Source organism: Salvelinus namaycush, unplaced genomic scaffold, assembly GCF_016432855.1.
Source record: "Salvelinus namaycush isolate Seneca unplaced genomic scaffold, SaNama_1.0 Scaffold526, whole genome shotgun sequence".
In the NCBI taxonomy this organism is placed as follows: domain Eukaryota; kingdom Metazoa; phylum Chordata; class Actinopteri; order Salmoniformes; family Salmonidae; genus Salvelinus; species Salvelinus namaycush.
This window is the reverse complement of record NW_024061227.1, coordinates 25,363-97,451: the sequence shown is the minus strand read 5'-3', so window position 1 is coordinate 97,451 and position 72,089 is coordinate 25,363. Positions and strand designations below refer to the sequence as shown.

The following is a 72,089-nucleotide window of genomic DNA, read 5'->3' as shown; positions in this document are numbered from 1 at the left end:
TCTCCATATGCATCGGAGTCACGTCTTTCTCGGGCATTTCAGAGCTTGTTTCTACCATAAGACGTCACAGAGTTAAGCATTGTTATAGAACGCTTGATATCATCTGGATACGTTTTATGTATTTATTTACAAATATAAAGAAAACAATATATATATAATTTTTGCTATTTTCTTTTACAAAGGATACGTGATACCCTCAGTCAATTCGAGCCCTGGTTTTAGTCAAACACACCAAGCCCTTCCCAGACACAGAGGTATTTAATCAGAACCAAAAACACCAAACCCTTCCCAGACACGGAGGTATTTAATCAGAACCAAACACACCAAGCCCTTCCCAGACACGGAGGTATTTAATCAGAACCAAACACACCAAGCCCTTCCCAGACACGGAGGTATTTAATCAGAACCAAACACACCAAGCCCTTCCCAGACACGGAGGTATTAAATCAGAACCAAACACACTAAGCCCTTCCCAGACACGGAGGTATTTAATCAGAACCAAACACACCAAGCCCTTCCCAGACACGGAGGTATTTAATCAGAACCAAACACACCAAGCCCTTCCCAGACACGGAGGTATTTAATCAGAACCAAACACACCAAGCCCTTCTCAGACACGGAGGTATTTAATCAGAACCAAACACACCAAGCCCTTCCCAGACACGGAGGTATTTAATCAGAACCAAACACACCAAGCCCTTCCCAGACACGGAGGTATTTAATCAGAACCAAACCCACCAAGCCCTTCTCAGACACGGAGGTATTTAATCAGAACCAAACACACCAAACCCTTCTCAGACACGGAGGTATTTAATCAGAACCAAACACACCAAGCCCTTCCCAGACACGGAGGTATTTAATCAGAACCAAACCCACCAAGCCCTTCTCAGACACGGAGGTATTTAATCAGAACCAAACACACCAAGCCCTTCCCAGACACGGAGGTATTTAATCAGAACCAAACACACCAAGCCCTTCTCAGACACGGAGGTATTTAATCAGAACCAAACACACCAAGCCCTTCCCAGACACGGAGGTATTTAATCAGAACCAAACACACCAAGCCCTTCTCAGACACGGAGGTATTTAATCAGAACCAAACACACCAAGCCCTTCCCAGACACGGAGGTATTTAATCAGAACCAAACACACCAAGCCCTTCCCAGACACGGAGGTATTTAATCAGTACATGTGACAGTATTGTAGTATTTGTCTATACCGACATCTATGGAGGATAATTGTGTCCGTCAAACAGGGAGTCTCACCACTTATTTATTAAGGATGAAGAAATAATCTCCAATGATCTGTGTAATTGTGTGTTTCTGACCGTTAACATGTTGGGTGGACGCGTGTACATATAGGAGGTTCCTGACCAGGCAGAAGGGAGTTTCACTTTAACCGCTGCATCGGAGAGTTACAATGTTGCTGTCACTATGCAACCTACTACCTACAGTAGGAAAACGAGTTTCTGATTAATAATATCACACCTGTTATCACACATGGTACGACCCCATAATTGTTACAATTACAATAAAAATAACACTTTTATATTACATATATAACATATATTTTAATATTCCTGTAGAACTGTAAAACACAGTAAGATCATTTGAGCTTTGGAAACAAGCGCGATCATAAACGCATGGTGGGCCTCGTTATAAATGGGTGGGCCTCGTCATAAAGGGGTGGGCCTCGTCATAAAGGGGTGGGCCTCGTTATAAATGGGTGGGCCTCGTTATAAATGGGTGGGCCTCGTTATAAATGGGTGGGCCTCGTTATAAATGCATGGTGGGCCTCGTTATAAATGCACGGTGGGCCTCGTTATAAATGGGTGGGCCTCGTTATAAATGGGTGGGCCTCGTTATAAATGGGTTGGCCTCGTTATAAATGCATGGTGGGCCTTGTTATAAATGCATGGTGGGCCTCGTTATAATTGGGTGGGCCTCGTTATAAATGGGTGGGCCTCGTTATAAATGGGTGGGCCTCGTTATAAATGGGTGGGCCTCGTTATAAATGCATGGTGGGCCTCGTTATAAATGCATGGTGGGCCTCGTTATAAATGCATGGTGGGCCTTGTTATAAATGCATGGTGGGCCTCGTTATAAATGCATGGTGGGCCTCGTTATAATTGGGTGGGCCTCGTTATAAATGGGTGGGCCTCGTTATAAATGGGTGGGCCTCGTTATAAATGCATGGTGGGCCTTGTTATAAATGCATGGTGGGCCTCGTTATAATTGGGTGGGCCTCGTTATAAATGGGTGGGCTTCGTTATAAATGTATGGTGGGCCTCGTTATAATTGGGTGGGCCTCGTTATAAATGGGTGCATGGCGGCCTCAAAATTTCCATATTGAATGTGATTGTCCAACATCATCATGTATTTATTGTGTAGAGTGACCTCTTTCCTCTGCTGTGGTGCTGCATTGCAGTCAGCGATGTTTTCTCTCCGTAGCTGTCCAGGGTCCTGAAATCAAATCATGTGAGTTTGCTTGGACACCAGCCTGATCTCCAGCTCCTTCCACCTCTGGAAACTATCTGGGTGGTCATGTGACTTCTCATGAGAGGCTGAGGAGGTGACACTGATTCTTCCAGTCCCTGGTTCCATCCCTGACCAGCGCAGATTTGGACTCGTGTGAAAAAAGTTTGCAGCAAAAACAGAAGTCTGCATCGTTTTGCTTGGAATAGACAAGCCTTGGTCTCTCCACTCTCTCCCCGTTCGCCATCCTCCTATTGTAGTTAGCCACCGAAAACGTTCGTTGCAACTCATCTCTTGGTAAATTCCCCTCCTTATCCTGATGTGGCCCAGCCTGCACTAACATATCCCGTAAAGATCCATTCATATATTTTGGCCACTCACCGGGATCTTCTATGTTTTTGTCTGGGAGTCGGATTTAGCAGCAGCACCACCACTGTCACCGGGGACGGGGAGCGACGAATCTGAGTCTGGGTCCAAGATAGTAGGGTCTTCCCCGGCATTGTTTGGAGGTGTAACTAGGTCTGGTGCGACCACCTGTTCTTGTCCAGCCAGAGAGCTGTCATCATCGGTGGAAGTGCATGGCTCGGACTCCTCCGGTTTGTCCTCTTCGCTGCTAGAATCAGCTAACGGGGGCTCGTCGTTCTCTGTGAATTAATGACCTGTCCTCGTAGGCTTGTAATTCTCCACACCGGCTGATGGACATTGCTGCACACTGATACATTTCACCAGAGAATTTCTTTGGTTTAGAGATTGTGTCCTCACACAGACACTTAAACAAAATACAATCATTTATTTGGCAGATTCATTTATTATTGTTTCACAATTGGATAATCCCATATAAAGACACACATCACCATTCCTACCAAGGATAGTGTGAGTGAACTTCGGGAGAAGGGGGAATGGGGTGGGGGAGGGAACTGTAGCAGCACTATGAGCTGGTGGCTGGGGCGCCGCGGGCGGTGTAGTGACCGAACAGGGGCGACGGAGGGCGGCAGACAATTGTCAAAATATCGTCTCAAATTCAGGTGCTGCCATAGGCGACGGCCTAATGGGAGGGCTGGCCCTGAACACGTCTGTAAACCCACAATGAGGACATCAAGTAAGTTTTCATAAATCATTGGGTTCCGTTCAAGAAGAAACGTCAGAGTAGTCTGAAGTGGAGGCATTAATTCATGGTGACATTTACAACATAACATGCATGGACATTTCATCATTAAGACCTTTAGGGAATCATGTCTGGAGGGTGAAAACCCCCAAACATTCTCATTAGCTCAGTGTTATATGACCTCCCCTGTCTGATATCTTGACTTTCTCTCTGTCACACAACCTAAAGGTATTAATGTCATGTTGTAGGTCATTACAATGTACTGCGACTGGATAATCCCTGTCGTTACTCCTGATTGAACTTTTATGTTCACTAATTCTCTGAGATAACGAGAGGTTTTACCTACATATCACAACCCACATGGACATTTAATCATGTAGATAACATGGGTGGTGTTTACCTACATAACACAACCCACATGGACATGTAATCATGTAGATAACATGGGTGGTGTTTACCTACATAACACAACCCACATGGACATTTAATCATGTAGATAACATGGGTGGTGTTTACCTACATAACACAGCCCACATGGACATTTAATCATGTAGATAACATGGGTGGTGTTTACCTACATAACACAGCCCACATGGACATTTAATCATGTAGATAACATGGGTGGTGTTTACCTACATAACACAACCCACATGGACATTTAATCATGTAGATAACATGGGTGGTGTTTACCTACATAACACAACCCACATGGACATTTAATCATGTAGATAACATGGGTGGTGTTTACCTACATAACACAACCCACATGGACATTTAATCATGTAGATAACATGGGTGGTGGAGCACATAATAATGTAATTTATTTGGAACCGTTCTCCTGTATGTGGGTGGCAGAAACGTTCACACTTCATCATATTGTTGCACTGGGCTCAGCATCTGCATGTATAGCTACCAATCAGAAGAGGGCGTAAAAGAGCCTGGCTCGTTTTCTTTTGTGGCTGGAAGTTTGGCATGGACCAATTTGTCGCGTAAATTGCGATCTCTCCTTTATACAATAAGTGGTGGGTTCTTCAATTCAGCTGGCAGAGCAGGGTCCGATAAAACATGACAATGGTTCTTGACAGCATCTTCCACTTTATGCGAGTTCCAAGTCTATGTGGTGTCAGCGGCCACGGGTAGGTTTGATCTCAGGCCCCAAAAACGTTATTATTATTATTATTAAATATACAGTATTATTTGTATTTATTTTATTACATGTGTAAAATAAATGAGTGTGAGATTTATTTTCTATGGGTCATTTTAATATAATGTAACAAGGAAATAGTCCGCGACAATCACGTTGGCTTCCGACTATTGGTTAAAAAAAATGTTTAAATCATACGGTGGTTTACCTGAACAACGTCACGTGGATAATCTTTGTAGTGCAGAAACTAGCAAGCCCTACCGCGCTAGTTTACTGGAAGTGACTCACAAGCTAAGGTGATTTAGTAGTTCTAGCAATGGCAAACCAAATGTCGATCCCTAGGTTTTTCCAAAAAAAGAAGTCTGGAGGAAAAAGAGTGTGTGCCAGAAAATAATATGGATCAATCTACCGATAGTTTCCACTAGAATGAGACATTAACAGGTGGGGCCAGGATAGTTTCCACTAGAATAAGACATTAACAGGTGGGGCCAGGATAGTTTCCACTAGAATGAGACATTAACAGGTGGGGCCAGGATAGTTTCCACTAGAATGAGACATTAACAGGTGGGGCCAGGATAGTTTCCACGAGAATGAGACATTAACAGGTGGGGCCAGGATAGTTTCCACTAGAATGAGACATTAACAGGTGGCGCCAGGAGAGTTTCCACTAGAATGAGACATTAGCAGGTGGGGCCAGGATAGTTTCCACTAGAATGAGACATTAACAGGTGACGCCAGGATAGTTTCCACGAGAATGAGACATTAACAGGTGGCGCCAGGATAGAAACAACCGCAATCGCCATCACAACCGCCAATGCCACGTTGAGCCAGACATGCTTGCCTCCCCCACCCAGATAACTCAGGGGGAGACTTTGATAAATGTCTCAAGCTAACTGAAGAGATGATGATTAAGCATGATATTAGTCATTGGGATGTGAGCGCATCACGGCAGCGAAAACTGCCTGTAAAATTGGCAGACGGTGTTGTCACAACTTCATTAGGGGAAACATCCAGCATTAAGAATGACAGTGACCTGAGGCAACTTTGGAACAATATTCGAGACAGACAGATTACTGAGTTAAACTCCAGGTTTCAACAAGACACATATGGGATCGTGCAAGCGGCAGCCTCCTTTTCCAAAGGATCCCAAACCTGCGGCCTTCAAGAGCAGCTGAAGACCACATGGGACCGTTAATATCAATTGAGGAAGCTGAATTCACTGTTTTTATTCAGCAGTTGAGTCGCAAAATGAACATGGGAAAGAGGGACTTTTCCTCCATAATGAGTACACTTGACAGCTGCCCTGATTATATTTCCCCTAATATAAACTCTCTGTTAAGGATCATTGTCACACTTCCAATGACATCATGCGGTGTGGAGAGACTTTTCCCAACAACAACTAGGATAAAACGTCGTCTTCGCACATCAATGACAAGCGCCCGGCTGAACCACTTCGGTTCTCTGTCTTTAGAGCGTGAACTGACAGACACATTGGATTAAGTATGAAATCATCACCATATTCAACTCAAAGCCTCGCCGTCTGCGCCTTGTGATGTAGGTCACGCCTTATGATACGTCTACTAAAGGTAAGGTACCTTTTTATAGTACTACTGCCCGCCGTGGTATAAATGGTAACATCAAACATAGGCTTGTTTGCCCATCTAGATTAAAGTGCGCCTGAAGATGAGTTTTATGGTGTTGGCAACTGGTCTAAAGTTACTATCTTATTTTAATATGCTGGGAGAAGTCATTATTTGTATATGTAACGAGGTTGCTCCTAGTACCATGCACTAGTATAAAACGATTGTATTACGAAATAATATTCGGTGCACATCGCAAAATAAATGTAATAAACAAGTAGAAGAAATGCCTATCCACATTTTTCTAGGCCTCCCCCCCAAAACAATCTGGCTACTATGTGGTGGTGAACATTACAGAGTTCTTTACCTCTAGTGGCTCTTTGTTGTAGCAGTTCATCTGGTGTTTCCCCTAATGCCACATTAAGAGCTTCATCCACACATTGTGGAGAGGAATTTACCACGCAGTCTGAAACACTGGCTTCTTGGAAGTTCTCTGTTTAATGTCTCAGGGTGGAATCTGTCTCCCTGTAATAGAGTAATGTCTCAGGGTGGAATCTGTCTCCCTGTAATAGAGTAATGTCTCAGGGTGGAATCTGTCTCCCTGTAATAGAGTATTGTCTCAGGGTGGAATCTGTCTCCCTGTAATAGAGTATTGTCTCAGGGTGGAATCTGTCTCCCTGTGATATAGTATTGTCTCAGGGTGGAATCTGTCTCCCTGTAATAGAGTATTGTTTCAGGGTGGAATCTGTCTCCCTGTAATAGAGTATTGTCTCAGGGTGGAATCTGTCTCCCTGTGATATAGTATTGTCTCAGGATGGAATCTGTCTCCCTGTAATAGAGTATTGTCTCAGGGTGGAATCTGTCTCCCTGTAATAGAGTATTGTCTCAGGGTGGAATCTGTCTCCCTGTAATAGAGTATTGTCTCAGGGGGGAATCTGTCTCCCTGTAATAGAGTATTGTCTCAGGGGGGAATCTGTCTCCCTGTAATATAGTATTGTCTCAGGGTGGAATCTGTCTCCCTGTAATAGAGTATTGTCTCAGGGTGGAATCTGTCTCCCTGTAATATAGTATTGTCTCAGGGTGGAATCTGTATCCCTGTAATAGAGTATTGTCTCAGGGTGGAATCTGTTTCCCTGTAATATAGTATTGTCTCAGGGTGGAATCTGTCTCCCTGTAATATAGTATTGTCTCAGGGTGGAATCTGTCTCCCTGTAATATAGTATTGTCTCAGGATGGAATCTGTCTCCCTGTAATAGAGTATTGTCTCAGGGTGGAATCTGTCTCCCTGTAATAGAGTATTGTCTCAGGGTGGAATCTGTCTCCCTGTAATATAGTATTTTCTCAGGGTGGAATCTGTCTCCCTGCAATAGAGTATTGTCTCAGGGTGGAATCTGTCTCCCTGTAATATAGTATTGTCTCAGGGTGGAATCTGTATCCCTGTAATAGAGTATTGTCTCAGGGTGGAATCTGTTTCCCTGTAATATAGTATTGTCTCAGGGTGGAATCTGCCTCCCTGTAATATAGTATTGTCTCAGGGTGGAATCTGTCTCCCTGTAACATAGTATTGTCTCAGGGTGGAATCTGTCTCCCTGTAATAGAGTATTGTCTCAGGATGGAATCTGTCTCCCTGTAATAGAGTATTGTCTCAGGGTGGAATCTGTCTCCCTGTAATAGAGTATTGTCTCAGGGTGGAATCTGTCTCCCTGTAATATAGTATTGTCTCAGGGTGGAATCTGTCTCCCTGTAATATAGTATTGTCTCAGGGTGGAATCTGTCTCCCTGTAATAGAGTATTGTCTCAGGGTGGAATCTGTCTCCCTGTAATAGAGTATTGTCTCAGGGTGGAATCTGTCTCCCTGTAATAGAGTATTGTCTCAGGGTGGAATCTGTCTCCCTGTAATATAGTATTGTCTCAGGGTGGAATCTGTCTCCCTGTAATATAGTATTGTCTCAGGGTGGAATCTGTCTCCCTGTAATAGAGTATTGTCTCAGGGTGGAATCTGTCTCCCTGTAATAGAGTATTGTCTCAGGGTGGAATCTGTCTCCCTGTAATATAGTATTGTCTCAGGGTGGAATCTGTCTCCCTGTAATAGAGTATTGTCTCAGGGTGGAATCTGTCTCCCTGTAATAGAGTATTGTCTCAGGGTGGAATCTGTCTCCCTGTAATATAGTATTGTCTCAGGGTGGAATCTGTCTCCCTGTAATAGAGTATTGTTTCAGGGTGGAATCTGTCTCCCTGTAATAGAGTATTGTCTCAGGGTGGAATCTGTCTCCCTGTAATATAGTATTGTCTCAGGGTGGAATCATTTTTTTTACTGGAACCAAAAGTGATGCTGGTTTTATTAACTAGTGGAACAACAAGTGATGCTGGTTTTATTAACTAGTGGAACAACAAGTGATGCTGGTTTTATTAACTAGTGGAACCAAAAGAGATGCTGGTTTTATTAACTAGTGGAACCAAAAGAGATGCTGGTTTTATTAACTAGTGGAACCAAAATAGATGCTGGTTTTATTAACTAGTGGAACCAAAAGAGATGCTGGTTTTCATTAACTAGTGGAACCAAAATAGATGCTGGTTTTCATTAACTAGTGGAACCAAAAAGAGATGCTGGTTTTATTAACTAGTGGAACCAAAAGAGATGCTGGTTTTCATTAACTAGTGGAACCAAAATAGATGCTGGTTTTCATTAACTAGTGGAACCAAAATAGATGCTGGTTTTATTAACTAGTGGAACCAAAATAGATGCTGGTTTTATTAACTAGTGGAACCAAAAGAGATGCTGGTTTTATTAACTAGCGGAACCAAAAGAGATGCTGGTTTTATTAACTAGTGGAACCAAAAGAGATGCTGGTTTTCATTAACTAGTGGAACCAAAAGAGATGCTGGTTTTATTAACTAGTGGAACCAAAAGAGATGCTGGTTTTCATTAACTCGTGGAACAAAAAGAGATGCTGGTTTTCATTAACTAGTGGAACAAAAAGAGATGCTGGTTTTCATTAACTAGTGGAACCAAAAGAGATGCTGGTTTTCATTAACTAGTGGAACCAAAAGAGATGCTGTTTTTTATTAACTAGTGGAACCAAAAGAGATGCCGGTTTTCATTAACTAGTGGAACCAAAATAGATGCTGGTTTTCATTAACTAGTGGAACCAAAAGAGATGCTGGTTTTTATTAACTAGTGGAACCAAAAGTGATGCTGGTTTTATTAACTAGTGGAACCAAAACAGATGCTGGTTTTCATTAACTAGTGGAACCAAAAGTGATGCTGGTTTTTATTAACTAGTGGAACCAAAATAGATGCTGGTTTTCATTAACTAGTGGAACCAAAATAGATGCTGGTTTTCATTAACTAGTGTAACCAAAATAGATGCTGGTTTTCATTAACTAGTGGAACCAAAAGAGATGCTGGTTTTCATTAACTAGTGGAACCAAAAGAGATGCCGGTTTTCATTAACTAGTGGAACCAAAATAGATGCTGGTTTTCATTAACTAGTGGAACCAAAAGAGATGCTGGTTTTTATTAACTAGTGGAACCAAAGGTGATGCTGGTTTTCATTAACTAGTGGAACCAAAAGAGATGCTGGTTTTATTAACTAGTGGAACCAAATAGAAGTGTTACTGGTTTTCATTGGCCTTCACTGACTCGTAGTATACCGTGTCACAAACTACCCTTGAAGTTTTAACAGTATGAAGGAGTGAGCTAACCTCTGTGGCAAGCAGAGATAGACCAGAAGATGTTGACCCGGGTTGCTCCTACAGACAGTGAGTCACGTGTCCGTGGCTTGCCATATAAAGCAGGCAGACAGGCATCAAGGCATTCAGTTACTGTTCAGTTGAACATTAGAAGGATCAAAACGAGTTGCCTAAGTGACGTAGAGCGTGGTGTGATTGTCGGTGGCAGGTGCACCGGTTCCAGTATCTCAGAAACGGACGGCTTTTCATGCACGCCAGTGTCTCGGGTTTACCGAGAACGGTGCTACAAACAGAAAACATCAGGTCAGCAGCAGTCCTGTGCTGGAGAACAGCTTGATGAGAGAGGTCCAAGGAGAATGCCAAGAATCCTGCAAGCTAACAGGCGAGCCACAAACAGGCAAATAACCCTGCAGTACAACAGTGGTGTGTAGAACGACATCTTGGAACACACAACTCGTCGGTCTTCGTCACAGATGGGTTTGTAGCAGACGACCAAACCGGGTTCCAATCAGCTTAAAACAAGAAGAAGCTGCTCCAGTGGGACACCATCACCAACACTGGACATTTGAGGAGTGGAAAAATATTGCCTGGTCCGACAAATCCTGGTTCATGTTGCGTCATGCTGATGGCAGAGTCAGGATTTGGCGTCCATCCTGCCTGGTATCAATCTAGGCAATCTAGGAATCTAGGCAGAGGTAAATTAATCCAAAAACAAAATATGTATTTTATTTATATATATATATATATATCAATCAATCAATTGAAACCCATCCTCTGTTCACAGAGCTCATGGAGTGGAAGTCTGAAAACTGAAACAAGGCTGCCACCTGCTGGTGAGATGAGTGTTGAACACTACTTTAACACAGGGAGAGATGAGAGAGGAGGGAGAGATGAGAGATGAGAGAGGAGGGAGAGATGAGGGAGAGATGAGAGAGGAGGGAGAGAGATGAGAGAGAGATGAGAGAGGAGGGAGAGATGAGAGAGGAGGGAGAGAGATGAGAGAGAGATGAGAGAGATGAGAGGAGGGAGAGAGATGAGATGAGAAAGAGATGAGAGGGAGAGAGCAGTGAGAGAGGGAGTGATGGAGTGAGAGGTATATTTTTAGACATGGTAGCTGTTATGCTGGACGGAATGATGTGGTAGTTGGTATGGTCAGTCTGTCTCTCTTGCCTCAGCGTCAGGTCAGTCTGTCTCTCTAACCTCAGCGTCAGGTCAGTCTGTCTCTCTTACCTCAGCGTCAGGTCAGTCTGTCTCTCTTACCTCAGCGTCAGGTCAGTCTGTCTCTCTTGCCTCAGCGTCAGGTCAGTCTGTCTCTCTTACCTCAGCGTCAGGTCAGTCTGTCTCTCTTGCCTCAGCGTCAGGTCAGCCTGTCTCTCTTACCTCAGCGTCAGGTCAGTCTGTCTCTCTTACCTCAGCGTCAGGTCAGTCTGTCTCTCTTACCTCAGCGTCAGGTCAGTCTGTCTCTCTTGCCTCAGCGTCAGGTCAGTCTGTCTCTCTTACCTCAGCGTCAGGTCAGTCTGTCTCTCTTACCTCAGCGTCAGGTCAGTCTGTCTCTCTTACCTCAGCGTCAGGTCAGTCTGTCTCTCTTACCTCAGCGTCAGGTCAGTCTGTCTCTCTTACCTCAGCGTCAGGTCAGGCTGTCTCTCTTGCCTCAGCGTCAGGTCAGTCTGTCTCTCTAACCTCAGCGTCAGGTCAGTCTGTCTCTCTAACCTCAGCGTCAGGTCAGTCTGTCTCTCTTACCTCAGCGTCAGGTCAGTCTGTCTCTCTTACCTCAGCGTCAGGTCAGTCTGTCTCTCTTACCTCAGCGTCAGGTCAGTCTGTCTCTCTTACCTCAGCGTCAGGTCAGTCTGTCTCTCTTACCTCAGCGTCAGGTCAGTCTGTCTCTCTTGCCTCAGCGTCAGGTCAGTCTGTCTCTCTTACCTCAGCGTCAGGTCAGTCTGTCTCTCTTACCTCAGCGTCAGGTCAGTCTGTCTCTCTTACCTCAGCGTCAGGTCAGTCTGTCTCTCTTACCTCAGCGTCAGGTCAGTCTGTCTCTCTTGCCTCAGCGTCAGGTCAGTCTGTATCTCTTGCCTCAGCGTCAGGTCAGTCTGTCTGTCTTACCTCAGCGTCAGGTCAGTCTGTCTCTCTTGCCTCAGCGTCAGGTCAGTCTGTCTCTCTTGCCTCAGCGTCAGGTCAGTCTGTTTCTCTAGCCTCAGCGTCAGGTCAGTCTGTCTCTCTTGCCTCAGCGTCAGGTCAGTCTGTCTCTCTGACCTCAGCGTCAGGTCAGTCTGTCTCTCTTACCTCAGCGTCATGTCAGTCTGTCTCTCTTGCCTCAGCGTCAGGTCAGTCTGTCTCTCTGACCTCAGCGTCATGTCAGTCTGTCTCTCTTGCCTCAGCGTCAGGTCAGTCTGTCTCTCTTGCCTCAGCGTCAGGTCAGTCTGTCTCTCTAACCTCAGCGTCAGGTCAGTCTGTCTCTCTAACCTCAGCGTCAGGTCAGTCTGTCTCTCTGACCTCAGCTTCAGGTCAGTCTGTCTCTCTTACCTCAGCGTCAGGTCAGTCTGTCTCTCTAACCTCAACGTCAGGTCAGTCTGTCTCTCTTACCTCAGCGTCAGGTCAGTCTGTCTCTCTTACCTCAGCGTCAGGTCAGTCTGTCTCTCTTACCTCAGCGTCAGGTCAGTCTGTCTCTCTTGCCTCAGCGTCAGGTCAGCCTGTCTCTCTTACCTCAGCGTCAGGTCAGTCTGTCTCTCTTACCTCAGCGTCAGGTCAGTCTGTCTCTCTTACCTCAGCGTCAGGTCAGTCTGTCTCTCTTACCTCAGCGTCATGTCAGTCTGTCTCTCTTGCCTCAGCGTCAGGTCAGTCTGTCTCTCTTGCCTCAGCGTCAGGTCAGTCTGTCTCTCTGACCTCAGCTTCAGGTCAGTCTGTCTCTCTGACCTCAGCGTCATGTCAGTCTGTCTCTCTTGCCTCAGCGTCAGGTCAGTCTGTCTCTCTAACCTCAGCGTCAGGTCAGTCTGTCTCTCTGACCTCAGCGTCAGGTCAGTCTGTCTCTCTGACCTCAGCTTCAGGTCAGTCTGTCTCTCTTACCTCAGCGTCATGTCAGTCTGTCTCTCTTGCCTCAGCGTCAGGTCAGTCTGTCTCTCTGACCTCAGCTTCAGGTCAGTCTGTCTCTCTTACCTCAGCGTCAGGTCAGTCTGTCTCTCTAACCTCAACGTCAGGTCAGTCTGTCTCTCTAACCTCAGCGTCAGGTCAGTCTGTCTCTCTTACCTCAGCGTCAGGTCAGTCTGTCTCTCTTACCTCAGCGTCAGGTCAGTCTGTCTCTCTTACCTCAGCGTCAGGTCAGTCTGTCTCTCTTACCTCAGCGTCAGGTCAGTCTGTCTCTCTTACCTCAGCGTCATGTCAGTCTGTCTCTCTTGCCTCAGCGTCAGGTCAGTCTGTCTCTCTAACCTCAGCGTCAGGTCAGTCTGTCTCTCTTACCTCAGCGTCAGGTCAGTCTGTCTCTCTTACCTCAGCGTCAGGTCAGTCTAACCTTTATTTAACTCGGCAAGTCAGTTAAGAACAAATTCTTATTTTCAATGACGGCCTAGGAACAGTGGGTTAACCACCTAGTCCAGGAGCAGAATGACACATTTTTACACTGTCAGTTGAGAGATTCAATCTTGCAACCTTTTGGTTTCTAGTCCAGCACTCCAACCACTAGGCTACCTGCCGCCCCTTCAGTTGCCTTCCACTGAATGCAGGGAAACATTTGGTAATTATTTTTACAGCAGCTCAACCAGTGACATTTTGATGAGAAATAATAGTATTTATTGTTTGTGGACTTGGACAAAAGGGGAACATTTCCTGGTTCAAGTGTGGCTGAAAGTGGGATGAAAATTCTGACAATCTGTTTTTAGTCTGCTGGTTTAGCATAACTGAATGCAAATATGCTAATTATCAATGATATGGATAATAGATCTAAAACACAGATGATGGAGACTAATTGGAAATATATTTATCAATCAATCAATCAATTGAAACCTGTCCTGTCCACAGAGGTCATGGAGTGGAGGTTTGATAACTGGAACAAGGCTGCCACCTGCTGGTGAGATGATTCTACAACACTGCTTGAAAATCCTTTTTACATTTTTTTATTTAACCTTTATTTAACTAGGCAAGTCAGTAAAGAACAAATTCTTATTTACAATGACGGCCTACCCCGGCCAAACCTGGACGATGCTGGGCCAATTGTGCGCCACCCTGTGGGACTCCCAATCACGGTCATGATCATCAATCAATCATGATGATTCTAGAACACTGTTTGAAAATCCTTCTTGACCAGCTCCAGGTATGTTTAGAGACATGGTAGCTTCTTGACCAGCTCCAGGTATGTTTAGAGACATGGTAGCTTCTTGACCAGCTCCAGGTATGTTTAGAGACATGGTAGCTTCTTGACCAGCTCCAGGTATGTTTAGAGACATGGTAGCTTCTTGACCAGCTCCAGGTATGTTTTGAGACATGGTAGCTTCTTGACCAGCTCCAGGTATGTTTAGAGACATGGTAGCTTCTTGACCAGCTCCAGGTATGTTTTGAGACATGGTAGCTTCTTGACCAGCTCCAGGTATGTTTTGAGACATGGTAGCTTCTTGACCAGCTCCAGGTATGTTTAGAGACATGGTAGCTTCTTGACCAGCTCCAGGTATGTTTAGAGACATGGTAGCTTCTTGACCAGCTCCAGGTATGTTTAGAGACATGGTAGCTTCTTGACCAGCTCCAGGTATGTTTAGAGACATGGTAGCTTCTTGACCAGCTCCAGGTATGTTTAGAGACATGGTAGCTTCTTGACCAGCTCCAGGTATGTTTAGAGACATGGTAGCTTCTTGACCAGCTCCAGGTATGTTTAGAGACATGGTAGCTTCTTGACCAGCTCCAGGTATGTTTAGAGACATGGTAGCTTCTTGACCAGCTCCAGGTATGTTTTGAGACATGGTAGCTTCTTGACCAGCTACAGGTATGTTTAGAGACATGGTAGCTTCTTGACCAGCTCCAGGTATGTTTTGAGACATGGTAGCTTCTTGACCAGCTCCAGGTATGTTTTGAGACATGGTAGCTTCTTGACCAGCTCCAGGTATGTTTAGAGACATGGTAGCTTCTTGACCAGCTCCAGGTATGTTTTGAGACATGGTAGCTTCTTGACCAGCTCCAGGTATGTTTAGAGACATGGTAGCTTCTTGACCAGCTCCAGGTATGTTTAGAGACATGGTAGCTTCTTGACCAGCTCCAGGTATGTTTAGAGACATGGTAGCTTCTTTACCAGCTCCAGGTATGTTTAGAGACATGGTAGCTTCTTGACCAGCTCCAGGTATGTTTAGAGACATGGTAGCTTCTTGACCAGCTCCAGGTATGTTTAGAGACATGGTAGCTTCTTGACCAGCTACAGGTATGTTTAGAGACATGGTAGCTTCTTGACCAGCTCCAGGTATGTTTTGAGACATGGTAGCTTCTTGACCAGCTCCAGGTATGTTTAGAGACATGGTAGCTTCTTGACCAGCTACAGGTATGTTTAGAGACATGGTAGCTTCTTGACCAGCTCCAGGTATGTTTAGAGACATGGTAGCTTCTTGACCAGCTCCAGGTATGTTTTGAGACATGGTAGCTTCTTGACCAGCTCCAGGTATGTTTAGAGACATGGTAGCTTCTTGACCAGCTCCAGTTATGTTTAGAGACATGGTAGCTTCTTGACCAGCTCCAGGTATGTTTTGAGACATGGTAGCTAGCTGGTATGCTGGACTGGTTGGACACATAGTTAAGGCAAAGTTTGAATGAATAACTGACAACTAAAATAGTACTTTCAATAATTTATATTTTTAGCTCAAATAATGTGGTTTAATGTTGAATTGGAACATTTTGGAGTCACTTGGTTACATTTAAACAGCATGAGAACAAAACACCAGACTCTCACAGGCTTCATTCATTATAGATGTTTATTCCTTCAAATGGGAAGAAGATGGATACATACAGTGATAGAATTACATTCAGAACATATAATAGTATCTCTATGGTAACAGTGATAGAATTACATTCAGAACATATAATAGTATCTCTATGGTAACAGTGATAGAATTACATTCAGAACATATAATAGTATCTCTATGGTAACAGGGATAGAATTACATTCAGAACATATAATAGTATCTCTATGGTAACAGTGATATAATTACATTCAGAACATATAATATTATCTCTATGGTAACAGTGATAGAATTACATTCAGAACATATAATAGTATCTCTATGGTAACAGTGATAGAATTACATTCAGAACATATAATATTATCTCTATGGTAACAGTGATAGAATTACATTCAGAACATATAATAGTATCTCTATGGTAACAGTGATAGAATTACATTCAGAACATATAATATTATCTCTATGGTAACAGTGATAGAATTACATTCAGAACATATAATAGTATCTCTATGGTAACAGTGATAGAATTACATTCAGAACATATAATATTATCTCTATGGTAACAGTGATAGAATTACATTCAGAACATATAATAGTATCTCTATGGTAACAGTGATATAATTACATTCAGAACATATAATAGTATCTCTATGGTAACAGTGATAGAATGACATTCAGAACATATCATAGTATCTCTATGGTAACAGTGATAGAATTACATTCAGAACATATAATAGTATCTCTATGGTAACAGTGATAGAATGACATTCAGAACATATAATAGTATCTCTATGGTAACAGTGATAGAATTACATTCAGAACATATAATAGTATCTCTATGGTAACAGTGATATAATTACATTCAGAACATATAATAGTATCTCTATGGTAACAGTGATAGAATGACATTCAGAACATATCATAGTATCTCTATGGTAACAGTGATAGAATTACATTCAGAACATATAATAGTATCTCTATGGTAACAGTGATAGAATTACATTCAGAACATATAATAGTATCTCTATGGTAACAGTGATAGAATTACATTCAGAACATATAATAGTATCTCTATGGTAACAGTGATAGAATGACATTCAGAACATATCATAGTATCTCTATGGTAACAGTGATAGAATGACATTCAGAACATATAATAGTATCTCTATGGTAACAGGGATAGAATTACATTCAGAACATATAATAGTATCTCTATGGTAACAGTGATAGAATTACATTCAGAACATATAATAGTATCTCTATGGTAACAGTGATAGAATTACATTCAGAACATATAATAGTATCTCTATGGTAACAGTGATAGAATTACATTCAGAACATATAATAGTATCTCTATGGTAACAGTGATAGAATTACATTCAGAACATATAATAGTATCTCCATGGTAACAGTTACATTGCAGTCAGAACCTGACAAACTTTTGGCCCATGTATTAACAACAGTAATGTCTTTATATCATACATCAATTAAACTTTATTTTCTACAGAATTGCATTCCCTTTCATGTGATATACAGACACAGCAGTGAAAGTAGAAGGTAGGATATAAAGGTTTGACTCAGGGATTGAACCCTGGTCTCCCATGGGGGACTGTACTTTATCCTTGTCTGTTACCGCTGGACCAAACTCTGGGACTGTTCTGTAACACGTACAACACGAGACATTAACAATCCTCATCACATTCCATTAACCCTTTCCCACTAACATCCCCACCTCCCTCTCTCTGCTCTTCTCTCTCTCTTTCTGAGAAGAACCTCCTAGACACTTCTTTGGGAAAACCTGGACATCACCACCTGGGTAGTACTGCTTCAACATGTCATACAGATCTGACAAGGGATGGGGATCCAATACTTTTTTGTTCGTTTCCTCTTTGTTCTCACCCCAGTGTGCTTCAGCCATCCACTCTTTCTTCTCACTGTTGTAACAGCAGTAGGCTGTCCACATGATATCTGGGATGTTCACTCGGTTGTTCAGTGTGTTGCTCTTACTGGGCACTGCTCCAGTCACCACATAGGCCTTGATAACGTTATTATCAAGGCACTGCTTCAGGATATTTTTTTTAACCTTAAGCTCCATCTTTGCCCAGCTACCTTCATTAAATGACGTTACTTGAGGAACAGAGTTTGTCAGGGTAAAGGTGGAGTCCTGATTAACAGGTTGGTGAGCAAAAGATTTTGAAAACATGTGACCTTTGTTCACCTTCTTGTTTTTACCATCTATATCATAATCCTGATTGACAGCCTGGTGTGTATAAATGACTCCTTGTTTCTCCAGAATCATAACTGGGTCAACTCCTCCGTCCAGCTGTAGGAACAATATTCATTGCAGTTATACTGTATATACGGAACTGACCTGTACATCAGACCTGTACATTAGACCTGTACATTACACTGCAGTTATACTGTATATACTGAACTGACCTGTACATCAGACCTGTACATCAGACCTGTACATCAGACCTGTACATTACAGTGCATTCTGAAAGTATTCAGACCCCTTGACTTTTTCCACATTTTGTTACGTTACAGCCTTGTTCTAAAATGGATTAAATAGTTTTTTCCCTCATCAATCTACACACAATACCACATAATGACATCACAATACCCCATAATGACATCACAATACCCCATAATGACATCACAATACCACATAATGATAAAGCAAAACCAGGGTCTGAATACTTATGTAAATAAGGTATCTGTTTTTTATTTAGGAAACTATCCCTTTAAGGAACGAAACAGACATGTAATCTTGCTAGAACAGACAGTAGTAATTGTCTACTGAAGGTTATAGTTCAACTTTGGCATTAAATGTCGATTTGAAAAGATGTCTAAATTACCTGAGGTTCAATCATCCATTTATCTGGTCTTTTCCCACTCGATCCGACCCCAGTGAAGGTGTAGGCTGAGAACACAGGGATCCTGTTGGTCGTGTCGTAGAGAGTTGCAAACATGTAGGTGTTGTAAACAACCTTTTTCTTCATGTATTTAAACAACTGGCAGATCGGCTTGTAGCGGTTCTGGTCCCGGACTGTCCCACCAACCAAAATACCTGGGAGATTTGGAGTTGTCCCCCACAGGAAAAACTCTGTGCACTCTGGATCGAACCTGTTCACCACACGAGAGAAAGCAGGAGGAAGGAGAGAGAGAAGGAGGAGAGTAGAGAGATGATTCAATACCCCCATCATCACCTGAAGACTGTACACCACAGAGACAAAGATGAAGTTACAGAGACCAGTTGGTAGACTGGAGAGACTGTTGAGCTGAGTCAGGACAGACTGCTTTAAATAGTTATTTCAGAGACTCCTCCTTCAGATGTCAAAACAGAGGGTTGATTTGCATAAACTCCTCTGTATTCTTCCGTGGAAACTGCTGTAACAAATAAAATGTGACTCACCTCCTGTAGCTTATGGTTCTACTTTAGAATGTGGAACACACAGCCAATAGGGAGGTTTGATTGTTACACATGATAAATAGTCACACCTGTTCCACATAGAGAGGAGTTTATCCAACCCTCCTGGTCCAGTCTTGACCACTAATTATACCAGACAGGACTCATCTTCATACAGAGGAGTTTATCCAACCCTCCTTGTCCTGTCTTGACCACTAATTATACCAGACAGGACTCATCTTCATACAGAGGAGTTTATCCAACCCTCCTTGTCCAGTCTTGACCACTAATTATACCAGACAGGACTCATCTTCATAGAGAGGAGTTTATCCAACCCTCCTTGTCCAGTCTTGACCACTAATTATACCAGACAGGACTCATCTTCATACAGAGGAGTTTATCCAACCCTCCTTGTCCAGTCTTGACCACTAATTTTCAGAGACTATCTCTTTTTGAGTTTTTGAGTCAGAGGCGTTAAGCCTTGTGGCATATTAATGAATGTGAACTCAGCATCCGTAACCTTGGTGCTGCTATTCCATGGAACCTGCACACAACATTTCACAACATTTTCAACCCTGTGAAAGCTTGAATTGTTTCTTTGTATTTAGTGTTTTTTATTTCATCCAGAAGACAACCATCATCTCCTTTATGTTGAGTGCCAAGCAGAGACGCATCTGGTCCCATTATTTACAGTCTTTGGTATGACTCAACCAGGGATCAAACCCCAATCCCCTACCAGGGTGGACACTCTACCCACAAGGCCACTAAGTCAGCAAATGACTGCTTGCAAGTCAGATAATTATGCCAGACAGGACTCATTTAAACAACCAAGTACATGTTGATCTGGTCAATGTAATAAACAAACTGAAAAGGAAGTTGACTGCTTGCAGGCCAGGTGCTCTGTTTACTTCAGACACACCTTCTCCCAGATATCATGACAGAAGAGTTCCTCATTCAGTAAGATAATGTTTACTCAGTGACATCCTGAGGCATTGATAGATCATGAGAGAGGAAGAAAAACTCTGTGTACACAGTCACTACATCCGGGTTCAGCATCTAGGAGAACAGAGACGGTACATTCATTCTGCATTAAACTAACAAGTCAAGGTTCATCTGGGGAATTTGATCATCAGTTGGCCAGACAACCGTCAGGAGAAGGAAGGGCAGGGGTTAAAAACATTAAAAATGATTTGTCCTGCTAAGATTTAGTTTATGAAATCATGGTCAAACAATGTCAATGTGTTTAAGGTTGACTTTGGGGAAAAACGCATAAATAACAGCTTGAAACTGTACAGCTGATCAATGTACCATCATACCCGGTCATTTAATGGATGAATTAGAAGTTCAAATCCTGACTGATCTCTACAGCTTCGATCCAAAAACAAATACCCAAGTCTCCCCATTTCTTTAAAACACTTATTCTAGGAAAAGTCAAAACATGACATTCTCAATGGCAGATTTAGGGCAAATGTTTAATTCAGATGAAGTAAATTAAAATGTCTGTGGTGGTTCTTGTGAAAAGGCCCCGAGGTGTGATCACAGGAGGTGAGTCAGTCCCATGGAATAGACCTACAGGAGGTGAGTCAGTCCCATGGAATAGACCTACAGGAGGTGAGTCAGTCCCATGGAATAGACCTACAGGAGGTGAGTCAGTCCCATGGAATAGACCTACAGGAGGTGAGTCAGTCCCATGGAATAGACCTACAGGAGGTGAGTCAGTCCCATGGAATAGACCTACAGGAGGTGAGTCACATTTTATTAGTTACAGAATTTTCCGTAGAAACGTACAGAGGAGTTTATGCAAATCAACCCTTTCTGTTTTGACATCTGAAGTTGGAGTTTCTGAAAACCTATTTAATAAAGCAGTCTGTCCTGACTCAGCTCAACAGTCTCCAGTCTACCAACTGGTCTCTGTAACTTCATCTTTGTCTCTGTGGTGTACAGTCTTCAGGTGATGATGGGGGTATTGAATCATCTCTCTACTCTCCTCCTCCTCTCTTCTCTCTAAACTCCACAGCTGCATTTCATTAAAAATTAATGTGAGTTATGGAACAATGCTTGAATGTGCTGATTGTTTGAAATATCTGGGACTGAGGATAGATTTTGAATTGTCTTTAGGAAAAGCATATAGATTACATTAGTAAAACAATGAAGTATAAGCATGTGGTTACTATACAGATCTAAGAAATGATTTACTGTGTCTGTTAGAAAGACCCTGGTAACCCAACTCAAATCAAATCTAGTTCTATTGGTCACACGCGCCCGAATACAACAGGTGTAGTAGACCTTACAGTGAAATGCTGAATACAACAGGTGTAGTAGACCTTACAGTGAAATGCTGAATACAACAGGTGTAGTAGACCTTACAGTGAAATGCTGAATACAACAGGTGTAGTAGACCTTACAGTGAAATGCTGAATACAACAGGTGTAGACCTTACAGTGAAATGCTGAATACAACAGGTGTAGTAGACCTCACAGTGAAATGCTGAATACAACAGGTGTAGTAGACCTTACAGTGAAATGCTGAATACAACAGGTGTAGTAGACCTGACAGTGAAATGCTGAATACAACAGGTGTCGTAGACCTCACAGTGAAATGCTGAATACAACAGGTGTAGTAAACCTCACAGTGAAATGCTGAATACAACAGGTGTAGGTAGACCTCACAGTGAAATGCTGAATACAACAGGTGTCGTAGACCTTACAGTGAAATGCTGAATACAACAGGTGTCGTAGACCGTACAGTGAAATGCTGAATACAACAGGTGTCGTAGACCGTACAGTGAAATGCTGAATACAACAGGTGTCGTAGACCTCACAGTGAAATGCTGAATACAACAGGTGTAGTAAACCTTACAGTGAAATGCTGAATACAACAGGTGTAGACCTCACAGTGAAATGCTGAATACAACAGGTGTAGTAGACCTCACAGTGAAATGCTGAATACAACAGGTGTAGTAGACCTTACAGTGAAATGCTGAATACAACAGGTGTAGTAGACCTTACAGTGAAATGCTGAATACAACAGGTGTAGGTAGACCGTACAGTGCAATGCTGAATACAACAGGTGTAGTAGACCTCACAGTGAAATGCTGAATACAACAGGTGTAGTAGACCTTACAGTGAAATGCTGAATACAACAGGTGTCGTAGACCTCACAGTGAAATGCTGAATACAACAGGTGTAGTAAACCTTACAGTGAAATGCTGAATACAACAGGTGTAGTAGACCTTACAGTGAAATGCTGAATACAACAGGTGTCGTAGACCTCACAGTGAAATGCTGAATACAACAGGTGTAGTAAACCTTACAGTGAAATGCTGAATACAACAGGTGTAGTAGACCTCACAGTGAAATGCTGAATACAACAGGTGTAGTAGACCTTACAGTGAAATGCTGAATACAACAGGTGTAGTAGACCTTACAGTGAAATGCTGAATACAACAGGTGTAGTAGACCTTACAGTGAAATGCTGAATACAACAGGTGTAGTAGACCTCACAGTGAAATGCTGAATACAACAGGTGTAGTAGACCTCACAGTGAAATGCTGAATACAACAGGTGTAGTAGACCTCACAGTGAAATGCTGAATACAACAGGTGTAGTAGACCTCACAGTGAAATGCTGAATACAACAGGTGTAGTAGACCTTACAGTGAAATGCTTACAAGACTTGGTGCTCCGGTACCGCTTGCCATGTGGTAGCAGAACGAACAGTCTATGACTGGGGTGGCTGGAGTCTTTGACAATTTGTAGGGCCTTCCTCTGACACTGTCTGGCATAGAGGTCCTGGATGGCAGGAAACCTGGACCGTACGCACATCCCTCTGTTGTGTCTTGCAGTCGGAGGCCAAGCAGTTGCCATACCAGGCAGTGATGCAACCCGTCAGGATGCTCTCTGGTGCAGCTGTAGAACATTTTGAGGACCTGGGGACCCAGGCCAAATATGTTCAGTCTCCTGAGGGGGAATAGGCTTTGTCTTGCCCTCTTTACGACTGTCTTGGTGTGTTTGGACCATGATAGCTTGTTGGTGATGTGAACATCAAGGAACTTGAAGCTCTCAACCTGCTCCACTACAGCCCTGTCGATGAGAATGGGGGCAAGCTCGGTCCTCCTTTTCCTGTAGTCCACAATCATCTCCTTTGTCTTGATCATGTTGGGGGAGAGGTTGTTATCCTGGCACCACCCGGCCAGGTCTCTGACCTCCTCCCTGTAGGCTGTCTCATCGTTGTCGGTGATCAGGCTTTTGTGTCATCAGCAACCTTAATGATGGTGTTGGAGTTGTGCCTGGCTGTTCAGTCATGAGTGAACAGGAGGGAACTGAGCACGCACCCCCGAGGCGCCCCATGTGTTGTTACCTACCCTTACCACCTGGGGGCAGCCCGTCAGGAAGTCCAGGATCCAGTTTTTTGGGGAGGTGTTTAGTCCCAGGGTTCGTAGCTTAGTGATGAGCTCTGAGGGCACTGTGGTGTTGAACGCTGAGCTGTAGTCAACGAACAGCATTCTCACATATGTGTTCCTTTCGTCCAGGTGGGAAAGGGAAGTGTGGAGTGCAATAGAGATTGCATCATCTGTGGATCTGTTGGGGCGGTATGCAAATTGGAGTGGGTCTAGGGTTTCTGGGATAATGGTGTTGATGTGAGCCATTACCAGCCTTTCAAAGCACTTCATGGCTTCAGACATCGTCATTTAGGCAGTTCTTAGGTTAAAAAAAGCCCAAACTACCCCCAGGGTAGTAAGAAACGCTTCACTAATTTGCGTGTCATCTTTTGCACTTTTTTGTTCCTGCGCAAGGCCAACCCGATGTCGAGCCGGTCTCAACTAGCAAAAAGCCACTGAAAGAAGGGGTCTCATTTAGATGTTTTGTGTGACTGCGGAGCAGAAGAAACGTGTGTTAAGAATCAAAAAGATATCGGAGTGGAATGTTTCCTGTTTTCCTATCAAGGGGGGTATTTCTGGGGTGGCGCAATAAATAAAGGCAGAGGATATAACTGAAGAGGAAAGGTAGAGGATATAACTGAAGAGGATATAACTGAAGAGGATATAACTGAAGAGGATATAACTGAAGAGGATATGTAGAGGATATAACTGAAGAGGATATGTAGAGGATATAACGGAAGAGGATATGTAGAGGATATAACTGAAGAGGATACGTAGAGGATATAACTGAATAGGATATAACTGAAGAGGATATATAGAGGATATAACTGAAGAGGATATAACTGAAGAGGATATAACTGAAGAGGATATGTAGAGGATATAACTGAAGAGGATATAACTGAAGAGGATATAACTGAAGAGGATATAACTGAAGAGGATATGTAGAGGATATAACTGAAGAGGATATGTAGAGGATATAACGGAAGAGGATATGTAGAGGATATAACTGAAGAGGATACGTAGAGGATATAACTGAATAGGATATAACTGAAGAGGATATATAGAGGATATAACTGAAGAGGATATAACTGAAGAGGATATAACTGAAGAAGATATAACTGAAGCGGATATGTAGAGGATATAACTGAAGAGGATATAACTGAAGCGGATATGTAGAGGATATAACTGAAGAGGATATAACTGAAGAGGATATGTAGAGGATATAACTGAAGAGGATATAACTGAAGAGGATATAACTGAAGAGGATATGTAGTGGATATAACTGAAGAGGATATAACTGAAGAGGATATGTAGAGGATATAACTGAAGAGGATATAACTGAAGAGGATATGTAGAGGATATAACTGAAGAGGATATAACTGAAGAGGATATGTAGAGGATATAACTGAAGAGGATATGTAGAGGATATAACTGAAGAGGATATAACTGAAGAGGATATGTAGGATATGTAGAGGATATAACTGAAGAGGATATAACTGAAGAGGATATGTAGAGGATATAACTGAAGAGGATATGTAGAGGATATAACTGTAGAGGATATAACTGTAGAGGATATAACTGGATAGGATATAACTGTAGAGGATATAACTGAAGAGGATATAACTGAATAGGATATGTAGAGGATATAACTGAAGAGGATATAACTGAAGAGGATATATAGAGGATATAACTGAAGAGGATATAACTGAAGAGGATATGTAGAGGATATAACTGAAGAGGATATGTAGAGGATATAACTGTAGAGGATATAACTGTAGAGGATATAACTGGATAGGATATAACTGTAGAGGATATAACTGAAGAGGATATATAGAGGATATAACTGTAGAGGATATGTAGAGGATATAACTGTAGAGGATATAACTGTAGAGGATATAACTGAAGAGGATATGTAGAGGATATAACTGAAGAGGATATGTAGAGGATATAACTGAAGAGGATATGTAGAGGATATAACTGAAGAGGATATGTAGAGGATATAACTGTAGAGGATATAACTGTAGAGGATATAACTGAAGAGGATATGTAGAGGATATAACTGAAGAGGATATGTAGAGGATATAACTGAAGAGGATATAACTGAAGAGGATATGTAGAGGATATAACTGAAGAGGAATGTAGAGGATATAACTGAAGAGGATATAACTGAAGAGGATATGTAGAGGATATAACTGAAGAGGATATGTAGAGGATATAACTGTAGAGGATATAACTGTAGAGGATATAACTTCAGAGGATATAACTGAAGAGGATATGTAGAGGATATAACTGAAGAGGATATGTAGAAGATATGTAGAGGATATAACTGAAGAGGATATGTAGAGGCTTTAACTGAAGAGGATATAACTGAAGAGGATATAACTGAAGAGGATATAACTGAAGAGGATATAACTGAAGAGGAATGTAGAGGATATAACTGAAGAGGATATAACTGAAGAGGATATGTAGAGGATATAACTGAAGAGGATATGTAGAAGATATAACTGAAGAGGATATGTAGAGGATATAACTGAAGAGGATATGTTGAGGATATAACTGAAGAGGATATGTAGAGGATATAACTGAAGAGGATATGTAGAGGATATAACTGTAGAGGATATGTAGAGGATATAACTGAAGAGGATATCTAGAGGATATAACTGAAGAGGATATGTAGAGGATATAACTGAAGAGGATATAACTGAAGAGGATATGTAGAGGATATAACTGAAGAGGATATGTAGGATATGTAGAGGATATAACTGAAGAGGATATAACTGAAGAGGATATGTAGAGGATATAACTGAAGAGGATATGTAGAGGATATGTAGAGGATATAACTGAAGAGGATATGTAGAGGATATAACTGAAGAGGATATATAGAGGATATAACTGAAGAGGATATGTAGAGGATATAACTGTAGAGGATATGTAGAGGATATAACTGAAGAGGATATCTAGAGGATATAACTGAAGAGGATATGTAGAGGATATAACTGAAGAGGATATAACTGAAGAGGATATGTAGAGGATATAACTGAAGAGGATATGTAGGATATGTAGAGGTTATAACTGAAGAGGATATAACTGAAGAGGATATGTAGAGGATATAACTGAAGAGGATATGTAGAGGATATAACTGAAGAAGATATAACTGAAGAGGATATGTAGAGGATATAACTGAAGAGGATATGTAGAGGATATAACTGAAGAGGATATAACTGAAGAGGATATGTAGAGGATATAACTGAAGAGGAATGTAGAGGATATAACTGAAGAGGATATAACTGAAGAGGATATGTAGAGGATATAACTGAAGAGGATATGTAGAAGATATGTAGAGGATATAACTGAAGAGGATATGTAGAGGATATAACTGAAGAGGATATGTAGAAGATATGTAGAGGATATAACTGAAGAGGATATGTCGAGGATATAACTGAAGACGATATGTAGAGGATATAACTGAAGAGGATATGTAGAGGATATAACTGAAGAAGATATAACTGAAGAGGATATGTAGAGGATATAACTGAAGAGGATATGTAGAGGATATAACTGAAGAGGATATAACTGAAGAGGAATGTAGAGGATATAACTGAAGAGGATATAACTGAAGAGGATATGTAGAGGATATAACTGAAGAGGATATGTAGAAGATATGTAGAGGATATAACTGAAGAGGATATGTAGAGGATATAACTGAAGAGGATATGTAGAGGATATAACTGAAGAGGATATAACTGAAGAGGATGTAACTGAAGAGGAATGTAGAGGATATAACTGAAGAGGATATAACTGAAGAGGATATGTAGAGGATATAACTGAAGAGGATATGTAGAAGATATGTAGAGGATATAACTGAAGAGGATATGTAGAGGATATAACTGAAGAGGATATGTTGAGGATATAACTGAAGAGGATATGTAGAGGATATAACTGAAGAGGATATGTAGAGGATATAACTGTAGAGGATATGTAGAGGATATAACTGAAGAGGGTATCTAGAGGATATAACTGAAGAGGATATGTAGAGGATATAACTGAAGAGGATATAACTGAAGAGGATATGTAGAGGATATAACTGAAGAGGATATGTAGGATATGTAGAGGATATAACTGAAGAGGATATAACTGAAGAGGATATGTAGAGGATATAACTGAAGAGGATATGTAGAGGATATGTAGAGGATATAACTGAAGAGGATATGTAGAGGATATAACTGAAGAGGATATATAGAGGCTATAACTGAAGAGGATATGTAGAGGATATAACTGTAGAGGATATGTAGAGGATATAACTGAAGAGGATATCTAGAGGATATAACTGAAGAGGATATGTAGAGGATATAACTGAAGAGGATATAACTGAAGAGGATATGTAGAGGATATAACTGAAGAGGATATGTAGGATATGTAGAGGATATAACTGAAGAGGATATAACTGAAGAGGATATGTTGAGGATATAACTGAAGAGGATATGTAGAGGATATAACTGAAGAGGATATGTAGGATATGTAGAGGATATAACTGAAGAGGATATAACTGAAGAGGATATGTAGAGGATATAACTGAAGAGGATATGTAGAGGAAATGTAGAGGATATAACTGAAGAGGATATGTAGAGGATATAACTGAAGAGGATATATAGAGGATATAACTGAAGAGGATATGTAGAGGATATAACTGTAGAGGATATGTAGAGGATATAACTGAAGAGGATATCTAGAGGATATAACTGAAGGGGATATAACTGAAGAGGATATGTAGAGGATATAACTGAAGAGGATATGTAGGATATGTAGAGGATATAACTGAAGAGGATATAACTGAAGAGGATATGTTGAGGATATAACTGAAGAGGATATGTAGAGGATATAACTGAAGAAGATATAACTGAAGAGGATATGTAGAGGATATAACTGAAGAGGATATGTAGAGGATATAACTGAAGAGGATATAACTGAAGAGGATATGTAGAGGACATAACTGAAGAGGATATGTAGAGGATATGTAGAGGATATGTAGAGGATATAACTGAAGAAGATATAACTGAAGAGGATATGTAGAGGATATAACTGAAGAGGATATGTAGAGGATATAACTGAAGAGGATATGTAGAGGATATAACTGAAGAGGATATGTAGAGGATATAACTGAAGAGGATATGTAGAGGATATAACTGAAGAGGATATAACTGAAGAGGATATGTAGAGGATATAACTGTAGAGGATATGTAGAGGATATAACTGAAGAGGATATGTAGAGGATATAACTGAAGAGGATATGTAGAGGATATAACTGTAGAGGATATGTAGAGGATATAACTGAAGAGGATATGTAGAGGATATAACTGTAGAGGATATAACTGAAGAGGATATGTAGAGGATATAACTGTAGAGGATATAACTGTAGAGGATATAACTGTAGAGGATATGTAGAGGATATAACTGTAGAGGATATGTAGAGGATATAACTGAAGAGGATATGTAGAGGATATGTAGAGGATATAACTGAAGAGGATATGTAGAGGATATAACTGTAGAGGATATGTAGAGGATATAACTGAAGAGGATATGTAGAGGATATAACTGAAGAGGATATGTAGAGGATATAACTGAAGAGGATATGTAGAGGATATAACTGAAGAGGATATAACTGAAGAGGATATGTAGAGGATATAACTGAAGAGGATATGTAGAGGATATAACTGTAGAGGATATGTAGAGGATATAACTGAAGAGGATATGTAGAGGATATAACTGAAGAGGATATGTAGAGGATATGTAGAGGATATAACTGAAGAAGATATAACTGAAGAGGATATGTAGAGGATATAACTGAAGAGGATATGTAGAGGATATAACTGTAGAGGATATAACTGTAGAGGATATGTAGAGGATATAACTGAAGAGGATATGTAGAGGATATAACTGTAGAGGATATGTAGAGGATATAACTGAAGAGGATATGTAGAGGATATAACTGTAGAGGATATAACTGTAGAGGATATGTAGAGGATATAACTGTAGAGGATATGTAGAGGATATAACTGAAGAGGATATGTAGAGGATATGTAGAGGATATAACTGAAGAGGATATGTAGAGGATATAACTGTAGAGGATATGTAGAGGATATAACTGAAGACATCGATGGAGTGGTTGGTGCACGTTGATGGACTTGTATGGTGGACAGAGAAAATAAGTTCACTCCATCCATGCTACTGTTCTTCGGTAAATAATCTCTCCCTTCTCATATAAAGTCAGGTTTCATGATTTACCCGGTAAGAGCTTTAATGCACAAGCTCCTTCAGTGTCATAAATGTAAAAGATTTGGTCATGTGTCAAGTGTGTGCAGAAGGGAAGAATATCGTACGCCAGATGAAGGGAAATGCTGCAACTGTGGAGGTGAACATGTGGCTCTTGGAGTGCCCTGATAGGCTGAAGGAGAATGAGGTGTCAAGGGTAAGGAGTGAAAATGGGAAGGAAAGAATGGCAGGGAAGAACAATGGTAGTAGAGCCTCCAGGACCAGTGAAGGTTTTTCATCAACCGAGGGATAGTAAAATGCTACATGTTAAAATGGTGGACTTTGTATAATTTATTACAATAGTTATAAACTGTACAACACAAGCAGAGAAGAAGTCTAAGAACATTGGAATCATTGTGAATGCAGCTGAACGTTTTTGGGGGTCTTCCTGATTTCCTCGGTGCAAGAAATCCTGTCGGTGAATGTAGCCCCATCACAGGCCCCTGAGCCGGTGTAGGGATGTATTTTGGACTGGACTGGGATTGAAGACGTATGATGTTTTTTTAGTTGACTTGTTTTATTTTATATGATATCGTTCTACCTCTTATCCGGAATATTTTGTTTACGTTTCTTATTTAATACCTCGTCCAACAGGTGGCGGTAATGCACCTTAACATTGGATGTCAACCGCCGTTAAACTCCACCGAAGAAGAAGACACTTTCCCTTCATTGGATCATTGTTTAAATCACAAGGAGAGTTACAGAGGAAGTATCTTTAATAAGGTTGAATGAAATGGATTGTAATCTTATTGCTACATCTGTGAAGTTGTAAGAAGAATGGAAAAGCGAATTGAAAACATTATACAGTTCTATCTCTGCAGTCATCTACCTATGATACCCGTAGCATTGGTTTGGTATCGGTAACTCCCGGTACAATCAGCGGCCACTTGTCTGCATTTTCAATTCTATTTTTACAATCGTAGCTATTTTAATGCATACTATCGCTTATATTCGTGCTTTGTTGTATGGTGTAAGACGTCTGTGAAGTTGTGAAATAGTGTTTACGTGATGCAGGCTACAGTACAGTAACTTTAACATGCTACTGTACAGTAGTTTATTTTCGGTTCCAGTGTATAACACAGTTTTATTCAACATGTATCAGTCATGGATTAGCTAATACATGTATTATGTTATCTAGTTTAATGGTGTGATAATCGGGATATTTGCCTTGCATTTCAATCTACACATGAATATGGGTCTGCAATGTATTGCAATGTTAGGTAGGCTACTCATTTTTTATACATTTTACATTTTTAGTAGACGCTCTTATCCAGAGCGACTTACAGTAGAGTGCATACATTTTATTAAATTTTTACATACTGAGACAAGGATATCCCTATCGGCCAAACCCTCCCTACCGGCCAAACCCTACCTAACCCGGACGACGCTATGCCAATTGTGCGTTGCCCCACGGATCTCCCGGTTGCGGCCGGCTGCGACAGAGCCTGGGCGCGAACCCAGCCCAGCCTGGGCGTGAACCCAGAGACTCTGGTGGCGCAGCTAGCACTGCGATGCAGTGCCCTAGACCACTGCACCACCCGGGAGATACTCAATTCCCTTGGCATTCTGCAAGCATGAATACTTTACAATAATGAAAGATATGCATTGTGTTAATCTTACTATTTGTCCATGTATTGAATGCTACACAACTTTCCATAAATGCAGTGTGGACTTTTTACAGATGAAACCCCTTCCATTATGACACTCCTTCCTGTATCTGTCATAAAGGCCTATGCATTCTTTGTCCTTTAGTTACACAACTAAATCTAGTATCTGTCACTTACCTTTCATGCTGTAGATCTGCTCTCATGGTGCTGAGAATGCTTAGTACTGTATCTGTCACTTATGTATTCTCTGTATGTATTAGGTATGAACCCTTGGACATACAGGTACCTCCAGCTCTCCCTCCTGCCTCACATTCGGCCCCTGTCCCTGGTGATCTACCCCAGGCCCCCTTGTATCCACCCCAGTCTTCTGAACTTGCCCCAGTGGGGTGAAGACCAGAAGAGGGTGATGTCCTTCCTGCCTCTCTCTCTCTCTCCCTTAAATGCAGCTGGTGATTCCAGAGAGCCGGCGGGCATCTCTCAACAAGAAGCAGCAGTGGATTGACCGGATGCTGTTTACCAGGAGCCTCCTACAGAGCTCACAGTTCATCACTGTCCTTTCCCTGGTGGGGTGAAGGCCAGAAGAGGGTGATGTCCTTCCTGCCTCTCTCTCTCTCTCCCTTAAATGCAGCTGGTGATTCCAGAGAGCCGGCGGGCATCTCTCAACAAGAAGCAGCAGTGGATTGACCGGATGCTGTTTACCAGGAGCCTCCTACAGAGCTCACAGTTCATCACTGTCCTTTCCCTAGTGGGGTGAAGACCAGAAGAGGGTGATGTCCTTCCTGTCTCCAAGGCCTGCCTCAGAATGTGCTGGGGTGAGTTTTTACATAACAAATGAGCAGCTTAGAAATGGTCATTTAATATTTTCTTCTCTCATGATCTATCAATGTCTCAGGATGCCACTGGGTAAACATTATCTAACTGATTAACTTTTCTGTGATGATATGTGGAAGAAGATGTGTCTGAAGTAAACAGAGGAACTGGCCTAGAGTTAGTCCTGTCTGGTATAATTAGAGGTCAAGACTGGACAAGGAGGGTTGGATAAACTCCTCTCTATGAAGATGAGTCCTGTCTGGTATAATTAGTGGTCAAGACTGGACAAGGAGGGTTGGATAAACTCCTCTGTATGTGGAACAGGTGTGACTATTTATCATGTGTAACAATCAAACCTCCCTATTGGCTGTGTGTTCTAAAGTAGAACCATAATTTTACTTGCTGAAATATTGTCCAGAAATGACCTCATTGGACAGAAATGGGAACTCCTCCCCACACGCATGTTGAACAAATATAATGTTTCCCTGAAACAAAGGATTCCTGTAGTTTCATGAAATAAGAAATTGATTGATAGTATATCATACGTCATACAAGCCAACATTAAAGGCAACACTTTATGTAAACAGTTAGCAAATAAACGTCCACATCTTTAAATCACAACTACAAAGGTAATTTTACAAGAAGTAAAATAGTGTGACCTGCTTCAGCTGTTTAACATTTTTATGGTGATTGAAGTAACATTTTGTTTGTCTTAAGTGAAGCAGTCATTTTAAATATTTTCCATGAAGGTAGGGTAGACTGGGGAACAAAGTAACACAGGGTCAGTTGTAACAGATAAATAAGTCCAATTAGAAACCAGGTAGAAAGCTCTTATTCAATGTGATAATGGTTGGTTAGTGTCTCTACATGACCAAGAGGTTTTGTTTAAAAAGGTGTTAGAGGCCCTAATGTAAATTTACTTGCCGCCTCTCCTTTTTTAAAGTATTAACCTGTGGAACATTCGTCTACTAGGTCAATTGTAACATTTAATTCCTTTCCACTTGGTTGAATTGTAAATGACTGGTAGTATGTCCAAGGAGCATACTTAGTGTGTAATGGTAGCTGAGATATGTTGTTAGTATAAAAATATGATTCCTCTAACTTAAATAATATTTTCATAATAAACTAAAGTCTAAAAGTGTTAGTTTGTTCCCCAGTCTCCTCTACTCTTACTGAGAAAAGGCCTCAACTGAAGAATCTACAGCTGCTGAGTCTGAGGTGTTAATCAGTCCAGTGCTGCTCTGACCACAGTGTTGTTAGGACCCACATTTTCTAACTCTACAGACACAGCCTTGTGTCAGCTCTTACTGTGACCTACTTCAGTTACTGGAAATATACTCAGCAGTGGTCAGACCACAGAATACACCAAGTTGTACATCTCTTCCTGGTGGTGTTAATCAGTTCAGTGCTGAGTCTGAGGTGTTAATCAGTCCAGTGCTGAGTCTGAGGTGTTAATCAGTCCAGTGCTGAGTCTGAGGTGTTAATCAGTCCAGTACTGAGTCTGAGGTGTTAATCAGTCCAGTGCTGAGTCTGAGGTGTTAATCAGTCCAGTGCTGAGTCTGAGGTGTGTAAGGAATTGTTTAATATCTGTACATTATACAGAGATGCTTGAGCATGAGAGAGACATACTATGTTTGACCTATTGCTTACAAATAACACTTGTATTAAGAAACTTTTTGCAGAAGTCATTTGCCTGTGTGTTGAACTTTACTCTTTGAAATAGATGAATTAAGGAACTAAGACATGTCCTGTTGAGCTCCAGAATCTGTTTCTATAGACTTATGAAACCAATTAAGAGGAAGAGGAGAGAAACCATCTACTGCATCTTGCCTATGTCATCCTGTTATCGCTCATCCATATATTTATATGTTCATATTCTTAATCATTCCTTTACAAATGTGTGTATCAGGTAGTTGTGAAATCGTTAGTTTACTTGATAGATACTACTGCACGGTCGGAACTAGAAGCACAAGCATTTTGCTACACTCGCATTAACATCTGCTAACCATGTGCATGTGAACAATAAAATTTCATTTGATTTAAAAGTTAATATCTCCCACCAACTGTAAAGAACACGTGACTTAGTTATTATCAATAGTGCTGCAAGCTATGACCTTATATGGTATTAGTTAGAGGACATCACCCTGGGAGGGTGAACCATAGTATGGGATTAAAGGGGAATACGTCAAACACAATGCTGAGTGTCTTGCTTGCAGATTGATGTAAGTGTGTTGCAATCCTTATTAAACAAACTAACCTCTGATCAAAGAAGTTTCCGTTGGAATCTTTTCTACACATAGGGCAGAATTCCCTTACAGGTGTTAAACAGTTAATCAGTCCAGTGCTGCTCTGACCACAGTGCTGTTAGGAACCACATTTTCTAACTCTACATACACAGCCTTGTGTCAACTCTTACTGTGAACTACTTCAGTTACTGGAAATTAACTCAGCGGTGTTCAGACCACAGAATACATGAAGTTGTAAACAATGTCCCCCAACAACACCAGTAAATGAAACATCCATTATATGCCTTAGTTTACAGTAAGTGTGTTAGAGGCTAAATCAGAGGTGGAAAGTTGATTGACATTTGATTGCCTCCATTTCATTCAGTTGGACACATCTTCCTCCGTTTCATTCAGTTGTTCACATCTTCCTCCATTTCATTCAATTAGACACATCTTCCTCCGTTTCATTCAGTTGGACACATCTTCCTCTGTTTCATTCAGTTGGACACATCTTCCTCCGTTTCATTCAGTTGTAAACATCTTCCTCCGTTTCATTCAGTTGTAAACATCTTCCTCCGTTTCATTCAGTTGGACACATCTTCCTCCGTTTCATTCAGTTGGACACATCTTCCTCCGTTTCATTCAGTTGGACACATCTTCCTCCGTTTCGTTCAGTTGGACACATCTTCCTCTATTTCATTCAGTTGGACACATCTTCCTCCGTTTCATTCAGTTGGACACATCTTCCTCTGTTTCATTCAGTTGGACACATCTTCCTCCGTTTCATTCAGTTGGACACATCTTCCTCCGTTTCATTCAGTTGTAAACATCTTCCTCCATTTCATTCAGTTGGACACATCTTCCTCCGTTTCATTCAGTTGGACACATCTTCCTCCGTTTCATTCAGTTGTACACATCTTCCTCCGTTTCATTCAGTTGGACACATCTTCCTCCGTTTCATTCAGTTGGACACATCTTCCTCCGTTTCATTCAGTTGGACACATCTTCCTCCGTTTCATTCAGTTGTACACATCTTCCTCCGTTTCATTCAGTTGTACACATCTTCCTCCGTTTCATTCAGTTGGACACATCTTCCTCCGTTTCATTCAGTTGGACACATCTTCCTCCGTTTCATTCAGTTGGACACATCTTCCTCCGTTTCATTCAGTTGGACACATCTTCCTCCGTTTCATTCAGTTGGACACATCTTCCTCCGTTTCTTTCAGTTGGACACATTTTCCTCCGTTTCATTCAGTTGTACACATCTTCCTCCGTTTCATTCATTTGGACACATCTTCCTCCGTTTCATTCAGTTGGACACATCTTCCTCCGTTTCATTCAGTTGGACACATCTTCCTCCGTTTCATTCAGTTGTAAACATCTTCCTCCGTTTCATTCAGTTGGACACATCTTCCTCCGTTTCATTCAGTTGGACACATCTTCCTCCGTTTCATTCAGTTGGACACATCTTCCTCCGTTTCATTCAGTTGTACACATCTTCCCACGGTTCATTCAGTTGTACACATCTTCCCCCGTTTCATTCAGTTGTACACATCTTCCTCCGTTTCATTCAGTTGTATACATATCTGTAATGTATGTTAAATCTTTGAGAACTCATACTAAATATTTTGACTTGCTGGTCAAGGGAAATGTAAGTGTTACTTATTTTAGTTGTTGAGACATAGACGCTAAGCCTTGTGGGATATTAATGAATGTGAACTCAGCAACCGTAATTCCAGAACAGTCCCACTGTTGTAATAGTGTGATGTGTATGTTCTGACAGACTCTATGCTGAGTCAAGTCATGTTTTTATCCTAAAATATTTTTCTACCAGGACCAAAGTCTGGATGCTGTCACTATTTAGAGCAGTCTAATCTCGTTAACCCAGAACTATAATCTTGTGTGATTAAGTTCTGGTTCCATACGTGTCAGAAACTGGGAGTTCCGGTTAGCGAAGTCTCCACCCTCACAAAAGATACAAGTTAAAGAAGTTTAGGAAACAAATCTGAATACATTATTTCGCTGAACTGTCCCATTACATTTAAATAGTCACTACCTTTAGAGAACCAGTAAAGTTTCCAGATGTTTAAAAACTTCTTCTGGCTGCAAGCCCGACGTCGGTACACTTATGACAACAGCCAGCTCAAAGTGCAGGGCGCGAAATTCAAAATATATATTTTTTTAAATATTTAACTTTCACACATTAACAAGTCCAATACAGCATATGAAAGGTACACATCTTGTGAATCCAGCCAACATGTCCGATTTTTTAAATGTTTTACAGGGAAGACACAATATGTAAATCTATTAGCTAACCACGTTAGCAAAAGACCACTTTTTTTACTCCACCAGTTTTTTACTCCATCAGTAGCTATCACAAATTCGACCAAATAAAGATATAAATAGCCACTAACCAAGAAACAACTTCATCAGATGACAGTCTGATAACATATTTATTGTATAGCATATGTTTTGTTAGAAAAATGTGCATATTTCAGGTATAAATCATAGTTTACATTGCAGCTACAATCAGAAATTGCACCGAAAGCAGCCATAATATTTACAGACACCAACGTCAAATACCTAATTACTCATCATAAAACATTTCTGAAAAATACATAGTGTACAGCAAATGAAAGACAGGCATCTTGTGATTCCAGACAATATTTCCGATTTATTAAGTGTTTTACAGCGAAAACAAAATGTAGCGTTATATTAGCGTAGCCACAATAGCCAGAAACACTTGGGCGCCGACGACCAGTTCACATGCACGACAGATATATGAAATAGCATCATAAAATGTTTCTTACTTTTGCTGATCTTCCATCAGAATGTTGGACAAGGTGTCCTTTGTCCAGAACAGTCGTTGTTTGGATTTAGAACGTCAACTTTCCCTCTTCAATTAGCATGCACACTAGCCAAGTGGCGCGAATCTCTCCATGTCAACAAACGGAAGAGAACGGAACACGGCAAAACTCCCGAAAACGTTTCAATAATCTTATGAAACTATATTGAAAAAACATACTTTACGATGATATGGTGACATGTATCAAATAAAATCAAAGCCGGAGATAATAGTCGCCTATTACGTCAGCTAAAGAGAAGGCAATCCCACTGTCCACGTCGCGCTCTTCAGAGTACCGAAAATGGGGGACACGTCATTCCAAGATGATGTGTTCCATCTCAGACCAAGATAATCACCTAATTTCTTCTCTCACAGCCTCTTGACATCCAGGGGAAGGTGTATGACGTGCATGTATACTAATAGATCTCATGCCCATTTATAGGCAGGAAGTAGAAGATAGCCTCCGTTTCAGACTTTCCACTTCCTGGTCAGGAAGTGTGCTGCAGAATGACTTCTGTTTCACTCAGAAAAATAATTCAAACGGTTTTAGAAACTAGAGAGTGTTTTCTATCCAATAGTAATAATAATATGCATATTGTACGAGCAAGAATTGAGTACGAGGCCGTTTGAAATGGGCACCTTTTATCTGGCTACTCAATACTGCCCCTTGCAGCCCAAACAGGTTTTAAGCAGTGCACTGCTAATGATACTCTGGAAAACACAGACTCTTAACTCTTAACTTTGATAGGACTTTTGCAGTGGTATTTATAACTTCAAATGTTGTTTGTGGGGTATAAAGGAAAAGTAAGAAGAGCTAAATTCATTGTTGACAAAGAACTTGTTTGAAATGGTTAAAAGTAATTTAAACTTTGTAGAAATCTTAGTAAACCAAGTTCTTAATTCAGTAACAAATGTATAGTCTAAAAAATCTTTGGCTAAAAAATGTAAGATTTGTCTGCTTAACACTACTGATTAGAAAATAAATGTAATTTTTTACTAAAAAAAATATTTTGAATGTATTTGGCTAAAATGCAAATTTAGATAAAAATATACTGATTCTGCTCATTTGATTAAAAATGGTGGGTTTCTATTTTGGGAAACCTTGTATTTTATAATGGCAGAAATGCGTTTATCTGAGGTGAATGTGGATCATTTTGTGTATTTAATTAGGCTGTCAACTCAAATAATAACTTGTATTTGTCATCTCTTTTTTGAGGTTTTTCACCTGTTTACTGCCAACCAAAGAATGGTAAATAAAAGACAAACAACTGATTCCATGGCTGTTTATTGAGTGAAATCCAGTTAAAATCTTCATGTGGAGCGACTGTCCTTTTCAAGTGGGGAATTGCACAAGAAAGAGGTCAAAACTTGACAGTGATTGACGTATGCATTTGACATAGGTTGTCCACACCACCTGGTATAAAGAGTGTTGTCTCCTGTTTTACCACACAGATCTTTACTATAGACTACTGAGGTATTCTGGATGTGAATCTCTGTCTGCAATTACATTTTATTACTAAAGAGTTTTATACTAAGGTTCCTGTGTCATCTATCTGGAACACTGATTGTTGAAGGAAACTCACATCACCCCAGACAAAGGACACTATGAATACATTTCTTATTTCATGAAACTACAGGAATCCTTTGTTTCAGGGAAACATTATATTTGTTCAACATGCGTGTGGGGAGGAGTTCCCCTTTCTGTCCAATGAGGTCATTTCTGGATATATTTCAGCAAGTAGAATGATTGTTCTACTTTAGAATGTGGAACACACAGCCAATAGGGAGGTTTGATTGTTACACATGATAAATAGTCACATCTGTTCCACATACAGAGGAGTTTATCCAACCCTCCTTGTCCAGTCTTGACCACTAATTATACCAGACAGGACTCATCTTCATACAGAGGAGTTTATCCAACCCTCCTTGTCCAGTCTTGACCACTAATTATACCAGACAGGACTCATCTTCATACACAGGAGTTTATCCAACCCTCCTTGTCCAGTCTTGACCACTAATTATACCAGACAGGACTCATCTTCATACAGAGGAGTTTATCCAACCCTCCTGGTCCAGTCTTGACCACTAATTATACCAGACAGGACTCATCTTCATACAGAGGAGTTTATCCAACCCTCCTTGTCCAGTCTTGACCACTAATTATACCAGACAGGACTCATCTTCATACAGAGGAGTTTATCCAACCCTCCTTGTCCAGTCTTGACCACTAATTATACCAGACAGGACTCATCTTCATACAGAGGAGTTTATCCAACCCTCCTTGTCCAGTCTTGACCACTAATTATACCAGACAGGACTCATCTTCATAGAGAGGAGTTTATCCAACCCTCCTTGTCCAGTCTTGACCACTAATTATACCAGACAGGACTAACTCTAGGCCAGTTCCTCTGTTTACTTCAGACACATCTTCTTCCACATATCATCACAGAAAAGTTAATCAGTTAGATCATGTTTACCCAGTGGCATCCTGAGGTATTGATAGATCATGAGAGAAGAAAATATTAAATGACAATTTGTAAGCTGCTCATTTATTATGGAAAAACTCACCCCAGCACACTCTGAGGCAGGCCTTGGAGACAGGAAGGACATCACCCTCTTCTGGTCTTCACCCCACCAGGGAAAGGACAGTGATGGACTGTGAGCTCTGTAGGAGGCTCCTGGTAAACAGCATCTGGTCAATCCACTGCTGCTTCTTGTTGAGAGATGCCCGCCAGATCTCTGGAATCACCAGCTGCATTTAAGGGAGAGAGAGAGAGAGGCAGGAAGGACATCACCCTCTTCTGGTCTTCACCCCACTGGGGCAAGTTCAGAAGCCTGGGGTGGATACAAGAGGGCCTGGGGTAGATCACCAGGGACAGGGGCCGAATGTGAGGCAGGAGGGAGCGCTGGAGGTACCTGTATGTCCAAGGGTTCATACCTAATACATACAGAGAATACATAAGTGACAGATATAGTACTAAGCATTCTCAGCACCATGACAGCAGATCTACAGCATGAAAGGTAAGTGACAGATACTAGATTTAGTTGTGTAACTAAAGGACAAAGAATGCATAGGCCTTTATGACAGATACAGGAAGGGAGTGTCATAATGGAAGGGGTTTCATCTGTAAAAAGTCCACACTGCATTTATGGAAAGCTGTGTAGCATTCAATACACGGACAAATAGTAAGATTAACACAATGCATATCTTCCATTATTGTAAAGTATGCTTGCAGAATGCCAAGGGAATTGAATAGCCTACCTAACATTGCAGAACCATATTCATGTGTAGATTGAAATGCAAGGCAAATGTTACGTTCCACAGTTTCTGTGTTGTTGTGGGTTTGTGTGTATTTCAGGAAATGGCATCCCGGGATGGCTGTTGGTCTGTAAAAGTTTTTTGTAGCCTCGTAGCCTGAAAGTATTTTGTAGCCTCTCCTGCAGAGGTATGTGTATGCCATAGGACTGAGTGTTTTTGGGTTATTGAAATTGTTCACTAAATTTGAATTATTCTGTTTCATTTGTTCCCAGAGGGGAAGGGGAAGGCACCTTGGGAGTGTTTAGGCAAGAGGCCTGCGGGCATACATAACCCGTAGTATTGAATCTGTCTATGCACACTAGGTAAGACCTGGGCGGATCACCTCCTGTATTTTGGTTAGCCGCCAGTTGGTGCTAAAGGTTAGGTAAGCTGTGGGAAGGCAGGTAAGGTAGGAGAGGGGACTTTTACTTTCTTTGCTTTGGTTCGGTCCAGCCCAGTTTCCCCACCTTAACGTGTTTAAGGAAGAATTAGATTCCCTGTAAACGGTATTTTTCCCTGCCGTCCTTCCCCGTACCTACGATCACATACCTTTTTCACTCCACGGGGAGTTGAGTTGTAGCAGGGTGTTGCGTTCCCTCCTCCAAGAGACGTACGTAACAGCAAATATCACCATTTTTACGCCATTAAACTAGATAACATTATACATGTATAAGCTAATCCATGACTGATACATGTTGAATAAAACTGTTATACACTGGAACCGAAAATAAACTACTGTACAGTAGCATGCTAAAGTTACTGTACTGTAGCCTGCATCACGTAAACACGAATTCACAACTTCACAGACGTCTTACACCATACAACAAAGCACGAATTTAAGCGATAGTATGCATTAAAATAGCTACGATTGTAAAAAATAGTATTGAAAATGCAGACAAGTGGCACCTGATTGTACCGGTAGTTACCGATACCAAACCAATGCTACGGGTATCATAGGTAGATGACTGCAGAAATTTAACTGTATAATGTTTTCAATTCACTTTTCCATTCTTCTTACAACTTCACAGATGTAGCAATAAGATGACAATCCATTTCATTCAACCTTATAAAAGATACTTCCTCTGTAACTCTCCGTTTGATGTAAACAATGATCCGATGAGGGGAAAGTGTCATGGCCGCCGTTTGCTTTTGGGGCGGAGCTAAGGTCAAAGGGCGAATATGATTGGACCACACGTGGTTGGATACGTTTTTTTGCGATTTTCTCGCATTGCCATTGGTGGATTATCGCTAGTTGAGACTGGCTAGACATCCGGTTGGCCTTAAACAGGAAAATAATGCGCAAAAGATTATAGCAAATTCGTGAAGCATCCTTATTTTGTCCCTCCCCTGGTTTTTTTAGACCTAAAACTTAGTTTACTGTGGTGGAGAAAACAGGGACTTCTGTGGATGTCCGCTGCCCTATAGTGTCATGTTGGATAAGTGCAACAGGACGGCTGAACTAAACATAAATCAAGTCACACACTGTGTCCCAATCGACAACAGGCAGAATTTCAAGGCAATATGTCAGAATTGGCGTGTTTTAATCCCAATTAAACTGCTGTTTTAAGGTGTCGTTATTTTATTAATTTTGAAGGCCTCGTCGATGTCTCCTTCACCGGGGAGGGTATCCCATAACACCTTGCGACAATTAGCGGAAATAATAAAATAAAAAAATGTCTGAATTAATGGCGGACAAAGTCCCCGGTTGGGAGAAAAATGTTCCAGAGGAATAGCGAATAACTTTGTGAAATGTACTTGTATTTATTCACCAAATTGTTTAAAAGCTCAACAAATTACTTTCAAGTGAATTTTTTATTCAAATGTTGAGTCAGTGCATTTTATCAGCCCGCTAGCCAAGCTAAGTTGGCATCGGATCCAAAAACTAGCTAGCAGGCGATCTCTTCCTGCATATCATCTGTTAAGAGATGAACTAAACTGACCAAGTGTAAAGTCAGCAATGTGGCAATTGTGAAGAGCCAGACATTTTTTTAACCCTGAATTGAGGAACTTGCTGGTCAGCTAATGACAAATGTAGCAAATCTATAAACATAATTCAGAGACTAAAGATGGCAACTGATGTGTTCATTTCACATGTGATTTAAAAACGTTGGAAATGTTTTTATTTATTTATTTCACCTTTATTTAACCAGGTAGGCAAATTGAGAACACGTTCTCATTTACAATTGCGACCTGGCCAAGATAAAGCAAAGCAGTTCGACACATACAACAACACATAGTTACACATGGAGTATAACAAACATACAGTCAATAATACAGTGAAAAATAAGTCTATATACAATGTGAGCAAGTGAGGTGAGATAAGGGAGGTGAAGGCAAATCAAATATATTAATAAATAAAAATATAAAAAAGGCCATGGTGGCGAAGTAAATACAATATAGCAAGTAAAAAAAACACTGGAATGGTTGGTTTGCAGTGGAAGAAGGTGCAAAGTAGAGATAGAAATAATGGGGTGCAAAGGAGCAAAATAAATAAATACAGTAGGTAAAGAGGTAGTTGTTTGGGCTAAATTATAGATGGGCTATGTACAGGTGCAGTAATCTATGAGCTGCTCTGACAGCTGGTGCTTAAAGCTAGTGAGGGAGATAAGTGTTTCCAGTTTCAGAGATTTTTGTAGTTCGTTCCAGTCATTGGCAGCAGAGAACTGGAAGGAGAGGCGGCCAAAGGAAGAATTGGTTTTGGGGGTGACCAGAGAGATATACCTGCTGGAGCGCGTGCTACAGGTAGGTGCTGCTATGGTGACCAGCGAGCTGAGATAAGGGGGGACTTTACCTAGCAGGGTTTTGTAGATGACCTGGAGCCAGTGGGTTTGGCGACGAGTGTGAAGCGAGGGCCAGCCAACGAGAGCGTACAGGTCGCAGTGGTGGGTAGTATATGGGGCTTTGGTGACAAAACGGATGGCACTGTGATAGACTGCATCCAATTTATTGAGTAGGGTTTTGGAGGCTATTTTGTAAATGACATCACCGAAGTCGAGGATTGGTAGGATGGTCAGTTTTACAAGGGTATGTTTGGCAGCATGAGTGAAGGATGCTTTGTTGCGGAATAGGAAGCCGATTCTAGATTTAACTTTGGATTGGAGATGTTTGATGTGAGTCTGGAAGGAGAGTTTACAGTCTAACCAGACACCTAGGTATTTGTATTTGTCTACATATTCTAAGTCAGAGCCGTCCAGAGTAGTGATGTTGGACAGGCGGGCAGGTGCAGGCAGCGATCGGTTGAAGAGCATGCATTTAGTTTTACTTGTATTTAAGAGCAATTGGAGGCCACGGAAGGAGAGTTGTATGGCATTGAAGCTCGCCTGGAGGGTTGTTAACACAGTGTCAAAAGAAGGGCCAGAAGTATACAGAATAGTGTCGTCTGCGTAGAGGTGGATCAGAGACTCACCAGCAGCAAGAGCGACATCATTGATGTATACAGAGAAGAGAGTCGGTCCAAGAATTGAACCCTGTGGCACCCCCATAGAGACTGCCAGAGGTCCGGACAACAGACCCTCCGATTTGACACACTGAACTCGATCAGAGAAGTAGTTGGTGAACCAGGCGAGGCAATCATTAGAGAAACCAAGGCTGTCGAGTCTGCCGATGAGGATGTGGTGATTGACAGAGTCAAAAGCCTTGGCCAGGTCAATGAATATGGCTGCACAGTACTGTTTCCTATCGATAGCGGTTAAGATATCGTTTATGACCTTGAGCGTGGCTGAGGTGCACCCATGACCAGCTCTGAAACCAGATTGCATAGCGGAGAAGGTATGGTGGGATTCGAGATGGTCGGTAATCTGTTTGTTGACTTGGCTTTCGAAGACCTTAGAAAGGCAGGGTAGGATAGATATAGGTCTGTAGCTGTTTGGGTCAAGAGTATCCCCCCCTTTGAAGAGGGGGATAACCGCAGCTGCTTTCCAATCTTTGGGAATCTCAGACGACACGAAAGAGAGGTTGAAAAGGCTGGTAATAGGGGTGGCAACAATTTCAGCAGATAGTTTTAGAAAGAAAGGGTCCAGATTATCTAGCCCGGCTGATTTGTAAGGGTCCAGATTTTGCAGCTCTTTCAGAACATCAGCTGACTGTATTTGGGAGAAAGAGAAATGGGGAAGGCTTGGGCGAGTAGCAGAGGGGAGGGCAGTGCTGTTGACCGGGGTAGGGGTAGCCAGGTGGAAAGCATGGCCAGCCGTAGAAAAATGCTTGTTGAAATTCTCAATTATAGTGGATTTGTCGGTGGTGACAGTGTTTCCTATCTTCAGTGCAGTTGGAAGCTGGGTGGAGGTGTTCTTATTCTCCATGGACTTTACAGTGTCCCAGAACTTTTTTGAGTTTGTGTTGCAGGAAGCAAATTTCTGCTTGAAAAAGCTAGCCTTGGCTTTTCTAACTGCCTGTGTATACTGGTTTCTAGCTTCCCTGAAAAGTTGCATATCACGGGGGCTGTTCGATGCTAATGCAGAACGCCATAGGATGTTTTTCTGTTGGTTAAGGGCAGTCAGATCAGGAGAGAACCAAGGGCTATATCTGTTCCTGGTTCTAAATTTCTTGAATGGGGCATGCTTATTCAAGATGGTGAGGAAGGCATTTAAAAAAAATATCCAGGCATCCTCTACTGACGGGATGAGATCAATATCCTTCCAGGATACCTCGGCCAGGTCGATTAGAAAGGCCTGCTCGCTGAAGTGTTTCAGGGAGCGTTTGACAGTGATGAGTGGAGGTCGTTTGATCGCTGACCCATTACGGATACAGGCAATGAGGCAGTGATCGCTGAGATCTTGGTTGAAAACAGCAGAGGTGTATTTGGAGGGCAAGTTGGTTAGGATGATATCTATGAGGGTACCCGTGTTTACGGAATTGGGGTGGTACCTGGTAGGTTCATTGATAATTTGTGTGAGATTGAGGGCATCCAGCTTAGATTGTAGGATGGCTGGGGTGTTAAGCATGTTCCAATTTAGGTCGCCTAGCAGCACAAGCTCTGAAGATAGATGGGGGGCAATCAGTTCACATATGGTGTCCAGAGCACAGCTGGGGGCAGAGGGTGGTCTATAGCAGGCGGCAACAGTGAGAGACTTGTTTTTAGAGAGGTAGATTTTTAAAAGTAGAAGTTCAAATTGTTTGGGAACAGACCTGGATAGTAAAACAGAACTCTGCAGGCAATCCTTGCAGTAGATTGCAACACCGCCCCCTTTGGCCGAAATGCAGCTAACCAGCTGTACTCTGTTCAATCTAGGCATGCTAGCCAGCCAAGTTATTTGTACATTCTTACATGATCAGTCAATACAGATGGCGATATAGTTGTTTCATCTTACCGCTCAAAGGCATTGCATGCAGCCGTCTATATTCGTATTCCCCGTGGACCGGTTCATACAGAAAAACATTCTGCTGCAAGGCGTCGATTTTCTACAGAACTCGATTTAATATCGAAGGCGGATAAAAACGGAAAGATATGCCTACTTTATGAAACACCGTTTTCCACCACCACGAGTGTATAGCTGATTACATACAATGCCTACAACTTGATCAAGCCTATGAATATGCAAAACTGTTTACAAAACCATTGCACATTAATAAAGGTAGTTGAAGGTTCTCAGCAACTTGAACCAACACTGAAATTTGAGCAGTGAAGTTAATTCCCCCCCTTATGTTTCTGCTCTGTTCTCCTCAGGTTGAAGCACATCCCTCCCCATCACCCAGACAGATGTAAAGAAGTTGGGAACCTCCGGTCCAACAGGAACATCACCCTCTCCCAGGAGTTAGTTAGGAGTTTAATCAGCAGCATCACTGTGGTTAGATGGAAGTAGATCCACACATTGTTCTCTATCATGCAGAATTGTCCGCTCATTATAACTCATAAAGCTCATTGTAAAATACAGATGTGGGTGATTTCTGTCCCAGGGTACTGCACTGTGGACACGTTATCTTTCCTGCCAGCCCAGCACAAACACCTTGTTCAACTATTCATGGTCCTCAATGTAGATCACAATTAGTTGAATGAGGTCAGAAAGGGTCTGGAACAAAGAATACGTAACTGTCATGAGCCTTCATGTACCCAACAAGCTTCAGAGTGTTGGAGGTTCATCTCCTTGATGTCCCTCACTTGGGGATGACTTGTTTTGTACAATGGACTGTGTTCGAAGGGTTCATGCACAGATACAGGAAACCAATAAGAGTTTATTATATTAAAAATGACCAGTGCTGATGTCTCCCCACGGTTCTGGTTTGGCGGCTTGGACAGGATGCAGTTCATCTGTCTAATCCCCTGCAAGGAGAAACACAATCATGGTGATATCCTGGGAGGTCTACCCCGGGGGTTGGTGATAGAGGGGAGGTACGTGCCGTGACGTTGGCTCCCTCTGCTGGGAGAACCCGGAATGGAGACTCTGATGGCAGCAATTAGGGGAGAGTACCAACCAGCCGTGCAGGCCGCCTAAATGGAGCGCTGCGGGGGAGGAAAAGAGAGGAGGGCGAGAAGCTCCCGGGGTACGGAACCGAATACGAGGAGGCGGCCCTGAAGAAGGATCGAGCTAAGTTATGTTGTTATGTTTATTTTATGATGTCAAGTAAAGGTGTTTTCTGATAGGGAGGTTCTGTCTCTGTGCACACAAACACAACACGGTTTTACCACATAATGTATTCATTTAATATATATTCCTGTTTGATATGCATGCATATCATTAATTTGGACATGTTCTCCTTTATAATATGCCAGGGTTTGTTTCGTATCCAACACATTTAGCTTACATTGTGATGAAGTAGTGTTGCAGGACTCCAGTTCCGTCTCCAGACCACATAATGAGTGTCTTGGTGTCGGATACATTTGCGTCCATCTGTCCAAGAGTGTTTCTCATCCATTCTCGTCTAATTCTACTCATTCGTGATATTGGAATATTTTGGGAGGTGATGATTGACAGTCGACTCCTGATACTTTGTATAAGTGAAAACTCTCTGAAGTGAACTAAATTTGTTTTTCTAGTCACAATTCAATAACATTCTCCTGATAACTGCATTTCCTGGTTTAGTGCAAGCCAGTGTTGTAGTACTTGGAGTCCAGTATCGAGACCACAATTTGAGTGTCTCGGTCTTGACTCGGCGTCGGACAGTGAGGACTCATAATTTTAAAAACTCCTAATTATCATCTTCCATTCTGTCAGCGCATAAAACCGCTTTGTCAAATATATACACTCCTTTTTGAAACACATCTTAAGTCTGGATTGTGAAATTGTGACTTTTTGTGTGAGTTAAACGTATGAACTTTTAAAAAAGTTTTAATGTCTGACTGATGTTTCTGCAGCTTGAAGATGTAAATGCCCAACGTGACATGGAGGTAGATTATAAAGGTGTAAGAGTCAACGTGACATGGAGGTAGATTATAAAGGTGTAAGAGTCAACGTGACATGGAGGTAGATTATAAAGGTGTAAGAGTCAACGTGACATGGAGGTAGATTATAAAGGTGTAAGAGTCAACGTGACATGGAGGTAGATTATAAAGGTGTAAGAGTCAACGTGACATGGAGGTAGATTATAAAGGTGTAAGAGTCAACGTGACATGGAGGTAGATTATAAAGGTGTAAGAGTCAACGTGACATGGAGGTAGATTATAAAGGTGTAAGAGTCAACGTGACATGGAGGTAGATTATAAAGGTGTAAGAGTCAACGTGACATGGAGGTAGATTATAAAGGTGTAAGAGTCAACGTGACATGGAGGTAGATTATAAAGGTGTAAGAGTCAACGTGACATGGAGGTAGATTATAAAGGTGTAAGAGTCGACCACCAGGCTGCGGATGCAGACTACGATGAAACAACATGGATATGGACAGAAGTCACCTTTTCCCATGTTAGTACGTGATGATGATACCAAGAAGTCAACGTTCACCCTGACAAACGCCGTTCCCCACAGGAAAGATCCTTCAACCGAGGCAGATGGTGTAAAATGGAGTGCAGAGTCAGAGAAGCTCTTGTGAAGAACTGTAAGGATGCTAACGACCAGACAACAGTCTATGGTGACTGGAGCAGTTCTCAACAACATCAACAACGATCTGAACAACAGAGTCCCAGATCTCCTGTGGACAGCCTGAATAACATGCTGAACCATCATTATGGTGGGGGTGTCCAGTCCACCCCTAACCCTACCACTACCCCCTAACCCTACCACTACCCCCTAACCCTACCACTACCCCTAACCCTACCACTACCCCCTACTCCCTACCACTACCCCCTAACCCTACCACTAACCCATAACCCTACCCCTAACCCTACCACTAACCCCTAACCCTACCACTACCCCCTACTCCCTACCACTAACCCCTAACCCTACCACTAACCCCTACTCCCTACCACTACCCCCTAACCCTACCACTACCCCCTAACCCTACCACTAACCCCTAACCCTACCACTACCCCCTACTCCCTACCACTAACCCCTACTCCCTACCACTACCCCATACTCCCTACCACTACCCCCTAACCCTACCACTAACCCCTACTCCCTACCACTAACCCCTAACCCTACCACTACCCCCTAACCCTACCACTAACCCCTACTCCCTACCACTACCCCCTAACCCTACCACTACCCCCTACTCCCTACCACTAACCCCTAACCCTACCACTAACCCTACCACTACCCCCTAACCCTACCACTAACCCCTACTCCCTACCACTACCCCCTAACCCTACCACTAACCCCTAACCCTACCACTACCCCCTACTCCCTACCACTAACCCCTAACCCTACCACTAACCCTAACACTACCCCCTAACCCTACCACTACCCCCTACTCCCTACCACTAACCCCTAACCCTACCACTAACCCCTAACCCTACCACTAACCCCTAACCCTACCACTACCCCCTAACCCTACCACTAACCCCTAACCCTACCACTAACCCCTACTCCCTACCACTAACCCCTACTCCCTACCACTACCCCCTACTCCCTACCACTAACCCCTAACCCCTACCACTAACCCCTAACCCTACCACTAACCCCTAACCCTACCACTACCCCCTAACCCTACCACTAACCCCTAACCCTACCACTAACCCCTAACCCTAACACTACCCCCTAACCCTACCACTAACCCCTAACCCTACCACTAACCCCTACTCCCTACCACTAACCCCTAACCCTACCACTAACCCCTAACCCTACCCCTAACCCTACCACTAACCCCTAACCCTACCACTAACCCCTAACCCTACCCCTAACCCCTAACCCTACCACTAACCCTACCACTACCCAATAACCCTACCCCTAACCCTACCACTAACCCCTAACCCTACCCCTAACCCTACCACTACCCCCTAACCCTACCACTAACCCCTAACCCTACCACTAACCCCTACTCCCTACCACTACCCCCTAACCCTACCACTACCCCCTAACCCTACCACTACCCCCTAACCCTACCACTAACCCCTAACCCTACCACTACCCCCTAACCCTACCACTAACCCATAACCCTACCACTAACCCCTACTCCCTACCACTAACCCCTAACCCTACCACTACCCCCTAACCCTACCACTAACCCCTAACCCTACCACTACCCCCTAACCCTACCACTACCCCCTAACCCTACCACTAACCCCTAACCCAACCACTAACCCCTAACCCTACCACTAACCCCTAACCCTCCCACTAACCCCTAACCCTACCACTAACCCCTAACCCTACCACTAACCCCTAACCCTCCCCCTAACCCCTAACCCTACCACTAACCCCTAACCCTACCACTAACCCCTAACCCTACCACTAACCCCTAACCCTACCACTACCCCCTAACCCTACCACTACCCCTACTCCCTACCACTAACCCCTAACCCTACCACTAACCCCTACTCCCTATCACTAACCCATAACCCTACCACTAACCCCTAACCCTACCACTACCCCCTAACCCTACCACTAACCCCTAACCCTACCACTAACCCCTACTCCCTATCACTAACCCATAACCCTACCCCCTACTCCCTACCACTACCCCCTACTCCCTACCACTAACCCCTACTCCCTACCACTAACCCCTAACCCTACCACTAACCCCTAACCCTACCACTAACCCCTAACCCTACCACTAACCCCTAACCCTACCACTAACCCCTAACCCTCCCCCTAACCCCTAACCCTACCACTAACCCCTAACCCTACCACTAACCCCTAACCCTACCACTAACCCCTAACCCTACCACTACCCCCTAACCCTACCACTACCCCTACTCCCTACCACTAACCCCTAACCCTACCACTAACCCCTACTCCCTATCACTAACCCATAACCCTACCACTAACCCCTAACCCTACCACTACCCCCTAACCCTACCACTAACCCCTAACCCTACCACTAACCCCTACTCCCTATCACTAACCCATAACCCTACCCCCTACTCCCTACCACTACCCCCTACTCCCTACCACTAACCCCTACTCCCTACCACTAACCCCTAACCCTACCACTAACCCCTAACCCTACCACTAACCCCTAACCCTACCACTAACCCCTAACCCTACCACTAACCCCTACTCCCTACCACTAACCCCTAACCCTACCACTAACCCCTAACCCTACCACTAACCCTACCACTACCCCCTAACCCTACCACTAACCCCTAACCCTACCACTACCCCCTAACCCTACCACTAACCCCTAACCCTAACACTAACCCCTAACCCTACCACTACCCCTAACCCTACCACTAACCCCTAACCCTACCACTAACCCTACCACTAACCCCTAACCCTAACACTAACCCCTAACCCTACCACTACCCCCTAACCCTAACACTAACCCCTAACCCTAACACTACCCCCTAACCCTACCACTAACCCATAACCCTACCACTAACCCCTACTCCCTACCACTAACCCCTAACCCTACCACTAACCCCTAACCCTACCACTAACCCCTACTCCCTACCACTAACCCCTAACCCTACCACTAACCCCTAACCCTACCACTAACCCTACCACTACCCCCTAACCCTACCACTAACCCCTAACCCTACCACTACCCCCTAACCCTACCACTAACCCCTAACCCTAACACTAACCCCTAACCCTACCACTAACCCTACCACTACCCCTAACCCTACCACTACCCCTAACCCTACCACTACCCCCTAACCCTACCACTAACCCCTAACCCTACCACTACCCCCTAACCCTACCACTAACCCCTAACCCTACCACTACCCCTAACCCTACCACTAACCCCTAACCCTACCACTAACCCTACCACTAACCCCTAACCCTAACACTAACCCCTAACCCTACCACTTACCCCTAACCCTACCACTAACCCCTAACCCTACCACTAACCCCTAACCCTACCACTACCCCCTACTCCCTACCACTAACCCCTAACCCTACCACTACCCCCTAACCCTACCACTACCCCCTAACCCTACCACTAACCCCTAACCCTACCACTAACCCCTAACCCTACCACTAACCCCTAACCCTACCACTAACCCCTACCCCTACCACTACCCCCTAACCCTACCACTAACCCATAACCCCCCAGATCAGTGTCCAAAAGGTGATATTCCGAGAGCGCTTCTCCTCAAGGATCGGGATGTACGTGATCATTGTGTCTATGATGATGACTGTTCCTCTGTGGGGGTCAAAGGTTATTACCTACCTGTTGTATTTGTTTCTGTGCTGGTGATGATGATGTAGTGACATAACCACCAGGAACCTGTGACATCATCAGGTCAAGCAGGTAATAATGGACCTGGTTTAGTCTGACCTGAGATTCACGCTGTGATCAACATTCACTATTAATGACAATACTTTCTGAACTATCAGCACAGTAGACTACTGTACTACCCTGTTTAATGTAGACTACTGTACTACCCTGTTTAATGTAGACTACTGACCTGCTGTAGTAGACTACTGACCTGACCTGCTTTAGTAGACTACTGACCTGCTTTAATAAACTACTGACCTGACCTGCTTTAGTAAACTACTGACCTGCTTTAATAAACTACTGACCTGACCTGCTTTAGTAGACTACTGACCTGACCTGCTGTAGTAGACTACTGACCTGACCTGCTTTAGTAGACTACTGACCTGCTTTAATAAACTACTGACCTGACCTGCTTTAGTAAACTACTGACCTGCTTTAATAAACTACTGACCTGACCTGCTTTAGTAGACTACTGACCTGACCTGCTTTAGAAGACTACTGACCTGCTTTAGTAGACTACTGTACTGACCTGCTTTAGAAGACTACTGACCTGCTGTAGTAGACTACTGACCTGACCTGCTTTAGTAGACTACTGACCTGACCTGCTTTAGTAGACTACTGTACTGACCTGCTTTAGAAGACTACTGACCTGCTTTAGTAGACTACTGTACTGACCTGCTTTAGAAGACTACTGACCTGCTGTAGTAGACTACTGACCTGACCTGCTGTAGTAGACTACTGACCTGACCTGCTTTAGTAGACTACTGACCTGACCTGCTGCAGTAGACTACTGACCTGACCTGCTGCAGTAGACTACTGACCTGACCTGCTTTAGTAAACTACTGACCTGACCTGCTTCAGTAGACTACTGACCTGGCCTGCTTTAGTAGACTACTGACCTGCTTTAATAGACTACTGTACTACCCTGTTTAATGTAGACTACTGACCTGACCTGCTGTAGTAGACTACTGACCTGACCTGCTTTAATAAACTACTGACCTGACCTGCTTTAGTAAACTACTGACCTGCTTTAATAAACTACTGACCTGACCTGCTTTAGTAAACTACTGACCTGACCTGCTTTAGTAGAATACTGACCTGACCTGCTTTAGAAGACTACTGTACTGACCTGCTTCAGTAGACTACTGTACTGACCTGCTTTAGTAGACTACTGACCTGACCTGCTTTAGTAGACTACTGTACTGACCTGACCTGCTTTAATAGACTACTGACCTGACCTGCTGTAGTAGACTACTGTACTGACCTGACCTACTTTAATAGACTACTGACCTGACCTACTTTAGTAGACTACTGTACTGACCTGCTTTAGTAGACTACTGACCTGACCTGCTTTAGTAGACTACTGACCTGACCTGCTTTAGTAGACTACTGGCCTGACCTGCTGTAGTAGACAGCTGTATTAGTTGTAAACAAACATTGTATACCCTCAAAACATGGTTAAAACTATAATTTTGATATCATGGATTGTCAGTCATTGCATCAGAAGCTCTGTCTATGAATTTGAGAGTGTTTACATTTCTCCACCCCTTATCCCTCAGCTGTTAACCCAAACAGTGACGGGGTGAGACAATGTGTTATTGTTTGAGCTGCATATTGCCCCTGTATACTGTAGGTAGTCTAGAGGTTAGAACGTTGTGACAGTAACTGATAGGTTGCTTGTTCTAGTCCCTGAGAAGGCAAGGTGGAAACATCTGCCGTTCTGCCCTTGAGCAAGGCATTTAACCCCCAACAACAGTGACTGTTCCCTGGGTGCCTTGGATGTTGATTAAGGCTGTCCCCCCCACCTCTCTGATTCAGAGGGCTTGGGTTAGATGCAGAAAACACGTTCGGGATGAATTCCTTCAACTGACTAGGTTTCCCTTGTTCCCCTTATCGGTATGTCAAGTTCTGTTTGTTATATCACTGTAACCATAGAGATCCTACTTTATTTTCTAAATGTAATCAATCTTCTTCTTGGAAGGAATAAAATATCTGTAATGAAGCATTTGAAAGTCTGGTGTTTTGTACGTATGGCTTGTAAATGTAGCCAAGTGATTCCCATATGAGACAATTCAACATTGGAGAAATGTATTTGAGCTAAAAATAGTGATTATTGAAAGTTCTCTTTTAGTTGTCAGTTATTCCAAAGATGGTTTAGTATTGTTTTGTACGGTGTTTATTCTATACAAGAGCAAGGTAATGTTGATTAGTTAGTCTTTACTTCAGCATAACTCTGTAGTACGCATACAGCTCCATTCAGCGCGTAGTAAGTCATGCCTAACTTGGCTCACTAGTACTATATAGTATCACACTCAGATACACAGAACAGCAGCGCCATCTAGTGGCGACATCTCGCAACAAGTATGAAGATGTATAGAAACTGTCCAATAGAAATCCCCGATCACACTTCTAGGCGATGTCATGGCAACGTTGGCTAGCTAAGTTAATGCGCAGAAAACAACATTGATTCAAACAGTTTGAGCCCTGTGGGGCATATGAAGGCTATCAAATCAAAGACAAAGGCACAAATTAAATGTATTTACCTTTATTTAATTAAAAATAATTAAAGAGCAGCAGTAAATAACAAGAGCAGCATAGAAGGGGGACAATGCAAATAGTCTGGGTAGCTATTTGACTAGATGTTCAGGAGTCTTATGGCTTGGGGGTAGAAGCTGTTTAGAAGCCTCTTGGACCTTAACTTGGTGCTCCGGTACCGCTTGCCATGTGGTAGCAGAACGAACAGTCTATGACTGGGGTGGCTGGAGTCTTTGACAATTTGTAGGGCCTTCCTCTGACACTGTCTGGCATAGAGGTCCTGGATGGCAGGAAACCTGGACCGTACACACATCCCTCTGTTGTGCCTTGCGGTCGGAGGCCAAGCAGTTGCCATACCAGGCAGTGATGCAACCCGTCAGGATGCTCTCGATGGTGCAGCTGTAGAACATTTTGAGGACCTGGGGACCCACGCCAAATATGTTCAGTCTCCTGAGGGGGAATAGGCTTTGTCTTGCCCTCTTCACGACTGTCTTGGTGTGTTTGGACCATGATAGTTTGTTGGTGATGTGAACATCAAGGAACTTGAAGCTCTCAACCTGCTCCACTACAGCCCTGTCGATGAGAATGGGGGCGTGCTCGGTGCTCCTTTTCCTATAGTCCACAATCATCTCCTTTGTCTTGATCATGTTGGGGGAGAGGTTGTTATCCTGGCACCACACGGCCAGGTCTCTGACCTCCTCCCTATAGGCTGTCTCATCGTTGTCGGTGATCAGGCCTACCACTGTTGTGTCATCAGCAAACGTAATGATGGGGTTGGAGTCGTGCCTGGCCATGCAGTCATGAGTGAACAGGAGGTGACTGAGCACACACCCCTGAGGCGCCCCGTGTTGAGGATCAGCGTGGCGGATGTGTTGTTACCTACCCTTACCACCTGGGGGCAGCCCGTCAGGAAGTCCAGGATCCAGTTGCGGTGGGAGGTGTTTAGTCCCAGGGTCCTAAGCTTATTGATGATCTTTGAGGGCCCTATGGAGTTGAACGCCGAGCTGTAGTCAACAAACAGCATTATCACACAGGTGTTCATTTTGTCCAGGTGGGAAATGGCATAAATAATACAATGGTCATAAAGTGTACAACACAAGCAGAGAAGAAGTCTAAGAACATTGGAATCATTGTGAATGCAGCTGAAAGTTTTTGGGGGTCTTCCTGATTTCCTCGGTGCAAGAAATCCTGTCGGTGAATGTAGCCCCATCACAGGCCCCTGAGCCGGTGTAGGGATGTATTTTGGAGTGGACTGTGATTGAAGACGTATGATGCTTTTTTTAGTTGACGTGTTTTATTTTATATGATATCGTTTTACCTCTTATCCGGGATATTGTTTTTACGTTTCTTATTTAATACCTCGTCCAGCTGGTGGCGGTAATGTACCTTAACATTGGATGTCAACCGCCGTTAAACTCCATCGAAGAAGAAGACACTTTCCCTTCATCGGATCATTGTTTACATCAAACGGAGAGTTATAGAGTAAGTATCTTTTATAAGGTTGGATGAAATGGATTGTAATCTTATTGCTACATCTGTGAAGTTGTAAGAAGAATGGAAAAGTGAATCGAAAACATTATACAGTTCTATCTCTGCAGTCATCTACCTATGATACCCGTAGCATTGGTTTGGTATCGGTAACTACCGGTACAATCAGCGGCCACTTGTCTGCATTTTCAATACTATTTTTACAATCGTAGCTATTTTAATGCATACTATCGCTTATATTCGTGCTTTGTTGTATGGTGTAAGACGTCTGTGAAGTTGTGAAATAGTGTTTACGTGATGCAGGCTACAGTACAGTAACTTTAGCATGCTACTGTACAGTAGTTTATTTTCGGTTCCAGTGTATAACAGTTGTATTCAACATGTATCAGTCATGGATTAGCTAATACATGTATTATGTTATCTAGTTTAATGGCGTAGAAGTCGTGATATTTTCTGTTACGTACGTCTCTTGGAGGAGGGAACGCAACACCCTGCTACAACTCAACTCCCCGTGGAGTGAAAAAGGTATGTGATCGTAGGTGCGGGGAAGGACGGCAGGGAAAAATACCGTTTACAGGGAATCTAATTCTTCCTTAAACACGTTAAGGTGGGGAAACTGGGATGGACCGAACCAAAGCAAAGAAAGTAAAAGTCCCCTCTCCTACCTTACCTGCCTTCCCACAGTTTACCTAACCTTTAGCACCAACTGGCGGCTAACCAAAATACAGGAGGTGATCCGCCCAGGTCTTACCTAGTGTGCATAGACAGATTCAATACTACGGGTTATGTATGCCCGCAGGCCTCTTGCCTAAACACTCCCAATGTGCCTTCCCCTTCCCCTCTGGGAACAAATGAAACATAATAATTCAAACTTAGTGAACAATTTCAATAACCCCAAAACACTCAGTCCTATGGCATACACATACCTCTGCAGGAGAGGCTACAAAATACTTTCAACAACTTTTACAGACCAACAGCCAACACAGGACGCCATTTCCTGAAACACACACAAACCCACAACAACACAGAAACTGTGGAACGTAACATTTGCCTTGCATTTCAATCTACACATGAATATGGTTCTGCAATGTATTGCAATGTTAGGTAGGCTATTCAATTCCCTTGGCATTCTGCAAGCATGAATACTTTACAATAATGGAAGATATGCATTGTGTTAATCTTACTATTTGTCCATGTATTGAATGCTACACAGCTTTCCATAAATGCAGTGTGGACTTTTTACAGATGAAACCCCTTCCATTATGACACTCCCTTCCTGTATCTGTCATAAAGGCCTATTCATTCTTTGTCCTTTATTTACACAACTAAATCTAGTATCTGTCACTTACCTTTCATGCTGTAGATCTGCTGTCATGGTGCTGAGAATGCTTAGTACTGTATCTGTCACTTATGTATTCTCTGTATGTATTAGGTATGAACCCTTGGACGTACAGGTACCTCCAGCGCTCCCTCCTGCCTCACGTTCGGCCCCTGTCCCTGGTGATCTACCCCAGACCCACTTGTATCCACCCCAGTCTTCTGAACTTGCCCCAGTGGGGTGAAGACCAGAAGAGGGTGATGTCCTTCCTGCCTCTCTCTCTCTCTCCCTTAAATGCAGCTGGTGATTCCAGAGAGCCGGCGGGCATCTCTCAACAAGAAGAAGCAGCAGTGGATTGACCGGATGCTGTTTACCAGGAGCCTCCTACAGAGCTCATAGTTCATCACTGTCCTTTCCCTGGTGGGGTGAAGACCAGAAGAGGGTGATGTCCTTCCTGCCTCAGAATGTGCTGGGGTGAGTTTTTCTATAATAAATGAGCAGCTTAGAAATGGTCATTTAATATTTTATTCTCTCATGATCTATAAATGTCTCAGGATGCCACTGGGTAAACATTATCTTACTGAATGATGAACCTGGAAATAAAGGATTTCTATTGTTTCCTGAAATAAGAAATTATTGATAGTATATAATGTCATATAAGCCAACATTCAAGGCTACACTTTATGTAAACAATTATCAAATAAACGTCCACATCTTTAAATCACAACTACAAAGGTACATTTACAAGAAGTAAAATTGTGTGACCTGCTTCAGCTGTTTAACATTTTTATGGTCATTGAAGTATTTTTTATTTTTTTTTACTTAAGAGAAGCAGACATTTTAAATATTATACATGAAGGTAGGGTAGACTGGGGAACAAAGTAACACAGGGTCAGTTGTAACAGATAAATAAGTCCAATTAGAAACCAGGTAGAAAGCTCTTATTCAATGTGATAATGGTTGGTTAGTGTCTCTACATGACCAAGAGGTTTTGTTTAAATCCATTGATGACTTTTCGTTTTATTGAAGAAGAAAAAATGTTTTGAGACCCTAAAGTAAATATACTTGCTGCTTCTCTTTTTGTTAAATTATTGACCTGTGGAACATTCACCTACTGGGTCAATTGTAACATTTAATATCCGCCACTCGGTTGAATTGTAAACGACAGGTACGTCCTAGGAACATACTTAGTGTGTAATGGTAGCTGAGATATGTTGTTTGTATAAAAATATTCATAATAAACTAAAGTCTAAAGTGTTAGTTTGTTCCCCAGTCTCCTCTACTCTTACTGAGAAAAGGCCTCAACTGAAGAATCTACAGCTGCTGAGTCTGAGGTGTTAAACAGTCCAGTGCTGCTCTGACCACAGTGTTGTTAGGAACCACATTTTCTAACACTACAGACACAGCCTTGTGTCAACTCTTACTGTGAACTACTTCAGTTACTGGAAATATACTCAGCAGTTCTGAGTTCTGCCTCAGAAGGTGCTGGGGTGAGTTTTTACATAATAAATGAGGAGCTTAGAAATGCTATTTTAATATATTCTTCTCTCATGATCTATCAATGCCTCAGGATGCCACTGGGTAAACATTATCTAACTGATTAACTTTTCTGAACTTTTCTGTGATGATATGTGGAAGAAGATGAGTTCTGTCTGGTATAATTAGTGGTCAAGACTGGACAAGGAGGGTTGGATAAACTCCTCTATATGAAGATGAGTCCTGTCTGGTATAATTAGTGGTCAAGACTGGACAAGGAGGGTTGGATAAACTCCTCTATATGAAGATGAGTCCTGTCTGGTATAATTAGTGGTCAAGACTGGACAAGGAGGGTTGGATAAACTCCTCTATATGAAGATGAGTCCTGTCTGGTATAATTAGTGGTCAAGACTGGACAAGGAGGGTTGGATAAACTCCTCTGTATGAAGATGAGTCCTGTCTGGTATAATTAGTGGTCAAGACTGGACAAGGAGGGTTGGATAAACTCCTCACTATGAAGATGAGTCCTGTCTGGTATGATTAGTGGTCAAGACTGGACAAGGAGGGTTGGATAAACTCCTCTGTATGAAGATGAGTTCTGTCTGGTATAATTAGTGGTCAAGACTGGACAAGGAGGGTTGGATAAACTCCTCTCTATGAAGATGAGTCCTGTCTGGTATAATTAGTGGTCAAGACTGGACAAGGAGGGTTGGATAAACTCCTCTGTATGAAGATGAGTCCTGTCTGGTATAATTAGTGGTCAAGACTGGACAAGGAGGGTTGGATAAACTCCTCTCTATGAAGATGAGTCCTGTCTGGTATAATTAGTGGTCAAGACTGGACAAGGAGGGTTGGATAAACTCCTCTCTATGAAGATGAGTCCTGTCTGGTATAATTAGTGGTCAAGACTGGACAAGGAGGGTTGGATAAACTCCTCTCTATGAAGATGAGTCCTGTCTGGTATAATTAGTGGTCAAGACTGGACAAGGAGGGTTGGATAAACTCCTCTCTATGAAGATGAGTCCTGTCTGGTATAATTAGTGGTCAAGACTGGACAAGGAGGGTTGGATAAACTCCTCTGTATGAAGATGAGTCCTGTCTGGTATAATTAGTGGTCAAGACTGGACAAGGAGGGTTGGATAAACTCCTCTGTATGAAGATGAGTCCTGTCTGGTATAATTAGTGGTCAAGACTGGACAAGGAGGGTTGGATAAACTCCTCTGTATGAAGATGAGTCCTGTCTGGTATAATTAGTGGTCAAGACTGGACAAGGAGGGTTGGATAAACTCCTCACTATGAAGATGAGTCCTGTCTGGTATAATTAGTGGTCAAGACTGGACAAGGAGGGTTGGATAAACTCCTCACTATGAAGATGAGTCCTGTCTGGTATAATTAGTGGTCAAGACTGGACAAGGAGGGTTGGATAAACTCCTCTCTATGAAGATGAGTCCTGTCTGGTATAATTAGTGGTCAAGACTGGACAAGGAGGGTTGGATAAACTCCTCTCTATGAAGATGAGTCCTGTCTGGTATAATTAGTGGTCAAGACTGGACAAGGAGGGTTGGATAAACTCCTCTGTATGAAGATGAGTCCTGTCTGGTATAATTAGTGGTCAAGACTGGACAAGGAGGGTTGGATAAACTCCTCTCTATGAAGATGAGTCCTGTCTGGTATAATTAGTGGTCAAGACTGGACAAGGAGGGTTGGATAAACTCCTTTCTATGAAGATGAGTCCTGTCTGGTATAATTAGTGGTCAAGACTGGACAAGGAGGGTTGGATAAACTCCTCTCTATGAAGATGAGTCCTGTCTGGTATAATTAGTGGTCAAGACTGGACAAGGAGGGTTGGATAAACTCCTCTGTATGAAGATGAGTCCTGTCTGGTATAATTAGTGGTCAAGACTGGACAAGGAGGGTTGGATAAACTCCTCTGTATGAAGATGAGTCCTGTCTGGTATAATTAGTGGTCAAGACTGGACAAGGAGGGTTGGATAAACTCCTCTGTATGAAGATGAGTCCTGTCTGGTATAATTAGTGGTCAAGACTGGACAAGGAGGGTTGGATAAAGACCGTCAATATATTTTTGTCAGGAAATACAATTCTTCAGGAAAGGGAATATGAACTAGAACTGGTGTGACAAATCAAATGTAAACCTGCTATAGGTCTACTTCCTGGGACTGGTGTGACAAATCAAATGTAAACCTGCTGTCGCCCTACTTCCTGGAACTGGTGTGACAAATCAAATGTAAACCTGCTGTCGCCCTACTTCCTGGAACTGGTGTGACAAATCAAATGTAAACCTGCTGTCGCCCTACTTCCTGGAACTGGTGTGACAAATCAAATGTAAACCTGCTGTCGCCCTACTTCCTGGAACTGGTGTGACAAATCAAATGTAAACCTGCTGTCGTCCTACTTCCTGGAACTGGTGTGACAAATCAAATGTAAACCTGCTTTCGTCCTACTTCCTGGAACTGGTGGTGATCAGACCTCCAGGCCTTTTAACAAGAACCATCACAGACGTGTTTGAGGATTTTAAAATAGGCCCTAACTCTGTCATTGTAAAAGTATTTTCCCCGACCCCATTTCTCCGACCCCATGCCCCCCTATTATACAACAGAAATGTGCACTTCTACTACCACAGTACCCAACCTTCTGATATGTGTATTTATACTACCACAGTACCCTCTGATATGTGTATTTATACTACCACAGTACCCAACCCTCTGATATGTGTATTTATACTACCACAGTACCCAACCCTCTGATAAGTGTGTATTTATACTACCACAGTACCCAACCCTCTGATAAGTGTATTTATACTACCACAGTACCCAACCCTCTGATAAGTGTGTATTTATACTACCACAGTACCCTCTGATATGTGTATTTATACTACCACAGTACCCTCTGATATGTGTATTTATACTACCACAGTACCCTCTGATAAGTGTGTATTTATACTACCACAGTACCCAACCCTCTGATATGTGTATTTATACTACCACAGTACCCAACCCTCTGATATGTGTATTTATACTACCACAGTACCCAACCCTCTGATGTGTATTTATACTACCACAGTACCCTCTGATATGTGTATTTATACTACCACAGTACCCTTTGATATGTGTATTTATACTACCACAGTACCCTCTGATATGTGTATTTATACTACCACAGTACCCAACCCTCTGATATGTGTATTTATACTACCACAGTACCCTCTGATATGTGTATTTATACCACCACAGAACCCAACCCTCTGATATGTGTATTTATACTACCACAGTATCCAACCCTCTGATATGTGTATTTATACTACCACAGTACCCTCTGATATGTGTATTTATACTACCACAGTACCCTCTGATATGTGTATTATTACTACCACAGTACCCAACCCTCTGATATGTGTATTTATACTACCACAGTACCCTCTGATATGTGTATTTATACTACCACAGTACCTTCTGATATGTGTATTTATACTACCACAGTACCCTCTGATATGTGTATTTATACTACCACAGTACCCAACCCTCTGATATGTGTATTATTACTACCACAGTACCCAACCCTCTGATATGTGTATTTATACTACCAAAGTACCCTCTGATATGTGTATTTATACTACCACAGTACTTTCTGATATGTGTATTTATACTACCACAGTACCCTCTGATATGTGCACTTCTACTACCACAGTACCCAACCCTCTGATATGTGTATTTATACTACCTCAGTACTCTCTGATATGTGTATTTATACTACCACAGTACCCAACCCTCTGATATTTGTATTTATACTACCTCAGTACTCTCTGATATGTGTATTTATACTACCACAGTACCCAACCAGGAGCCTCATACAGAGCTCACAGTTCATCACTGTCATTTCCCTGGTAGGGAGAAGTTCTGCCTCAAAATGTGCTGGGGTGAGTTTTTACACAATAAATGAGAAGCTTAGAAATGGTATTTTAATATTTTATTCTCTCATGATCTATAAATGTCTCAGGATGCCACTGGGTAAACATTATCTTACTGAATGATGAACCTTGAAATAAAGGATTTCTATTGTTTCATGAAATAAGAAATTGATTGATAGTATATCATGTCATACAAGCCAACATTCAAGGCAACACTTTATGTAAACAATTAGCAAAGAAACGTCCACATCTTTAAATCAAAACTACAAAAGGAAATTTTACAAGAACTAAAATTGTGTGACCTGCTTCAGCTGTTTAACATTTTTATGGTCATTGAAGTATTTTTTTTTTTTTACTTAAGAGAAGCAGACATTTTAAATGTTATACATGAAGGTAGAGTAGACTGGGGAACAAAGTAACACAGGGTCAGTTGTAACAGATAAATAAGTCCAATTAGAAACCAGGTAGAAAGCTCTTATTCAATGTGATAATGGTTGGTCTCTACATGACCAAGAGGTTTTGTTTAAATCCATTGATGACTTTTAGTTTTATTGAAGAAGAAAAAGGGTTTTGAGACCCTAAAGTAAATATACTTGCTGCTTCTCTTTTTGTTAAATTATTGACCTGTGGAACATTCACCTACTGGGTCAATTGTAACATTTAATATCCGCCACTCGGTTGAATTGTAAATGACTGGTACGTCCTAGGAACATACTTAGTGTGTAATGGTAGCTGAGATATGTTGTTTGTATAAAAATATTCATAATAAACTAAAGTCTAAAGTGTTAGTTTGTTCCCCAGTCTCCTCTACTCTTACTGAGAAAAGGCCTCAACTGAAGAATCTACAGCTGCTGAGTCTGAGGTGTTAAACAGTCCAGTGCTGCTCTGACCACAGTGTTGTTAGGAACCACATTTTCTAACTCTACATACACAGCCTTGTGTCAACTCTTACTGTGAACTACTTCAGTTACTGGAAATAAACTCAGCAGTGGTCAGACTATAGATACATAAACAACATCAATAAATGAAACCATTATTGCCATCTTCTGGTTTCCATTAAGTGTGTTAGAGGCCAGAAAAAGTTGATTGACGTTTGATTGCTTCCTCCATTTCATTGATGGACACATCTTCCTCCGTTTCATTCAGTTGGACACATCTTCCTCCGTTTCATTCAGTTGGACACATCTTCCTCCGTTTCATTCAGTTGGACACATCTTCCTCCGTTTCATTCAGTTGGACACATCTTCCTCCGTTTCATTCAGTTGGACACATCTTCCTCCATTTCATTCAGTTGGACACATCTTCCTCCGTTTCATTCAGTTGGACACATCTTCCTCCGTTTCATTCAGTTGGACACATCTTCCTCTGTTTCATTCAGTTGGACACATCTTCCTCTGTTTCATTCAGTTGGACACATCTTCCTCCGTTTCATTCAGTTGGACACATCTTCCTCCGTTTCATTCAGTTGGACACATCTTCCTCCGTTTCATTCAGTTGGACACATCTTCCTCTGTTTCATTCAGTTGTCCTCATCTTCCTCTGTTTCATTCAGTTGTCCTCATCTTCCTCTGTTTCATTCAGTTGTCCTCATCTTCCTCCATTTCATTCAGTTGGACACCTCTTCCTCTGTTTCATTCAGTTGGACACATCTTCCTCCAGTTCATTCAGTTGGACACATCTTCCTCTGTTTCATTCAGTTGGACACATCTTCCTCCAGTTCATTCAGTTGGACACATCTTCCTCCGTTTCATTCAGTTGGACACATCTTCCTCCGTTTCATTCAGTTGGACACCTCTTCCTCTGTTTCATTCAGTTGGACACATCTTCCTCTGTTTCATTCAGTTGGACACATCTTCCTCCATTTCATTCAGTTGGACACATCTTCCTCCATTTCATTCAGTTGGACACATCTTCCTCCAGTTCATTCAGTTGGACACCTCTTCCTCCGTTTCATTCAGTTGGACACATCTTCCTCCGTTTCATTCAGTTGGACACATCTTCCTCCGTTTCATTCAGTTGGACACCTCTTCCTCCGTTTCATTCAGTTGGACACCTCTTCCTCCGTTTCATTCAGTTGGACACATCTTCCTCCGTTTCATTCAGTTGGACACATCTTCCTCCGTTTCATTCAGTTGGACACATCTTCCTCCGTTTCATTCAGTTGGAAACATCTTCCTCCGTTTCATTCAGTTGTACACATCTTCCTCCGTTTCATTCAGTTGGACACATCTTCCTCCGTTTCATTCAGTATATTACATATCTGTAATTGAGTCAGAGTCGCTAAGCCTTGTGGGATATTAATGAATGTGAACTCAGCAACCGTAATTCCAGAACAGTCCCACTGTTGTAATAGTGTGATGTGTATCTTCTGACAGACTCTATGCTGAGTAAAGTCATGTTTTTATCCTAAAACGTTGTTCTACCAGAACCAAAGTGTGGATGCAGTCACTATTTAGAGCAGTCTAATCTCATTAACCCAGAACTATAATCTTGTGTGATTAAGTTCTGGGTCCATACGTGTTAGAAACTACAGGAGGTGAGTCACATGTTATTTGTTACAGCAGTTTCCATGGAAACATACAGAGGAGTTTATGCAAATCAACCCTTTCTGTCTTGACACATGAAGGCGGAGTCTCTGAAAACCTATTTAAATCAGTCTGTCCTGACTCAGCTCAACAGTCTCCAGTCTACCAACTGGTCTCTGAAATAACTATTTAAAGCAGTCTGTCCTGACTCAGATCAACAGTCTCCAGTCTACCAACTGGTCTCTGTTATAACTATTTAAATCAGTCTGTCCTGACTCAGCTCAACAGTCTCCAGTCTACCAACTGGTCTCTGTAACTTCAACTTTGTCTCTGTGATGAACAGTCTTCAGGTGATGATGGGGGTATTGAATCATCTCTATACTCTCCTCCTTCTCTCTCTCCTTCCTCCTGCTCTCTCTCATGTAGTGAATAAGTTCAGTGATGTTCCAGATTGTGAGAAGTTCTTCCTGGATGGGCAAACTCCAAATCTCCCAGGTATTTTGGATGGTGGGACAGTCCAGAACCAGAACCGCTACAAGCCGATTTGCCAGAAGTACAAAACAATCTACAGGTTTGCAACTCTCTACGACACGACCAACAGGATCCCTGTGTTCTCAGCCTACAACTTCACTGGTCCTGGGTGCAACAGAACAAGTCAGACCTGGATGATAGAGCCCCAGGTAGGACTAATGTTTGTCATATAACATAACATGTGTATTTGTTTACTGGTATATATCACAGACAGTTATGTTACCTAGTCAGTCCTGGATGATGGAGCCCCAGGTAGGACTAATGTTTGTCATATAACATAACATGTGTATTTGTTTACTGGTATATATCACAGACAGTTATGTTACCTAGTCAGCCCTGGATGATAGAGCCCCAGGTAGGACTAATGTTTTGTCATATAACATGTGTATTTATTTACTGCTATAGACAAACAGTTTCTTTGAGACACGAATGTGTTGCAACCATTTTCAGCTTAAGTCTGGATTGCTATATTATGACTTTTTTTACGAGTTAATGTCTAAACTAGTTAAAGAGTTGTAATGTCTGACTGATGTTTCTGCAGCTTGAAAATTTTAATATAAAAGAGATGAAAACCCAACAAGAGTTGAAGGTGCTTAATAATAAAACAGACATAAGAGTCGACCATCAGGCTGCAGACGCAGACTACAGTGCAACAATAAGTAGCATGGATCTGGACAGAGGTCACCTGTTCCCATGTAAAGCCACACCTGATGATGATACCGTGAGGTCCACCTTCACCCTGACAAACGTCGTTCCCCAGGAAAGAGGCTTCAACCGAGGCAGATGGTGTAAAATGGAGGGCAGATTCAGAGTAGCTCTTATGAACTGTAAGAATAACAACAACCAGATAGAAGCCTATGTGGTGACTGGAGCAGTTCCCAACGACAACAACGTAATACTGAACAACAGAGTGAACATCCCAGATCTCATGTGGACAGCCTTCTGCTGTTACAACAACAAGATCAAGAAGTGGATGGCCGGAGCATACTGGGGGGAGAACAAAAAGGACAATGGTAAAATATTGAACCTGGAAACCTTGGGAGCACTCGAAGTCAAGTTGAAGAAAAGCTACAATGTTGATATCAAGGTGTTTCACGATAAATGTCCAAGAAAAGTTAATGTACAACAGGTTGAGCATGTAGATGAGGTTGAGCCGGGGAAAAAGACGGAAGGGAGCGGAGAGGGGAGTAATAAGATGGAGAGAACATCAGGGGAGTTAAAGGAATGTGATGACGAGGATGGATGTGATTGTGACTGTGATGAAAAGTAATGAGTTTTGTCCAGTGGTAATTCCCACAACTATTGAGTACACATTGGTTAAGTAATAAGGGTTAAATGGTTATAATAGGGTTATAATGGTTATAATAAGGGTTATAATGGTTATAATAAGGGTTAAAATGGTTATAATAAGGGTTAAAATGGTTATAATAAGGGTTATAATGGTTATAATAAGGGTTATAATGGTTATAATAAGGGTTATAGTGGTTATAATAAGGATTATAGTGGTTATAATAAGGGTTATAGTGGTTATAATAAGGGTTATAGTGGTTATAATAAGGGTTATAATGGTTATAATAAGGGTTATAATGGTTATAATAAGGGTTAAAATGGTTATAATAAGGGTTAAAATGGTTATAATAAGGGTTAAAATGGTTATAATAAGGGTTAAAATGGTTATAATAAGGGTTATACTGGTTATAATAAGGGTTAAAATGGTTATAATAAGGGTTAAAATGGTTATAATAAGGGTTATAGTGGTTATAATAAGGGTTAAAATGGTTATAATAAGGGTTATAATGGTTATAATAAGGGTTATAATGGTTATAATAAGGGTTATAATGGTTATAATAAGGGTTATAATGGTTATAATAAGGGTTATAATGGTTATAATTAAACAAGTTTAAGGGTTATAAACATTAAAGACAAGCTCTGTTACTTTGGCGACTAAGAAAGTATATTTTAAACCTCCCACTTTGTGCTGGATGTATCAATGTGTCGTTCATACAAATAGAAACTATGAGCAGAATTACTGTTTCCCTACATTTCACCCCCCCTAGCAAATTGAGTCTTAGCCAATGAGCATCAGCCCCTCACATGTGAGTGAAAACTAGTGTGGTGGCAGAATTTGTGTTGAACTGTTGTAACTTCTCAAGGGACATGTTCTGTGTTGGACTGTGATGCCTTTCATAGAGTCCTGGTGTGTCTGTACCTTAAACACAAGGCCATTGTGTTCTGGAACTGTTGCTGGTATAAATAACTGTAACAATCTGATGGTATTATCACCTCCCACTATATAAGGGACATGGAACCATTTACTCAGGGGGTTCTTCCCTGTGAAATCACAATCATCTCCTCTGCAGCTGCTTGATTAAAGATCTTTCTATTCAATTAAAAAGTCTCTGCCTTCATCTTTGGATCTAATCTTCTACAACATTTGGTGCCGTGACCCAGATGGACTCAGACATCGCTCTGGCCACAACTTAAAGAAGGTAAGAGACCTTATTAAAAAATCTCTGTGAAATATCTCGTGGAAAATCATTTCAAATACAACGCTTTCAAGAACTTTTAAAATCAAACATGCTTTTTATTACAATTGTATAGCCAACTGGCATGTCCCCGCGGAACACACACACACACCGCTTCCCAGCCCCGGCTGCAACATTTATACACAAAATAGCATATGGGTCCACCCCATATGCAAATAAGCATACTTCCCCTAATTCTTCCTGCCATCATTATCTTTTTAGTTCAGGCTTCCTGCTTGTTCACGCCTACTAACGCCCATTATCTGCTTTCAGTTAAATTATAATAGTGGCCAGACCCGTACTTGTCTTAAAAATAATATATGTCCATCTATCCTATAGGCCTATGACTCAACCCTGTATTTAACTCAGTGCCCCAACATGTTCTCTGGTATGTGTCATTATTGGAATCGGCAGACTGTGTGTCTCTTCTAACATTAGTGTGTCCAGTTGCCCTAGGTGCATATTTCTCTGGTAGTGGAATTGTCAGACTCTGTGTCTCTTCTAACATTAGTGTGTCCAGTTGCCCTAGGTGCATATTTCTCTGGTAGTGGAATTGTCAGACTCTGTGTCTCTTCTAACATTAGTGTGTCCAGTTGCCCTAGGTGCATATTTCTCTGGTAGTGGAATTGTCAGACTCTGTGTCTCTTCTAACATTAGTGTGTCCAGTTGCCCTAGGTGCATATTTCTCTGGTAGTGGAATTGTCAGACTCTGTGTCTCTTCTAACATTAGTGTGTCCAGTTGCCCTAGGTGCATATTTCTCTGGTAGTGGAATCTCGAGTGGAATCAGCAGACTATGTGTCTCTTCTCTTCATGTGGTCTGGTTTTTTAATGTTCAGCTGTCTTATGTCTTTATATTTCTTGAGAATACAGGGGGTGCTATTTTCGCATTAGCATATTTGCTCTACAGATTAAACTGCCTCTTATTCAATTATTGCTCTTACTATATGCATATAAATAATACCATTGGAAAGAAAACAATCTCTAGTTTCTAAAACCGTTTCAATTTTGTCTCTGAGTGATACAGAAGTCATTTCACAGCACTTTCCATGACCAAGAACATAAAATCAAGATGTGTTATGCTGGCTTCAAAGCTCTGCCTATATATGGTCGTGCCCCCTATGACCCGAAACACAACTCACTGGCCTTCCTCTGGATGACAAGAGGACGTCAGAGGAAAAATTTCTTGTCTATCTGGGACTGACGTGAAATGAGAGCAAAATCTTTGGCATGACCGACAACTTCCGGTTCTCTGTTGCATGGAAATTGTAGCTACGTTTGTCTTCTGTTGTACGGCCATTATTATCTCCGTGTCGAAGTTTGTTTGATACATGTGACCAGATCATCGTAACGTATGTTTTTTCAATATAGTTTAATCAGATTATTTGAATTTTTTAGGGAGTTTTGCGGTGTTACGTTGTCTGATTTTAGTATCGTTTGAGAAATCCGTGCCACTCGACCGGTACCTGTGCTAAATGGAGTGGGAAAGGAAGGATTCTGAACGGAACCAACGACTCATCTTGACAATGGACACTTTGATCAACATTCTGATGAAAGATCAGCCAAAGTAAGACCCAATTTACGATGTTATATCATATCTGTTTTGCATGTGAACTTGCCGTGGGCGCCCAGCCGAATCTGCCTGGTATAGCTATGCTAATTTAGCGCTACATTTTGTTTTCGTTATAAAACATTTAATAAATCTGAAATATTGTTTGGATTCACCAGATGTTGGGCTTTCAATATCTGTACGCTGTGTATTTTTCTGAAATGTTTTAAAATGAGTAATTAGTTATATGACGTTGGTCTCTGTAATTGTTCTGGCTTGGTCGGCACCTTTTCAGATTGCAGCTGCAATGTAGAACTGTGATTTATACCTGAAAAATGCACATTTAAAAAAAAAAACTATGCTATACCATAAATATGTTATCAGACTGTCATCTTATGAATTTGTTTCTTGGTTAGTGGCTATATATATTTTTATTTAGTCGAATTAGTGATAGCTACTGACGCAGGGAAAAACTGTTGGGAGTGAAAAAATCCTCTCCTTTGCTAACGTGGTTAGCTAATAGATTTACATATTGTGTCTTCCCTGTAAAACATTTTAAAAATCTGAAATGGTGGCTTTATTCACAAGACCTGTATCTTTCATCTGGTGTCTTGGACTTGTGATTTAATGATATTTAGATGCTACAAGTTACTTGTGACGCTATGCTAGCTATGCTACTCAGGGTGGGGGTGGTGGGGGGTGCTCCCGGAACAGGGTTGGTGACTCGTGAAAGGTTATGTTACTACTACAAGGACTGTCTGTTGTCCAGCCGAGCATTAATGGTGAAAGACCTCTTGTCCTCCTCAGCCACAAAATGTTGGTGTTCAATTTGGCAGAACTATTTATTCCCTATAACAATGAATCTAACCGGTTAACATTAATCAATGGGAGCACAGTGGTGTCTCCAATAGTAGGGATTGGTTTACCTATAATCACCTGAAATATACTGTTGGACCAGTATATTAGGAGGGATTGGTTTACCTATAATCACCTGAAATATACTGTTGGACCAGAATATTAGGAGGGATTGGTTTACCTATAATCACCTGAAATATACTGATGGACCAGTATATTAGGAGGGATTGGATAGCCTGCAGGTAGGAAGTGTATAGCCTGTAAGCAGGAAGTGGATAGCCTGCAGGTAGGAAGTGGATAGCCTGCAGGTAGGAAGTGGATAGCCTGCAGGTAGGAAGTGGATAGCCTGCAGGTAGGAAGTGGATAGCCTACAGGTAGGAAGTGGATAGCCTGCAGGTAGGAAGTGGATAGCCTACAGGTAGGAAGTGGATAGCCTGCAGGTAGGAAGTGGATAGCCTGCAGGTAGGAAGTGGATAGCCTGCAGGTAGGAAGTGGATAGCCTGCAGGTAGGAAGTGGATAGCCTGTAAGCAGGAAGTGGATAGCCTGCAGGTAGGAAGTGGATAGCCTGCAGGTAGGAAGTGGATAGCCTGCAGGTAGGAAGTGGATAGCCTGCAGGTAGGAAGTGGATAGCCTACAGGTAGGAAGTGGATAGCCTACAGGTAGGAAGTGGATAGCCTGCAGGTAGGAAGTGGATAGCCTACAGGTAGGAAGTGGATAGCCTACAGGTAGGAAGTGGATAGCCTGCAGGTAGGAAGTGGATAGCCTGCAGGTAGGAAGTGGATAGCCTGTAAGCAGGAAGTGGATAGCCTGCAGGTAGGAAGTGGATAGCCTACAGTATTATAATACTGTATAGATAATCAGTTTGCAAACACAAG

At 42.1% G+C, this 72,089-nt stretch overlaps 2 protein-coding genes and 1 long non-coding RNA gene across 7 annotated transcripts; 1 reads left to right on the top strand and 2 right to left on the bottom strand.

The window, feature by feature from the left end:
• Positions 1 to 17,223: 17,223 nt before the first annotated feature.
• Positions 17,224 to 19,163, bottom strand: LOC120041748 (endonuclease domain-containing 1 protein-like). Its single transcript, XM_038986609.1, has 2 exons — positions 18,779 to 19,163; positions 17,224 to 18,243 (listed from the first exon to the last, which is right to left on the bottom strand). Exons 1-2 carry the CDS (start codon positions 19,124 to 19,126, stop codon positions 17,626 to 17,628), a joined length of 966 nt encoding a protein of 321 aa, XP_038842537.1. The 5' UTR covers positions 19,127 to 19,163; the 3' UTR covers positions 17,224 to 17,625.
• Positions 19,164 to 40,066: 20,903 nt separating this feature from the next.
• Positions 40,067 to 41,936, bottom strand: LOC120041749. Its single transcript, XR_005475937.1, has 3 exons — positions 41,867 to 41,936; positions 41,353 to 41,452; positions 40,067 to 40,443 (listed from the first exon to the last, which is right to left on the bottom strand). It is a non-coding gene; the product is annotated as an uncharacterized LOC120041749 (long non-coding RNA).
• A 14,399-nt stretch (positions 41,937 to 56,335) lies between these two features.
• Positions 56,336 to 67,702, top strand: LOC120041750 (endonuclease domain-containing 1 protein-like). 5 transcript variants are annotated; one of them, XM_038986611.1, is made up of 5 exons: positions 56,336 to 56,505; positions 57,944 to 58,303; positions 63,153 to 63,239; positions 66,182 to 66,435; positions 66,828 to 67,702. In XM_038986611.1, exons 2-5 carry the CDS (start codon positions 58,294 to 58,296, stop codon positions 67,554 to 67,556), a joined length of 1,080 nt encoding a protein of 359 aa, XP_038842539.1. In that variant the 5' UTR covers positions 56,336 to 56,505; positions 57,944 to 58,293; the 3' UTR covers positions 67,557 to 67,702. The 5 variants fall into 5 exon arrangements, 4 of the variants coding, with proteins under 4 accessions (XP_038842539.1, XP_038842540.1, XP_038842538.1 ...); XM_038986612.1 differs by lacking the exon at positions 56,336 to 56,505 and adding an exon at positions 56,522 to 57,036 and having other exon boundaries at positions 58,130 to 58,303; XM_038986610.1 differs by lacking the exon at positions 56,336 to 56,505 and adding an exon at positions 56,522 to 57,036.
• The last annotated feature ends 4,387 nt before the right edge of the window (positions 67,703 to 72,089 follow it).

Coding starts and splice junctions, on each gene's coding strand:
- LOC120041750 (XM_038986611.1), top strand. Junction 63,240..66,181: donor CTGCCTCAAAATGTGCTGGG/GTGAGTTTTTAC, acceptor TCTCTCATGTAG/TGAATAAGTTCAGTGATGTT. Junction 66,436..66,827: donor CCTGGATGATAGAGCCCCAG/GTAGGACTAATG, acceptor ATGTTTCTGCAG/CTTGAAAATTTTAATATAAA.
- LOC120041748 (XM_038986609.1), bottom strand. CDS start 19,126: ATGATGGGGGTATTGAATCATCTCTCTACTCTCCTCCTTCTCTCTCTC. Junction 18,244..18,778: donor AATGGATGATTGAACCTCAG/GTAATTTAGACA, acceptor TTGTTCCTACAG/CTGGACGGAGGAGTTGACCC.